The 50,912-nt window shown below is 38.8% G+C and overlaps 1 protein-coding gene across 3 annotated transcripts; it reads right to left on the reverse strand.

The window, feature by feature from the left end:
* Window positions 1-774: 774 nt before the first annotated feature.
* Window positions 775-38,801, reverse strand: LOC117304957 (solute carrier organic anion transporter family member 2A1-like). Of its 3 annotated transcripts, XM_033789614.1 has the most exons (13): window positions 38,653-38,801; window positions 27,194-27,304; window positions 14,559-14,893; window positions 13,309-13,718; window positions 12,574-12,836; window positions 12,003-12,159; window positions 9,746-9,910; window positions 8,553-8,781; window positions 7,702-7,885; window positions 5,569-5,747; window positions 3,622-3,686; window positions 2,672-2,874; window positions 775-1,292 (listed from the first exon to the last, which is right to left on the reverse strand). In XM_033789614.1, the coding sequence occupies exons 2-13, from the start codon at window positions 27,272-27,274 to the stop codon at window positions 1,245-1,247; spliced, it is 2,319 nt and encodes a 772-aa protein (XP_033645505.1). In that variant the 5' UTR covers window positions 27,275-27,304; window positions 38,653-38,801; the 3' UTR covers window positions 775-1,244. The 3 variants fall into 3 exon arrangements, with proteins under 3 accessions (XP_033645505.1, XP_033645506.1, XP_033645503.1); XM_033789615.1 differs by lacking the exon at window positions 27,194-27,304; XM_033789612.1 differs by lacking the exon at window positions 38,653-38,801 and having other exon boundaries at window positions 27,194-27,442.
* Window positions 38,802-50,912: the final 12,111 nt, after the last annotated feature.

Genomic DNA, 50,912 nt, shown 5'->3' on the forward strand with positions numbered 1-50,912 from the left:
GATCTTGAGGACTCTAAAACACAACTAATGTGAGCGTGAGTCAATCATATTTTGGAAACTGAGTCCCAAGCTTGTGGATTCAGAGTCTTGAAATTTATGGAAACAAAATTACAAGTGAGTCACCACTTTTGGAAATGACGGCTAATTTGGGGTATGTATTTTGAAGACACTGGACACTATTGGCAATATTGTCAAAGACCAGTCTTCTCACTTGGTGTATCTCAACATATGCATAAAATAACAAACCTGTGAAAGTTTGAGCTCAATTGGTCGTCGAAGTTGCGATATAATAATGAAAGAAAAACCATGCACCCTTGTCACACGAAGTTGTGTTCGTTTTTAGATGGTTGATTTCGAGATGTTTTATATTATAAACCTCTCCCCATTGCTCGTCACCAAGTAAGGTTTTATGCTAACAATTATTTTTAATTATTACCAATAGTGTCTACCTCTTTAAAAGCAATGGCTATACAAAGTTGTCAAACGATAATGAATCTTTGTGGGTTCGGAGTAGTTATAGGCTTTAGGCTTTATAGGGTTAGGGTAAGAGTGACGGTTAGGGTAGACTTATAGATATTGCATTACATGTAGGGTTAGAATTAGGGTTGAATGTTTTCATTATGCTAAGGTCAAAAGGAATATTTAACATATTATCTTACTAATTTACAATTTCATTATTTCAGCATTTCCCGATTTGAACAGATATTGATTACCATTTTAATTCTTAAAACATATAAAGGCACTGTGACCAGTTCTGCATCTGGGGTCAATTTCACCTTATATTCGAACGTATAATAACACTGTAGACTTGAAGAAACAAAAATCATTCAAATCTGGCACAATTCCAAATTGAAAGAAGTTCTTTCTGGGGGAGTTAGACCTTTAAACAAAAATTTCAAAAACAACGACAATGCAAGGACAACGACAACGAAAAAACAAAACAAACAACGAGTTTACAGTCGACTAAGATCCCAGAGGACTGGCCAAACTATAATCTCTTTATAATTATAGTAAGAACAAAAATTTTTAAGAGGAGAACAAAACAAAGGAACACATGGTAATTTTGGACTTCATAATGTACTCGTTACAAGCAGAACATCTTTATAACGAGGTTTGACTGTTTTAAACGAGATGGTTTGTAACAACAGTTCGTTTTTAGCGACTCCTGTCTCGTCGGGTTTGTCTTCTCAAATCTGTCACTTGGTGACAGTGTTGGCAATTTAAGATGGTTTGCGCATGCGCGTTTAGGCCACCGACTTCTCCTTTTCGGAAACCTCACTTTCATCTCGTCTCTGAAATAAAAACAAATATATATTATACATCAAATTAACAAAGGATTGGTTATTGTTATTATTATTACATCATACAAAGGCACAATCAGCAGCCTTTGCCAGGAACATTGGGCAAACCCCTTCTCTAAGCGATAAGTATTACATGGATCGTTTACGTGAATTACACAACACACGGGACCAGCGGCCTTACGTCCCGTCCGAAGGACGAAGCAACTGTTAAGTGTCTTGCTTAGGACACAAGTGTCACGACTGGGACTCAAACCCACACTCTTCTGATCAGAAACGCCAGAGTTTGAATTCGGTGCTCTTAACAGCTCGGCCACGACACTTCAACGCTAAACGTGGATTGATTTGACCTTGTGAAAACAACTATGACTGTTAAAGGAACACGTTGCCTTGGATCGGTCGAGTTGGTCTTGAAAAGCGTTTGTAACCGTTTGTTATAAAATGCATATGGGTAGAAAGATGTTGTAAAAGTAGAATACAATGATCAACACAAACATGCCTCGAAATTGCATGGTTTTCCTTTTACCTCGTCGACTAACACGGTCGGCCATTTATGGGAGTCAATTTTTTTAATCCTATAAATGGCCGACCGTGTTAGTTCGCAAAGTAAAAGGAAAACCACACAATTTCGGGGCATCATTGTGTGGATCATTGTATTCTACTTTTACAACATCTTTCCAACCATATGCATTTTTTTTTTAAACGGTTACAAACGCTTTTTATAGACCAACTCGTCCGATCCAAGGCAACGTGTTCCCTTATGGGAACTCGGCAAACTCCCACAAGGGGATCATATACACACCAAGCTGGCAACAACCAATCTCTATCATACAAACATTGGTTTAATGTCTATGATTATGAATTGCATAAATCAAGAAGTTGTGAGTCAGTACCTAGACAACAATATTTATTCTAGTCATTGTGAAATCAGCGGTTAGCTCAGGATTTGAACCCACAACCTTGTGAATGCTTTGTTGCCGTTTTCTCAGCAATAGACCTGTATCCAAAAACGTATCTTTCTTTGACATTTGCCTATGAATAATATAAATATAAACCACAAGGGAAACTGACTGGGTAAATTTTAAAATGTTTTTGAGGATTGAACTCTAGAATTTACCAGAGTGGGATTCGAACCAACGACCTCCGGATTAACATGCCGGCGCTCTACCAAATGAGAGCTATCTAGCCCTATATTGGCGATGTTCCTATTTAGTCAATATCTTTTTATATTTTGTCATAACCTGGGAGGCGGCAGCCAGGGGATCACCGATTCGACTTTTGTTTCACATATAAATATAAACCCCAAAGGGAAACTGCAAGTCTTTGTTCAACCCCAAAAATTAAATTAACTATAATATGTAACCTATACTCACCCTCTTGTTGCGGATGGCAAAGTAGACGCCCACGAACAGAAAGCTAGAGACGACTTTCAGGATGCCGACCAGACCCTGGAAAGCGAAGCGTATCCCGGTACGGTCATACACCCAGCACGCACCCCTCTCCTCGTTCTGGTAGCCCCATAGAATACAGGCCGAGTTGATTGCCGCTCCGAAGTAGACGGGCGCTGGGAAGTAACCTTATAAAAAGAAAAGCAAAGGAAAAAATGCTAGGTGTATTTTGGTTTGCGGTATTTTAAAAACACAATGTGTATCTACTTGCTAAGAAAAAAATCAACTGACATGAAACTATACGAATTTAAAGACACTGGACACTATTGGTTATTGTCAAAGACCTGTCGGATCACTTGGTGTATCTCAACATATGCATACAAAAAACCTTGGAACATTTGAGCTCGATTACACGAAGTTGTGTGCTTTCAGATGCTTGATCTAATTCTGAGGTCTCGAAATCAAACTCGTGGAAATTTACTTCTCTCTCGAAAATTACGTTACTTCAGAGGGAGCCGTTTCTCACAATGTTTTATACTATCAACCTCTCCCCATTACTCGTTACCAAGTAAGGTAAAGTAATATTTGTTTTGAGTAATTACCAATAGTGTCCACTGCCTTTAAGCACCTTAGTGCAAACAAAATAACAACTATAATCACAAACTTCAATCCATTCTTACGGATTCACAATCTGTCTGTGTCACTGCGGATTAAAAATCCGTTATTACGGAGTTTGATTCCGTTCCCACCTTTCAGTAGCCCTCTAGGGTTCAAAACTCACAGAGATTTTTAGGAACAGTGTCCTCAGCACTACAGAAGTGGATCAATGAGCTTGTTTTCTTTGTTAAAATGCGGACAAAATAGCAGCTTATTTTCTTCATCAGGCTGACCTAAAAAGGCTGAATTAAGACACAAGTCTGAAGTTTAATATTTACCCAAGAGATTCAGGAACAGTGTCTGGAAACCGAGGGCGGCTGATCTCATGTCATCTTCAACGATTCTACGGATGGGAGCAAAAATATTCACATTTTAACAGATATATTCGGTATTTTTTTTTTATATATTATTATAAATATATAGCACTTGACTTGTTAACTCCCGAAGTGAGCCGAGAAAGAATACATGGACCCAATAATGACCGGGGCACTAATGTAAAGCGCATTGGGACGGTTATTGTGAACTGTGCTATTTGTCCCACATAACAAAAAAACTTCCAAAAGTACATAGATATTGTTTGTTTATCTTGTGTAAGGTACTCGGTGATTTCACTGAACAATTTTTTTACACACACCAAGTGTACACACTCCAACAAAATCAAACAAAAAGGCCTGCTGGAATTTGTTAGAGCGTGTACTAAGCAAACTGTTTCATTTTGTTTGAGTGGGTACAGTTCCCAGTACATGGTGGTTTAAGCTGTTGGAATGTGTTGGGTTAGAGATTGATTCCAGTAAAAACTATTTGGGGTTTGGGGTTTTAAAGACACTGGGCACTACTGCGGCCCTGTTTTGGTTAAACGATGTAAGTCATTTTTTTGAAATTTTGAGATAAAGCCATTTCCCAGTAAAGTGAGGGCACTCTTTCCGATTCTGAAAATCTTATCGTCAACGGATGAGTGGTTCAGAAGATACAAACTGTATGTTGACCTGTACAACTCAAAGTTTGTGACTTTAATTCACAAAAAAGATGTATGTCACACTTACACTTATTTTACAAACTAAAAATATGGTAAAATGGTGTATCTCTCTGACATACACCATTTGAGCAAATTAATCAACATCCCAAATGCTTTTTAGTATACCATTGTTATGCACCAGTTTGACGACATACGCTTTCCTGTGAGTGTGCATTATTTCGGTGAAATGATGTATCTTTGAATAAACTGTAACAGTTTCTTCAATAATGTTCAAAAACTTATAACAAAATATGGAAACTTATTTTCAATTATTACATTAGTGAAAAACTTTAACAAAATGACAATCCAATATTCTGAAACAAAAAGGCAGTTATTTCAACTTTAAACCTATTTTTCTTGAAATTAGCTTTTTTGAGATACATCGTTTTACCAAAACAGGGCCGACTGGTAATTGCCAAAAATATTCTTCTCACTTGGTGTATCTCAACATGTGCATCAAATAACAAACCTGTGAAAATTTGAGCTCAATCGGTAGTCGAAGTTGCGAGATATAATAATGAAAGTAAGAAAAAACACCCTTGTCGCACCCTTGTCACACGTAGTTGTGTGCTTTCAGATGCTCGATTTCGAGACCTCAAATTCTAAATCTGAGGTCTCGAAATCAAATTCGTGGAAAACACTTCTTTCTCGAAAACTACGTCACTTCAGAGGGCGAGGGAGCTGTTTCTGACAATGTTTATTACTATCAAACTCTCCCCACTACTCGTAATCAAGAAAGGTTTTATGCTAATAATTATTTTTGAGTAATTACCAATAGTGTCCACTGCCTTTAATATAATTTATGGGATGGGTCCACTGCCTTTAAAGGCAGTGGACACTATTGGTAATCACTCAAAATAGTTATTAGCATAAAACCTTTCTTGGTGACCAGTAATGGGGAGAGGTTGATGGTATAAAACATTGTGAGAAATGGCTCCCTCTGAAGTGCCATAGTTTTCGAGAGAGAAGTACTTTTCCACGAATTTGATTTCGAGTTACGAACTTGAGGCCTCGAAATCAACTATCTAAACGCACACAACTTCGTGTGACAAGGGTGTTTTTTTTTCTTTCATTATTATCCCGGAAGTTCGATGACCGATTGAGCTCAAATTTTCACAGCTTTGTTACTTTATGCATATGTTGAGATACCTTAACTGTGAAGGCTAGTCTTTGACAATTACCAAATAGTTTCCACTGCCTTTAAACTAACCTCAATGTGATTAGGACCAGTCCACTCTGCCCCAGTCCACTGGCGAAGATTAGTACAATACTGCTGAAGATGAGTACAGGCACCTGCCAGTCTTGACAGTCAGGTGCGCACTCTCCATCAATTGCTGTCCCGTTCGCGAGCCCGGGTGATGGGGTGATACAGGTGCAGTCATAAAAGCTCTGAAAATACAAAATCATAAATGTATTGCTCTCATTATACTTGGTTGTATATTCAAATAATTAACGTTAAAGACAGTGGACACTATTGGTAATTGTAAAAGACCAGTCTTCTCACTTGTACATAAAATAACTAACCTGTGAAAATTTGAGCTCAATTGGTTGTCGAAGTTGCGAGATAATAATGAAAGAAAAGAACACCCTTGTCACACGAAGTTGTGTGCTTTCAGATGCTTGATTTCGAGACCTCAAATTCTAAACTTGAGGTCTCGAAATCAAATCCGTGGAAAATTACTTCTCTCTCGAAAACTACGTCACTTCAGAGGGAGCCGTTTCTCACAATGTTTTAAACCATCAACCTCTCCCCATTACTCGTTACCAAGTAAGGTTATATGCTAATAATTATTTTGAGTAAATAACAATAGTGTCCACTGCCTTTAAAGACACCGGACACATTTTGGTAAAAGTCTGAGACCACATGTGTTCTCACTTGGTGCGTACCAACATAATAACTCTGTGAAAATCTGGACGCAATTGCAATGAAAGGAAAACACCCTTCTTCCACAAAATGTGTGTGCTTTCAGTGTGTATAATAAAGGGCTTCAGCTGAAGATTTTTATTATTTGAGTAAGAAATTACTTCTTTTGCCAAAAATATGATACTTCAGAGAGAGCAGCTTAAACAATGGTTTACACATCAGCAGCTCTCCATTGCTCGTTATTTTGAGCACTAATAGTGTTCAATGCCTTTAATGAAGACATGTAAACAAAAATGTCTCTGAAAACTTAACAAATAAACAACAAAAACAGCTGATTTCGGTTGTATCAACCAAAATTAAATGACAACGCGTTAACATGCTACAAACTGGGCATAATTTTCCGTTTTTTTGACTGACTCACCCATCAGCGGATTAAACCAACATTTTCATAGGTTTGTTATTTCATGTATAAGTTGTTGATCATACAAACCATAAGTGACTTATTTTTTCGCCCCTACCAATCCTGCACTGGGACTTTGTAATACTTACAGTACTATTATAGGATTTTGAGGCATTATAGTAAGGTTTGCGGTAACACCATGTAATGACTATCTCTAATGAGTTGGGGTGGTTCTGAAAAGTACCGTTGGTTTCAACTCGACGTTTTGATCAGTATGCTCTGATCGTCTTCTGGAGAAAGGATTTGAGGCATTGCATTGGTTGGGTATCAACTTTGGTTTGCGGTAACACCATGTGTGTATCTACTTGCCAGGTAGAGTTTGTTCTTTAGAGAACTGTCTTGCTTTATATTTGGTTTCCAGTAACACCATGTGTGTATCTACTTGCTAGGTAGAGTTTGCTCTTTAGAGAACTGTCTTTTTTTATTCTACTACCGCGGAGTAGATTTATCGGATGTTCGGGAGACTTTTCAGTTCTAAAAAGAACTGTCCTGCAGGCTGTTTAAAGCCATTGGACCCTTTCGGTTCAGAAAAAAAAATCACAGATTTACAAATAACTTACAGGGTTTACAGAAGGCAATGGTGAAAGACTTCTCTTGAAATATTATTCCATGAAATGCTTTACTTTTTGAGAAAACAGCAAAACAATATAAATTCCCGTTAACGAGAATTACGGATTAATTTTAAACACACGTCATGACACGGCGAAACGCGCGGAAACAAGGGTGGGTTTTTCCGTTGTTTTCTCCCGACTCTGATGACCGATTGAGCCTAAATTTTCACAGGTTTGTTATTTGATATAGAAGTTGTGGAACACAAAGTGTGGGCCTTGGACAACACTGTTTACCGAAAGGGTCCAATGGCTTTAACTACTACCTGGGCGGATGGTATAGAAAATAGGCTGGGACTACTACTTTAGCTTATAGGATCGTAATTAACTGTACTACCGCGGAGTCACTTCTTGAAATTTGTCTCAACGTTTCGACTAGCTTGCTCTAGTCATCGTCAGTAATGTTCTTACATAAATTGTTCTGTTGAGTGAGTCCATTTGTGTTCTATTCACTGCTTGGCATCCAGCATAGCATGGTGAAGCATACGTGAGGCCATCCGATCCGCATACTGGCTCGTAGGCTTCTCCCCCGCACGTACAGTCCATGTTACACTCTGAAACTGCCTGCTGTACGGAGTCTTCCAGTGTTATGGGTCTGGAAATAACAACATCAACTGTTATAGTAAATTAGTTTGAGATTGGACGTGCGCATTCTATGAGTGAATTTCTACTTTTTGTAAATATTGGCCACTGTCCACTTATGTCTTCTTTACTACTATGATATAGGTCAATATTTTATTTTTAATTGATTAACAGTGTCAAGGCCTGACGCCTCTTGTTTCATGGGCATCTGAGGCACATAAATTGTGCAACAATGGTGTTTTTTCTTTCGTTATTCTCTTGCAGCTTCGATGACCAATTAAGTCAAAATTTTCGCAGATTTGTTCTTTAATACATGTTATGTTTGAACACACCAAGTGAGAATACTACATAAAATGTGTAGCCTGAACGTCTGACGTCATTCCTCAAGGCTCGTGAATAAAACGATTCTATTACGGAATTTAGGCCGTGTCCGAAACGACGGCTTCGGCTACAGCTACGTCTAGAACAGCGCGTCGGCCAGTGTTGAAGAATAGGCAGACGCGCGCGATCTAGCCGTAGCTGTAGCCGAAGTCGCCGTTTCGGACACGGCCAGAGCAGTGTACTGTTTGGGCACACGTTTATCCTTATCACTGTATCCAATGTAATCAGTGGATCTGAGAAGCTGGGACCTGTCTTTATCCTTGCCCAATCTATATATGTTGCCCTAGTTTATAGCTTACTGCAGTGTTCCTGTCATCCCATCAAACCTTGTGGGCGCCATATAATCAGCCGAGATGCCCGCAACAGCCTGCGTCTGACAGCCAAAGGTCAAAAAGACCGGGATGAAGATGATGCTGACCACGTCGCCGAAGAGGAGGAACAGGGCGCACTTCTCGGGGGCCCATTTGCGACGTTTGATGATGAAACCACCGACCATGCATCCGACCAGATTGAAGGGGAAAACGATGACTGTAATTAAGAAAAACAGGTGACACATGAGAAGATCAACAGTGATGGGATTTGAGGCATTGTATAGTGCGAGTTTTTACTTGTCTGATGAAGTGCTGTTCACACGACAGAAATTTAATTGGGACCCCCTGCTTAAAATTAGCATGGTTGTAAAATGTAGCTATGTTTGACATGATTTTGCACGGAAATTTGGACCAACAAATTTCGACCTTTCACACGAGGTACGTTTTGTATATTTTTCAACCATGCTACAATTTTAGCAAGGAAGGAACCCTTGCTAAATTGCTCTCGTGTGAAAGGGGCTTATTAACTCCCGAAACAATTAAGTTCCAGTTGTCTTGTCTTCAGCCTTTTCAGTTCTCCAAGTTTTGTTCATGATAGCACTTTTGTGTCCGATCTGCACTCCACCAACAATCAAGAACCCTTGGCTTAACGCCCTCACCGTTAAGGATCCTGTCGAGATATTGATACATAAATATATCAACACAGTATTTGTTTGCAGTATCTCAATGGGTGTATTTACTTGCCACGATTTTGTTCTTTAGAGAACTGTCTTGATTTATATTCCATAACTGCGGAGTAAATTTTTGGAATTCGGAAGACTTCTCAGTTCTGATAATAAATGTCCTGCTAGTCTAGCTACTACCTGGGCGGAAGGTAGAACATAGCTGGGACTACTACTTTAGTGGGTCGTTATTGACTTCACTACTGCAGAGTGGGTTCTTATCGGTCTCAACGTTTCGACTAGCTTGCTCTAGTCATCTTCAGGAGACTGATCTTTGGGAAGTTGACAACCGAACTTCAAAGTGTATTTTATCCAAAGAGAAATAAGTTGTGAAGCCAGTTTCAAGTTATTGTAATCCCTCAGATAAATGATCGGGTCCCGTCGTCTGGATTCATTTATAACACCCAACATTGCTTTATGTATACGGGGTTCAAGACATCATACAATATTTTGACTTACTCGCAAGCATGGATGACAAAGCTGGAGACACTGCAAACGCCACATTGTAGTATTTCAGGGAGAAGCTGCCGTTGGCGGCAGCATTTGCACCCTCCATGGCCGATGACAGACATAGCAAAAACAGACCGAGATTCAACGCCATTCTTTTGTAGCTGTGGTACATCTCTACGGTGGGTGAGAGAGACACAAAGGTGTTAATAATGAAGTCTTATAAAGCCCCCTTTCACACGATATCAATTAAGCAAGGGTCCCTTGCTAAATGTTAGCACGGTTGTAAAAGTTGACAAAATGTACCCCGTGTGAAGGGACATCAATTGTTTCTGCTGTCCAAGTTATCTTGCTAAAATAAATATTTTAAAACACTGCTACATTTTATAACCATGCTAAATTTCAGCAAGGAACCACAGTTAAATTGATGTCGTGTGAATAGCACTTAAGGCGGCATGTCTGTCATCAAAGGTGACGCTCCTGGCGCAGAAAACCCTAACTATAAGCTGACATCTGCGAACTGTATAAGATGCAAAATAACAGAGATGGATCTTAAGTTTATTCTTGAAACTGAGGCAGGACGTCTCTTTCCTCAGTTAGATAAACCTGGTCCCAATTTCATAGAGCTGCTTAACGGTCGATTTTGTGCTTAACGGGTGCACCTAGCAAGTTTTTCATTTCATAGCCTTGCTTAAGCAAGGTTTTTTGCTTAAAACGGCGAGGCAAGCAAGCAAAAAGGGTCCTTAAAGACCCATTGCTTAAGCACCCTGTTTAAGCGCCGGGCCCAGTTTCAAAGAGCTGCATCCCGTAACGGTCGATTTTGTGCTTAAAGCCATTGGACCCTTTCGGTAAACAGTGTTGTCCAAGGCCCACACTTTGTGTACCACAACTTCTATATCAAATAAGAAACCTGTGAAAATTTAGGCTCAATCGGTCATCGGAGTCGGGAGAAAACAACGGAAAATCCCACCCTTGTTTCCGCGCGTTTCGCCGTGTCATGACATGTATTTAAAATAAATCCGTAATTCTCGTTAACGAGAATTTATATTGTTTTGCTGTTTTCTCACAAAGTAAAGCATTTCATGGAATAATATTTCAAGAGAAGTCTTTCACCATTGCCTTCTGTAAACCCTGTAAGTTATTTGTAAATCTGTGAACTTTTTTTTTTTTTCTGAACCGAAAGGGTCCAATGGCTTTAACGGGCACATCTAGCAAATTTTTCATATCATACCCTTGCTTAAGCAAGGTTTTTTGCTTACATAGGTAAGCAAACAAAAAGGGTCCTTAAAGCCTCTATTTTGCTTAAGCACCCTATTCACACAGCGCATAGTGCAACACTCATTGCAAACGATGTTATTGTGTCGGCACAGCGGTGATTGTACGTGCGTTTGTATGGTAGGTGTAGCGAATAAACGAGTGTCTAAAATGCTTCAGAATCATGCTGTACAATGTATTATCTTCTTGTTTACTTTCAAGTAAGTGTGTAAACCTTTCGAGGGGCACTTTGAACCATTACAAATAATACAGATCAGACACAGAAGGTGATTAATTTTTTTTATCGCCACTCGAGTGCACTCCGCATTTATTTCGCCCGCCATTTTGTCAGCACCTTCTTCTTTTTCGCTTAAGCAAACGATCTAAAATGTTGCGCGCGCAGTTTGTTTACGTGCTTAAGCTAGCAACCGCTGGTGAAATAGGTTTACGCTTAAGCAATTCTTGTTGCTACGTTAACCCAACATATTTGCTTACCGTTAAGCAGCCCTAGGCCATGCACACAGTGCAAAATACACTGCCTTCTTCTGTTTTGCTTAAGCAAACGATCTAAAATCTCCGCGCGCAGATTCTTTACGTGCTTAAGCTAGTGTACGTTGAGCTTGGAATCCGAATGGTTTTAAGTAATTATTTTTGCTACGTTAAGCGAAAAAATTTGCTTACCGTTAAGCAGCTCTATGAAATTGGGCCCAGTTGGCCTTCATTGAATAACAACGTTACCAAAGTAAGTCTGGGACCACTACAGTATATTAAATGTAGCGACCACTTTGCGTGTTCACTTTGAGTTGTCTGACCTCATCGCATCATCATGTAGTAGGGTTTTAACAATTTGGATGACTCTTCCAGAGCACCGTACAAAACGCCCTTTCCTGTTCTCTATAACGGTGTCTTTTTATTATAATGGGTTCTTTATAACACGATGTCTTTATAAAACGGTGTCTTTAAACAATGTTGAACAAAACGATTCCAGGTTTTTTTTTTTAGAGACTGTACTTACTTTTGAGAGCGTTCCAGAATGTGATATGAAGAGGAAGCTTAAATGGCTCGTCCTTCTCTGGTTTAGTCACAACCTCCTTCCCAGAATGCCCATTTGATGTCCCGTCGATCGACTTCATCTGGATTCCTTCGTCTTCCTTTGCTAGGAGGGCCTTAGCCTGGAATGCACAAATTAGAGCAAAACAATGGATTAATATTGTGCATATCATAACAATTATATTTATAACCTATTATTTTAAAGACACATGGACACCTTTGGTAATTGTCAATGACCAGTCTTCTCATTTGGTGTATTTAGAAGTAACAAAAATTGAATTTGATTTCGAGACCGCAGAATTAGATTTTGAGGTCTCGAAATCAAGCATCTGAAAGCACAACACTTTGTGTGACAAGGGTGTTTTTCTTTCATAAGTATCTCGCAACTTCGACGACCGATTGAGCTCAATTTTTCACAGGTTTGCTATTTTATGCATACGTCAAGATACACGAAGTGAAAAGACTGGTCTTTTATTACCAAAGGTTTCCAGTGCCTTTAATGACAGTTACTTTTGTCAGGCACAAAGTGTCATTACCTTTTCACGCTCTTCCTCCATTCGCTCCTTGGACTGAGGCATGTGTTTCGGGAAGAAAAAGAACGGGATACTTAGTAGCATGACCGCACCGCCGAGGCAGACGAAGCCGAGCCACCAGGCCCCGATGAACCGGGGGTCGTTCTGCTCGAATGTCGGCCTCTCATTCGCCGGCACACGGTCAAAGTCCACGAAGATGTTGAGGAAAGTGGAGCCGAAGAGGAAGCCGAGAAGAGGGCCAATGGAGACGGCGATGAACAGGAAGGCTGGTTGAGAACAAAAAAATGTATTTATATCAGTATTGACATTTAAAAAAGAAAGAGCGGAATTAAGTTGTTTAATTCAACCAATATTTATTTCCATAGTGATGAACAAAGGAGAATAATAAACAAGTTAATTAAGTTCAAGGGATTTGAGGCATTGCATGGTGATGTATGAATATATAGTTGGCTTGACATGTGTGTATCTACTTGCCAGGTAGAGTTTGTCCTTTAGAGAACTGTCTAGCTATATACTTTACTACAGCGGAGTAGATTGTTCGGGTTTTTTTTTCCGGGAGACGGAAAAGATACGAACCTTCCTCCCTTTTAACTACTACCTGGTCAGAAGGAAGGAAATTGTCTGGGAATACCACCACTTTAACTTTTAGAGGATCATAATTAACTTCACTACCAGTTGTGCTATGAAATTGGGCCGTGGTCAGTTCTCACACAGGAGTTTCTTTTAGAAAGAGCATACCTATATACACAGGGGTGGTGTGCTTGCCCACAGCATCATCAATGTACGTCGTTCCCAGGGGCTTGACCGGTACATTCCCGATCCCAAGTAGCAGCTGTCCAATGATGAGCCACCACACGGGGTTGAAAGCAGTCTCATTGTCGTAGTCCACCTCACAAGGATCCGTGTTGTCCTCATTCGCCGCGCAGTAGTCGATGAACTTCTCCGTCTCGTTGCAGCCCTCGGGGATGCTGGTGTAGGCGGGTAGCATGAAGTGGGGTACGCCGCACATAACTATGCCGATCCCGGCTAGCAGGAGACCGAATGCGATGATGCGGGGACGGTTACCCTTGTGGCCGAAGTAGGCGACGAAGATGACCAAGAGGAGGTCCATGGCGTCGTTCAAGATGATGATGGCTCCAGATTCAATACTGAAAGAAATGAAAAACAGACAGTGTTAAACCGTTTGCAAAACAAAATCGAGTCATTCAATGTCCTCGAAAGGACTCCATGACTTCATCCCAACTCCATCCTTCAGACCCAAGGGCAGGGCTCTTCCAACTCAATCGCCTTATAAACTGGCCCGGGCCGTAATATACCTTGTACCTCCAGAGCATCGGAGCTACCCCATACCAAGAGCTCAAATTTGTGTCAGTGTGGCAGCCCACAGACCATCATCGACATCGTTCATTACTGCCCTGACTTCAGACCACCAAAAGGGTTGATGAGGATACCATCAGTTGGCTTGAAGCCACTAAACTACCAATTTAATTACGTCAATTTGGTTTAAAAATCAAACGAAATGAAAAAAGAATATCGATTCATTCATTCATTTAATACACCAGAGGCACGGAAGTTCCAATGAGCTGTATAAGGTTGCAGGTCAAGGAATGCAAGGTGATTTGGCACAATATGCTGCCAATCAAACCAGGAATTCCGGGGTGAACCACTTCTCTTTTCGAAAAGTGCACTGGGTTCTTTTACGTGCATACACAGCACACGGCACCAAGTGCTTTACGTCCCATCCGAAGGACGATCGCATTATCATGGTTAAGTGTTTTGCATCGTACATGTGTCAAGGCTGGGACTCGAACCAGAAACACCACAGCTTGAATCCGGTGCTCTTTACAGCATAGGCCATGACACGCCATCTTACGTATTTAATGATGTCTTCATCATAGGGTAAATTATCCCCATATCTTAACATGCTGGATGGCTCTTCAAACAAAAAGATTTCCGAGACTTACAAAATAATTGCAAATACAACCTACCTGGAGAGCTGAAACTGCTTCTCGATGGTTCCGACGACGGCTCCGAGGTAGACAGTTGACGAGGTCTTGATCAGGAGATACAGCATGGACCAGAAAGCAAACGCCTTCGGTCCTCCGGCAAACCACTGGAGTCTCTTGGGCCGGAACGGACCGATACCGCATACTAGCTGGTCCGGATCCGGGTCCTCCGGGTACTCCACCTCAGTTATATTATCGTAGATCGCTGCAGAATCCTTCAGGGGAACCCTGGAGTCCTGCCGGTCCATCTCGGATTCAACCATCTTGTGATGTTTCTTGTTGGATGGTTCGATCTCCTCACCCTCGAGAACGTCAACCTAAAATATTAAATATACAAATATTAATAATACAGCATTTGTAAAGGGGGAATGTCTTGTAAGCCATTCAATGGCGCCGGTCTAAGTTTAAAGGTGTTGTCGGATTTCTTGGGAAAGCAAGCATGAACAAGCGTGTTTTGAAGTTTCTGCTGGAAGAGAGTGATGTTGAACATTTTTTCAAGAAGTGGATATCAGAGTGTTGGAGCTGTGTTTGAAGAGACAGCATGTGATCGTTATTATTCGATAATAAATAGCTTTTATTTTAATTGCAGGAAATGCTGTAGACGCGACGTTTCGACCCTAGCAGAGTCTTCCACGAACGCTAAAAAGGGTCCTTCCAGAAAAGATTCTATTGGGTTGGGTCAGGCCATAGTGATTTTTATTGCACAGATCATTTTATATGATAAGCAGTTTGAAACAGCTTATTCTATTCCCCAATTTGTTTTTATTTGAAACTTGATGATGATAATGATGATGAAAATGATGATGATGATGATGATGATGATCATGATGATGATGATCATGATTCAACACAGCATTTGTGGGGCGCCGTATATATTATTGCAAACACATTCGTAGGCAAGCGCTTCTCCAAGAAAAATGGCGTTTTAATGCTTGATGGCAGATGTGGTAAGATAAAATGCATTCAATGAATGATAGGCACACAGTGGGATGTGAACCCTTCATCACAACTACAAAACGAGAAAGGAAAGTACCACACAACACCAACCTTTTAGTCGGAAAACCAAACTAACAAACACATTTTATGGACATTCCTAAATTTTAAAGGATTTGGGTACTTTTTCAAAATGTCCACAGATTTATATTAAACTTACAGGGTTCGAAGATAATGATAGTGGAAAGCTTCCCTTCGAATATTACTAACTAAGGTTGTGTAGTTTTTGAGAAATGAGTAAAACAAGTCACAAAATCATGTTGGTCTCATGAGACCAACATTATTTTAGCATGTAAAATCCCCTTAACCAGTTATTATATTATACCAAAACCATAGCATAACTGGTTAATACGTTTTTACATGCTAAAGCTGAGACCAAAAGATTACTTTTACTCATTTCTCAAAAACTACAGCACCTCAGTAAGTAAAACTTCAAGGGAAGCTTTCTACTATCAAAATCTCCAAACTGTGTAAGTTTAATGTAAATCTGTGGACATTGTGTTTTTTGTTAGGAAAAAGTACATGTACCCTTTTAAAGTTGTTATTGCATCACACTACGATTACATGATCTCACGTTTAACCCCCAAAATGTTACCCCCCAAAAAGAGGAACAAACAGACGGGCAACTATAAAGTCGTTCTAAATGTTGACGTGTTTCTGTCATTGCATTGTTGTTAATAAAAGGACACTTTTTACAGGAAAAGTTTACCAGACCGTGGACCAAATACGTTGTTTATTTGGAGCGCTTGTTTTCAATCCCAATTTTGTCATTTCATGCATGATATGAAAAAACATTTCTATTAACTTTGTATTTCGACTTTCAATACATTCGTTGAGCAAACAGGAGCCCATTGTGTGAAAGGTAGAGGGAGACTTTTGTAATGTCGGCACGGGCGCTGTGCACGAGTGCAGTTGGGAGTATTATTTCGTTGCCTTTGTAAAGAAAAAATATAAAATATAAAATATAGTCTTTTGTAAAAATTGCATGATATATATTTTGAATGTAGCTGAAGGTCACTTTAATGTGTGGGCTACAATCTATTTTATTTCCAGGGGCTGCTGCCACCAACTACTAGGGCTGAAACAGGGTTACTCCCTTTACAGTCCATACGGATGTAGGTTTGGGTATCATCCATCAGAAGCCTGGCTGGTAGAAAAGAAAGCACTACCTCCCAAACTTTATGAAGTAATCATGGTTATTATTAAGAATTTGTTGAAATGTACAATAAATGTTAAAATACGCCCCTTGTGGCGTATTAAAGCGCCCGTTTAAGACAGTGGACACTTTTGGTAATATTGTCAAAGACCAGTCTTCTCACTTGGTGTATCTAAACATATGCATAAAATAACAAACCTATGAAAATTTGAGCTCAATTGGTCGTCGAAGTTGTGAGTTATGAATGAAGTAAAACACACCCTTGTCACACGACGTTGTGTGCTTTCAGCTGCTAGATTTCGAGACCTCAAATCCTAAACCCGAGGTCTCGAAATCAAATTCGTGGAAAACTACTTCTTTCTCGAAAACTACGTCACTTCAGAGAGAGCCGTTTCTCACAATGTTTTATACCATCAACCTCTCCCTATTACTCGTTACCAAGTGAGGTTTTATGCTGTTAATTATTTAATAGTAATTTATTAGTAATTGCCAATAGTGTCCACTGCCTTTAAGAGTCCAGTATTATTTCCTGCAGGGTATGTGGAACTACGTATTGATGAGACCTATAATTATCGCACCATGTAATTGTGGCGCAATATGCTGCCGATCAGAACAAAAGACCACTTCTCTTTACGATAAGTGCACTAGGTTCTTTTTATAGGAGATGTTAAATTTGCATCGGGGATAAAGAATATTAATTTTGGTTTCTACCCGTACACCGATGTGTGTTAGCACTGTATACTCAGTACTTTCCCGAGTCCTGTGTGTTCTTTTTAAATCGTGCATTACACAACACACGGGACCAACGGCTTTACGTCCCATCGGAAGGACGAAGCAATGGTTAAGTGTTGTCACGACTTTCGTATAAGTTGCATGACCTTGTGTTTGCTGAAAGATATTAATTTATTTATCTACATTGTTTGTTCGTTTGAATTCTGCGGTAACCGCGAAATAGCTCGGTTTTGGTGGCGATGTTACCTACGATCACGTTATTCATTGGTTGTCAAACGTTTTGGAAACACCTATGTTATCTTGGCACAGACGTGCTTCATGCACACAGAAAAAGAAGCAAAATGCCGAGTAACATTTTGTTTGTGTTTCTTTTTGAATCTTGGTCATTGTCAATGTTCAGCTTGGTCGCCGCTGTTTGCTATTAAGGATTGCATTGTTGGGCGCCACCCACCAACTGTGCCACTCTAAACTGACTGTCTGGCCCCACTTCCAGGGTAGGCCTACCGCTCTACACTTGAGGTAGGGCCTACAGCTATGTAAATAACACCAAGGGTTGAAATCAATTCTCACTTCATATACAGGGTGCGATCGTTTAGCTTCCGTGGGTCGACCCCGGTCTTTCCCGATACGTTCGAATAGCTTCGACGGGGCTCACCCGGGTCAGCCCCCAGTGCCCTGCTTGTGGAGTGGGTCACTTTGGGGTTGACCTGAGGTGCGTTACGTCACCACGAGAGCAGTGAGTGATCGTTCGATTAGCTCTTGTCAGGGGCTCACCCGAGCGATATTAGTGAGCACCGCTTGGTCGACCCAGGGAAGCTAAACGAGCGCACACACAGTTTGTTTATTTTCTCGGCAATCTTTGTGTGCTTTGTCCTCTAGTTTGACTACCCCTACTTATCCCCGTCCCGGATAAAAGTTAAACACGTTCTCGACAAAATGCCTGACATCACAAGTTCAATTTGAACAGGTTCAGGGTTTTTTGCATGTACTTGATTGATCCTTTGTTCACTTCTGAATAGTGCTAACATTTGAACAGCCCGGTTGGGTGTTATGTTGTTACCCTAGAAGGGGGGGGGGGGGGGGGGGGTTGGCGGTGGTAGCACATGAATTCTACATTGAAATCCTTGGCGGCTGTCTTGATGTTTTGTTGTTTGGGTTTAGACTTGGAAGGGGCCCAAGTTTGATTTAAGTAAGTGTTGAAAGTGTTCGGTCAATATTTATAGAGTAAACCGTCAGATAAAGTAATGTTAGTCAACGGTGCAATCGAGTATATATACATTGATATTTATCTATGTATTTTGTATGTCTGTAAGAGGCACGCTCTAAATTAAAAATAAATCACTGGTCACAAAATAATTGCCCTTTTTACACAAACAAACTAACAGTGTCCCATGCTACAAATGTTATTTGTTGATAGAAAATTAGTTCGTGTTAAAGGCACTGTACACGTTTGGTAATTTTCAAAGACCAGTATTCTCACTTGGTGTATCCCATCATAAGCATAACATACAAGCATGTGAAAATTTGGGCTCAATCGGTCATCGAAGTTGCGAGAGAAATGATGACAGAAAAAATCAAAAAAATTGTATGCTTTCAGATAGCAATAAAAGACTTCTATCTAGAAGTGCTTATTATAATGGTTAATGGGGTGAGAAAATACCTCTTTCTCAAAAACTACGTTACTTCAGAGGGAGTCGTTTCCAGCAATGTGTTGTACTACCAACAGCTCTCCAATGCTCGTTACCAAGTCAGTTTTTAAGTTAATATTTGTTTTGAGTAGTTACCAAACGTGTACCTTCCCTTTAATAGTTCAAGATTCAAATATTCAACGTTTGGTTTTCAATAGTAGACTACCCTTTTTGTCTGGGTAATTAGGGTGTCACCCAATATTTGGTCTGTACAAATCTACCCTTTGGACTCGCTTCTTACGAAGAGTTTTGCAGACCAGGGTCCAATTTTATAGCGCTGCTAAGCACACAAATTTGCTTAGCATGAAATTTCTCCCTTGATAATGGCAACTAAATTTCCACGTGATTTCCAGGGACAAGCAAACAGCAGCTGAATACCAGTAAGAAAGCAACATGCAACAAATGAAAATTTGCTTGGTAATAGCTTTAATCAAGGAAGGAATTTCATGCTAAGCGTATTTTGTGTCTCGCAGCTCTATGAAATTGGGCCCTGATACTTAACGGAGCGATTGCCTCGATGCCCCATGGTCATTGCCTTGGTGTCCTTGAACTGCTCCCGGTAGATATTTTACGAAGCGCACACGCCTGATTATGTGTACGATGTTTGGCTTGGGGCAGCAAGATTTTCTTTGAGTAGGATTTGAAACTTTGCATGGTGGAAATATGATCAAGGTTTGCGGTTACACAATGTAAAGAAAATATCTAATAGAACTAGGTGGTTCTGAAAAGAACCGTTGGTTTCAACTCGCCGTTTCGATCAGATATAATTATGCTCTGATCGTCTTCTGGAGAAAGCTGGTGTGTCTTTCATCCTTGCCTGACCTGTTCCTTAGAGTGTGTGTGTGTGTGTGGAACCTTACACCAAGTTTATCAACACCCCCGCTCCGACCCGCCCTTCCATGTTTTGTTAATACAGTTCGTGGTTCATTGTAAAGTCGTTCAACGAGAGAGTTTTACTCAAAATAAACGACGCTTCACCAAAATAAACACACTGTATGTAAATGATTACATAAAATTGAAAATGTCAAATATTGTTAGCTTTTGGCAATGGAGGACAACCTAAAAATATATACAATAAAAACTGATTTTTTTTTTTTTTTTTTTTTTTTTTTTGGGGGGGGAAGGGGTTAGCGTGATGGGTAAAGAAAGGGTGGTTAAAAGGAAGGTTCACGTTTGGTAAGCCCTCTTAAAATTAATGGCAACAACAACGTCTAATTATATAAGCCCAAAACAGCTGTTTTCTATTGTAATTTTTTTGAGAAACACTCCACCAATACCGGTACATGAACAGGCATACAAATATCAGTGAATGTGTTCGGTTAAGATTAACAACCAATAGTCGCAGGTTCTTTTTGGACCCTGTCCAAATCACCTCCGGGAAGCGTGTTTAGACGGCTTTACAAACCATTGTACAATTCAATGTTTTTGATGTACGAATTTATTTGTATACATGTGTTATTTGTAGAGCTTTGAGGCTAACGATACAAATCTACACAATTCTTAAAGGGAAGGTACACGCTTAGAAATTACTCCCCCAAAAATATTAACTTAATTATAAAAACTTAATTTGAGCATTGGAGAGCTGTTGATAGTATAAAACATTGTGAGAAATGGCTCCCTCTGAAGTAGCATAGATTTTGAGAAAGAGGTGTGTTTAGACGGCTTTGTGTGTTTAGACGACTTTGTGTGTTTAGCCGGCTTTACAAAACATTGTACAATTCAATGTTTTTGATGTACGAATGTATTTGTATACATGTGTAGAGAGCTTTGAGACTAAATGCTACCGATCTACACGGTTATTAAAGGAACAGCAGTAGTTTCTAGTAAGTTAATTAACAGTTGAAGGTGTCATTTTACCATGGCGGCTGAATATATTTTTGTCTTTGTTGTATGATAGGTTATCGGAAGTTGAGTGGAACTGGGCCCAATTTCATGGCTCTGCTTTACCGCCGAATTCTGCGCTTACGACCGCGATTCCCCGCTTACGTGCAAGCGCCGAATTTCAGCGCTAGCCTTGTAAGCGTAGAATGCCTAGTATCGTGGAGTACGCACGCGCAGAAGCCAAAATTCGCCGCTAACCCGTGAAATAGGCTTGCCGTAAGCACAGAACTCCCTGCTTCCGTAAGCGCCGATTTTGTGCTTACGGTAAGCAGAGCCATGAAATTGGGCCCAGGTTGCCTTTAAATTGCCTGGTGTGGCATGGGGCTTCCTAATGCACTTATTTTGACTTATTTTGAATGGGGAAATTTAGGAACTACAGAAAAGTATTTTCGCCACGAGAATTAAAAAAATCTCCCATACTGTTGGTACACAATACGAATTGATTGTTTTACGTACACGATAAGTTCATGGATTTATCGTATACAAAGTATCGTGATTGGATGCGTACAATTTGAATATTTATTGTATTGTATTTGAGGACAACCATTGCGTTATGACTCGAGTTCAATTATACTTCAAATTCCTGTGATGGTTTTGAATCATTGTCTAATAAATCATGTTATTCTCGTGTAAGTACAGTCACGACGAGAAATGTTGTGCATTCATCAACAGTGCCCAATTTCATAAAGCTGCTAAGCACAACAATTCGCTTAGCATGAAAGTTCTTCCATGATATAAACAGAATTACCAACCAAATTTCCATTTGTTGGATGTTGCTTCGTACTGGTGTTCAGCCTGAAAGTCACGTGTAAATTTGGTTGGCATTCCTGTTTTTATCAAGGGAGAAATGTCATGCTAAGCAAATGTTTGTGCTCAGCAGCTCTATGAAATAGGGCCAAGGTTGACTAGCCTTCATAAACGACTGCATGAGTTTGTTGATCATAATGATTGTGCAGCTAACTGCCATCCTAATTCAACAAACACAACAGCCGTTTAAGATCAATGACGTCTCCTTGGGTTTTGTTCTCTGTTTACAACTGTTCAAGAACCCCACGGTCGTTTAACAAAGCGCTGTAAAGAATTCCAACGACAATCATTTGCTGGTACGACAGTTTATTATTAAGCAATGAAGGTTGGCTTGAGGTCCTTCATTCATCACTTTGACTCGGTTAACACTTTGATTCGCTTAAATTTACTCACACTTTCAAAGTGAAGGTTTCATGGGGTTTTAGAAACGTTCGGTTATTTAAATTCCTTTACAAATGTAGATGTATTATACACATTACAGGCAGTGGACACACACTATTGGTTATATTACTCAAAATAATTGTTATCTTAAAACCCTTCTTGATTACGAGTAATGGGGAGAGGTTGATAGTGTAAAACATTGTGAGAAACTGTTCCCTTTGAAGAAAACGAAGTTTTCTAAAAAAGATGTATTCCATGATTCGATTTTGAGACCTCAGATTTAGAATTTGAGGTCTCGATATCTGAAAGTACACAACTTCGTGTGACAAGGGTGTTTTTTTCTGTCATTATTATCTCGCAACTCAGTTGGGCTGAAGTTTGCACAGGTTTGTTATTTTACGCATTATGTTGAGACACACCAACTGTGATAACTATAGCCTTTTGACAATTACCAAAAGTGTCCAGTGTCTTTAAAGCCATTGGACCCTTTCGGTACAGAAACAAACAAAAAAAGTTCACAGATTTACAAATAATTTACAGGGTTTACAGAAGGTAATGGTGAAAGACTTCTCTTGAAATATTAGTCCATGAAATGCTTTACTTTTTGAGAAAACGGTAAAACAATATAAATTCTCGTTAGCGAGAATTACGGATTTCTTTTAAACACATGTCATGACACGGCGAAACGCGCGGAAACAAGAGTGGGTTTTCCCGATATTTTCTCCCGACTCCGATGACCAATTGAGCCAAAGTTTTCACAGGTTTGTTGTTTTATATATAAGTTGTGATACACGAAGTGTGGGACTTGGACAATACTGTTTACCGAAAGTGTATAATGGCTTATATGTGAGTATTTGTGCATGTCCCGGTCTTTGATTTGAAGAAGAAAAAAAAAATAAGAAAAAAAACGGTGCTCACACTTTTTACACATTGTACTTTCCTGGGGCTCATAACGCTATAAACAAACTTTGCTTTGATGTGCCTCCTTCAACTTGCATTCAAATACTCTGTACCACTGGTAAGTTTATTTTTTGTACAAGGTTATTTTATTGTGATGTACGACTGCCTTTACATCCATTGTGCATTGCCAAGTGTTGTACGAAATAATAATTATGAATTTGACCTTGTTTTTTTGTAGAGGGCCTGCCTGGGGCCGAGTTCCATTGAATTTAAAATGTGTCGGTTCGTTGGTTTCAAGCTTGCAAACTTGACAACAAGAAATCAACTTTTATGGTCTGGGTACTTTTTGTAGGACACAAAATGCAATGTTCACAGGTTTACATTAAACCTACACGGTTTGAATGTCGTAGAAAGCTGCCCTGAAAACATCAGTTGCAGAGGTGCTGTAGTCCCATTGAATTTAAAATGTGTCGGTTCGTTGGTTTCAAGCTTGCAAACTTGACAACAAGAAATCAACTTTTATGGTCTGGGCACTTTTTGTAGGACACAAAATGCATTGTTCACAGGTTTACATTAAACCTACACGGTTTGAATGTCGTAGAAAGCTTCCCTGAAAACATCAGTTGCAGAGGTGCTGTAGTTTTTGAGAAATGATTTTGAAAAAAAAAGTCACGAAAATAATGTTCGTCTCAGTGAGAAACGTATTTTAGTGACATTGTGTCACTCGTTCCTGAAAAGTTACAGCGCCTCAGCAGGTAATATTTTAAGGTACGCTTTCTACTCGTTATCTTCAAACGGTGTAAGTTTTATGTAAATCTGTGGACATTGTGTTTTGTGTTACAAATTGTGCCACAATCCTGTAATGAGCGGTTTTAAAATGATGCACTATCTCTCTCCCTCTCTCTCTCTCACTCTCTCTCTCTCTCTCTCTCTCTCTTGAAGTTTTTAATTGAAATTCACTATAATCTATTGGAACTTGTAGCAAAATGATTTAGATGATATATTATTCAGGCATAATACTTCACGGAGGCAACGTATGCGATAGCCTCCGTGCCCCCCGAGCATTGCCTTGCTGCCCTTAAAATGATCAAGTAGACAATTTACAATTTCGTCATAGGGTTCCCTTTACCAATTGGAGAAAATGCTTTGGTGCCCCTACCCTTTCAAAAAAGAAGAATAATCGGCTTGATAGTTCCAGTCGAAACGAGAGAATGTCTTTAAGAAAGAATCGAATTCCACACCCGGAATGTCATACCCTCTTAAATCCAGAAAAGGGTGGTGGCATTATTTTAATGACAAATAATGGTATGTTAACGATCTTTGAGTCACAAAAATGTACATGTACGGGTTAGGTATTTGTTGGCCGTGCTTTAAGTCCTAAAAAATGCACATCACTGTTGTGTTTAGGCAACGGTGAGTGCAACCATGAATTAGAAGTTATATCAAAGTAAATTCTCAATTCTTTGTTTATTTAAAGACGCTTGATGACTAGTACTAAACTATGACTGTATTGACATTTTTAGCTCCTATGGTAAAACACTGCGGCTGGTGTGTTACAAAAGTAAATTCTCAATTTATATTAAAGGTACACAGGTTGTGGTTCAGAATCAACAGAGTTGTGGTGCAGGACCACAATTTCACTGGACACGTGGACCACAATTTGGTCATTGTCAAGACCAGTCTTCTCACTTGGTGTATCCAAACATGTGCACAAACCTGTGAAAATTGGGGCTCAATATTCGCCATCGAAGTTGCAAGAAAATATTGACAAAAACACCCTTATTCCACAATTAAATTGTGCGCTTTCAGATGCCCGATATTGAATAAAAGGCTTCAGAACTGAGGGCATTTAAGTGTGAAAGTGCCCCTTTCTCAAAAACTACTTTACTTCAGAGAAAGAAATTTCTCACAATGTTTTATACTATCAACAGCTCTCCAATGCCTGTTACCAAGTACATGCTAACAATTATTTTGAGTAATTAAATAGTGTCCAGTGCCTTTAACTGTTTTTATAGGTTGTACGGGGTTTGAGGTGAAGGCACCACTTCAAGTGCGCCAGTGTTACGCGGCGTACACTGGTCATTGTTAGGGTTGGACACTGATAACAGTATCTTGGTTCACGACCGGGTCAGAAAAAGTTCGAAAGAAAATGTTGAAGTTCTTGTGTAAATAACAACATTGTCAATATTTATTTTGGGTTTTTCTCATAACCGATGTGTGTTATCATTGTATACAGAGTATTTTTCCGAGTTTTGTTATAAAAAAAAATCACAGGCAAATATTAATGTTCGGGTGGAGTTCAAACCCACGACTCTTGCAATTCTAGATTTGTGTGATACTAACTAGACTACCGAGATTGCCTGGTAGTTAGAGGCAGTCCGAATCCTTTGTTTTAGCAGCGGGCACTGCAACAACTTAATGGATGTTAAATTTGCATGCGGGGATAAAAAAAAAAACCATTGTTAATGTTGTAAGCATGACCTGATTGGCCTTTCTACTTCTAGGTCATCGTATGGATCAATATTTTACAGATTTTATGATGTTCTTCCCATGTAAGTTCTAAAAACATAACTTTAAATTAAAAAAAAAACGCACAGAAGATGATCAGAGCATGAAGAGCACGGTAGAGTTGAGATCAAAGCATACTGATTGAAACGTTGAGTTTTCAAACGCCAATTCTTTTTAGGGATAACTTTCCGTATGGCGCCACCACTTTTTTCACTCATTTTTACAAAAAGGGATATATCAATCAGGTAAATTAGATACTATATTATTTTATTTCGAATGAAAAAGTGGTGGCGCCATACGGAAACTTTTCCCTTTTTTAAACCATCACGACTCAAAAACACTTACAAATGGTGCCACCGCAAACCTCATCAAACTTTTAAAGACTGCAGTTTCTACTATTTTAACCTAACAGCAATTTTGACAAAAGCAACCATTTTTTTAAACAATAAAACCACTAGTCTACAAATTTACCATAAGCATCAAACTACACGTATAACGAGCTGTCTATGCTGTACGTGACTACACAAGCATGCGTATAGCTTACAAGCTAATTTCTACAATGAATGTTGACTAACACATCAGGCATTAAACTTTCTTGATCTTTTTAAGCAAAAAAAAAACATTTTAGCTGTCCAGTTTTCACTCGAACTCATCAGGTTCAACCTGTTAAGGATTCATTGCTTTTCCTTTTACATGATTTCTGGGTAAAGTTTTTTTTTGAGCGACGTAAGGGAAAATGTCAATATCGTGTCACCACTTTTTCATTTGTAATGAAAGAAATTAGTATGTTATACTCAAATGAGATATTCTTTTCTGTAAAAATGATTGAAAAGTTGGAAGCAGGATAGGGACATATTTCCTGGGAAAATATTTCCTGTATCTTGACACCACTTTTTCATTCTAATTATGAAATTAATCAGTATCTTACACTAAAATGAAATATTCTTTTGAGTGCAAATGAATGAAAAGGTGGTAGCAGGATACGGACGTCTTCCCCAAGGTTAAAAGTTTCTGTAACCTGCCACCACAATTTCATTCTAATTATGACATAAAATAGAGTACTATTTACTCAAATGAAATATTCTTTTGAGTACAAATGAGTGAAAAGGTGGTAGCAGGATACGGGCGTCTTCCCACAGGGAAACGTTTCTGTAACATGCCACCACATTTTCATTCTAATTATGAAATAAAATAGAGTCTTATTTACTCAAATGAAATTGTCCCTTTTTGTAAACAATGGGAGAGAAAGTTGTGTTTAGGATACGGACATATTTCCCTAGAAAACTTTCCAAATTCTGCCACCACTTTGTCACTCATTTTTACGACAATTGATTTGAACAAATGAGAATAGATTCTAATTACTATTGTATCTCATAACGAATCAACAAGTGATGACAGGATACGGATAATTTTCCGTGGTTCTCTTTTGCAAAAGGTTCAAGGTAAAATTTGTTTTCAACGAAGTCCACGATCGGCCTTGGGGTGTGGTTTTTCAGAATGGTGTGAAGATTTCACTATTTACGGCACCTACTAAAAAAAAAACTACTACTACTCAATCTGTTGAACCTTACCGGATTATCTGTTCCAATATCCATGGTTAAGGTTTCATTGTCGACGAAACCAGTGCCGTCGTCTCCGTCCTGGACACCCATGACGGTGCTCCTCAAAACACGGTAAGGAGACTGTTTTTCGAACACAAGTTGCGAGATGTTTAGATAATGTTTTTTACAAACTGAGTCCGTGCGTAATGATGTTGGAGCTCGGGTGCGCTAAGCTTATTATAGCTACTTCTCCCCTTGATGCACAGAGGGCCAGTGTGAATGAAGGCTACGGGCCGGCCTCTGCGGGCCATCCATTCAGAAACAAATCCAAAGCCTTGCTGTGCGCGTTAAGGTGGGTTCTTTTTTATCCTTTGTTGGTAAACAAAAGCTTAAAGCACCCCCCCCCCCCCCACTACCGACCACGGTAATCGTTCATGCATTTTTGTGTAAACTTGTTGAGGGTTATAGCGTCATCAAACACGTGCATTTTTTGTTATAATATTTTTGTATTATGATACCCTTTTTTTCTGAGTAGGTTTATTGGACGCAATCGAAAAGTTCTATTTATTAGGGGGGGGGGGGGGATTAGAGACAGGTTCAAAAATGGATCAAGGTTTATTGGGTACAATGAACAGGGGCCAATTTCATAGCGCTGCTAAGCACAACAATTTGCTTAGCATGACATTTTGGCCTCGATAAAAAACGGAATAGCCAACCAAATTTCCACGTGTTTTTGAGGATAAACAAACAACAATTGAATACAAGTAACAAGCAATATGCAAAAAATGGAAATAATGGTTGGTAATCCTGTTTTTATCAAGGAAGAAATTTCATGCTAAGCAAATTTGTGTGCTAAGCAGTGCTATGAAATTGGGCACAGGACAATTTAATTGAGACTGGTCTTCTTTTTTTCTTTTTTTCTTTACGATTGAAAGTTTTTTAAGTAGGTGGGTAGGGATTTCAGGGCACGCGTCCCGTGCTTTGGTTTCGGCCAATGGTTTATTTTAATAAATGAGTTCGTCTCTGTCTTCTGTCTTTTTTTAAACAATGTAATTTTTGTGTAAATTAACTTCTCATCACACTATCTATCTAAATGGTGTAGTACAGTCCTCTTGTAAGTAGAGTATAGTCGTACTGTAAGGTGCAAAGTGCGCACGCAGTGCTTTCTCTAGGTTAACTTTGTATATTTTGTTATTAGGGGAAGCAGGATTTGGGTTCGCCACACTCCTCAACCTCTGCCCCATCCCTACCCCTCCCTCCCTACCCCTCCCCTTTGTTTTTACATAGAGCTATGTGCTTGATGGTGCTTGGTGTTCCCATTGGACATTTTATTGTTTACCGTTGCCACGCGACAAGTTCTCGTGACTGGCGTTTCTTGCTAATCTAGCTATACCGTGCGTTCCCCCACCTGCGACGTTTGCACACAGCGTATAGTCGCGGTTGTTTCCAGTGCTACGGCTGTTCCCATTGGACTAAGTTAGCGGCTCTGTAAAGTTACCGTGGTTGCGCTGAAAACTTCCGCGACCTCTTTCGACAACATAATGGTGGTATAAATTGTTGCCAGAAAAGACAGACCCCCACCCCACCCCCAAGGCGGCAGAGGATCGATTGAACTATTTGGTCCGACTGCTAGCTTTATGGTAAACTTGAACTGCTCTTGAACAAAGATGCAAAGGTCGTTTTTTATGGTACTCCAAGCTTTTGACAAAATTCGCGGTATTATGTCGACAACAACTCGAGGATTGGTTTAAAGGCACAGTACAAGTTTGGTAATTGTCAAAGACTAGTATTCTCACTTGGTGTATCTCAAAATATACATAAAATAACAAACCTGTAAAAATTTGGGCTTTGGCGTCGAAACTGCAAGATAATAATAATGGAAGAAAAAACACTCTTGTCACACGAACTTGTGTGCTTTTAGATGCTTGACGTCGAGACCTCAAAATCTAATTCTGAGGTCTCGAAATCAAGTTCGTTGAAAATTACTTGTTCTCGAAAACTACGTCACCTCAGAGGAAGCCGTTTCTCACAATGTTTTATACTATCAACCTCTCCCCATTACTTGTCACCAAGTAAGGTTTTATGCTAATAATTATTTTAAGTAGTTACCAATAGTGTCCACTGCCTTTAAACATACAGGCCATTCAGTAATTTGATTGACTCTGAGAAGAGACGTATTTATGATGATTGATTGTCGTTTTGGGTTGGGGGTTTTTGTCAAATAAAGAGCACTTGACCATTCAGGTGACCTACAATATTGTATAAAAAGAAACGCACTGCCGAAGATACGGGTTACATTTGTATCGGTCCCGGTGGCATATATTTTGTGAAGGGTTTTGTATTGTAACACTGCCAACTCCCGTCTTGAGTTGGAGAGTACATTGCATCGCTTTTGAAATAATCCTCCATTAATAATTAATGAGGACTTGTAATGCGCACGTATCCACCCTGCTGGGTGTTTACAACCAAAACAAAACAAGCAAAAAAAGTCACAACAAAAGTAGTCCTTGAATACCTGGAACAATTAAGATAAGTTTTGAGAAGATATTTGACATTTTTGGAACAAAGACAAGATCTCAGACAAAGTGGTAGAGAGTTCCAGATGCGTGGCGCAGCTGAAGAAAAAGACCTGTCACCACAGGGGTGTCGAGATTTGGGTTCAATGAAGAAAAGCGTGGAGCTTGTTTGAAGATTTCTTGACGGAGTGTTAACTTTGAGTAGTTCTAAGAGATAGTTGGGAGCCTTGCCGTTGAAGTGCGTTGTGGACAATAAGCATGCAAAAGGGGGAGATGTGCATAACAGCGTTATTAATAACGTAGTCTCATCTCAAGACAATTACAGTGTTTCAGTACAGAACCCCTGGCTGTGGTGTAAACAAAATTACGCGTCCCGACGGGTTCGTATCTGGGGTCCGGTTCAAGTGGCGATTATTGTTACTTTTGGGTAAGGAGGCGAGGTTCCGGGTTCAAGTGTTCCTGATGGACCCAATCAATAGTTCGTCTAATCACAAGGTCAATACAACATAAGATACACTTGTTTGCAAGTGGCGCATTTATTTTGCTGGTCACTTTTAGTTTACGAGTGGACAGAGCTAGAATTATTATAAAGCGCCTAAACCAAAGGTTTGGTCAGAGGTTCGCTATGGCACAGATGAAGTAAGAAAGCCATTTGTATAGGTCTGCTGAATGAAACAAGTGGGCTTTCAGAAGTGCCTTGAACATGTTGCAAGGATGTTGTGCCCCTGATGTGATTTGGAAGTTTATTCCAGAGTTTGGGTCAACTTATTGAGAAGGCTCTATCTGCAAAATGTGACGTCACTTTGTAAGGGTTACAATGTGAGTTACTATCCCTATGTTTCGTCACACCGGTGTTCTATTTTCCTAGTATAATTAATCCAAATGCTAAGCCAAACCCTCAAAATCACAATGTCTCAATTCTCTCGGAACTTCGACGACCAATTGAGTTCAATTTTTCACAATTTTGTTATTTTATGCATTATGTTGGTATACACCAAGAGAGAATACTGGTTTTTGACAATTTATTGACAAAGGTGTCCGGCCGTATCACCAAACTCATCCTAACTTAGGATTAATCCTAGGACGTAACACGAGTTCAGTTCCGTATCCTTAGACGTTAGGACGCACTGAACCCATCCTAACGTAGGATGTGTTACACGTCCTAACACGAGATTTATTCTAGGGTTTATCCTAGGGTTTCGTGAACTCGACTGCAGTGCCTTTAAGATCAATCCATGCAGTAGACCCACTTGTTTCTTACATGTGTGTACTGCCTTCCAGGTTTTAGTTACTGTTTGGTTTAAGTTTACTCAATATTGTAATTTGTTTGCTTAGATCTGCTTCTGGCTGGTCCAGGTTTTAGAGATTTCCAGACTTTTTAGTGTGTTTTTATAATTGTATTGCTGTTTTTTTAATTTCTTAGGTTTGTTACTGATTAATTACTTACATTAGTTCTTTTTAGCCTTTTTTTTCTTTTCTTAAATTGTTTCTATGTGAAGCGCCTTGAGCGTCTTTTAGGCAGACTTTGGCGCCATATAAGTTTTCGTTATTATTATTATTATGAATCTGTTCATAATTTTTATGGAATAATTTGCCATACAGTCAACCAAGGTGCAGTAATTATGCGCGCTTCACTCACCAACTCGGGTCCACCAAAAAGTTCGCATGTCTTGTTTTCTTTGTGTCTGGTCAGTACTTTTTTGTTTACGTTCTGGGTTCAGCTGTTTTAGTTCAGTAGAAAGGAAAATATCAAAACGTGAAACAATCATGGTGACGCAAATGTCACAGACATTGATTACGGGATCATCGGGAATTACTTTAAACTTGGGCAAAGTTTACCTCTAGTTTTTGGAACCGCTCGATTGTTTAAAGACAGTGGACACTATTGGTAATTTGTCAAAGACAAGTCTTCTCACTTGGTGTACATCAACATATGCATAAAATAACAAACCTGTGAAAATTTGAGCTTGATTGCTCGTGGGAGTTGCGAGATAATAATGAAACGAAAAAACACTCTTGTCACACGAAGTTGTGTGTGCTTTCAGTTGCTTGATTTCGAGACCTCAAAATATTCTAAACTTGAGGTCTCGAAATCAAATTCGTGGAAACTTACTTCTTTCTCAAAAACTACGTCACTTCAGAGGGAGCCGTTTCTCACAATGTTTTATACTATCAACCTCTCCCCATTACTTGTAACCAATTGAGGTTCTATGTTGATAATTATTTTGAGTAATTACGTGTCCACTGCCTTTAAACGCTAATAACGATGTAAATGTTGATGTATTTAAACAATAAAAATGTACTGTGAACATTTTTTTTTGAAAGAGGGTAACGTTCAAACTCTGGAGCAGTTATGTTCCAATATAAAGAATATGTGTTAATAACATGTCTGTGTATACTTGAGATGTGCTTTTGAGAAGAAAAAAAGAAATGTCCTGCAATTTTTATTCTACTACCGCGGAGTAGATTTTCGGATTCTCGGGACACTCAGTTCTGAATTTTGCTTAAAAGGCGCCCTTGCCATACTTCACGTTTTAAAAAAAGTGCTCTACACTTGCCTACTTTGCTAGGCTTGTGGACAAGTCGTTAAATGCATGTTGTGATGATAGCGTTCCGACTCTCTCTCCGCGATTCCCGTGATGCTGTCGGTAGTCTCGTGAGACTGCTGGGTCCCTACGGGCCTACTACTCTTCGCTAGTAGTCGGCAACCAGCAGCTTCGCGAGAGAGGAGTGATCTCGCGAGAGCAGTATTCGATCGCGGAAATCTGAATCAGAGGTTTCGCAAGCGTACGGATAATGGGTGCGTTCGTTTAGCTTCCCCAGGTCGACCCCGGTGTGTGGCGTTTTTTTTTCCAGGACGAACGTGTGCAGATAATTACCCACGTTCGTCCTAGAAAAAAAAACGTCACACACCGGGGTTGACCCAGGGAAGCTGAACGAACGCACCCACAGATACCGATACTGATACGTCGACACTTTGTGTGTTTACGTGACGCGTATCCGCGACTATCGTATTTTGCATACACGTCAATAGCAAAGGATACGGGAGCTCACACACGTCGTGGAAAACGGATTTGCAGCGTTTTAGATGTATTTTTGTCCCAGATCAAAAACATTTCCCAAGGAATTGCATTAACGACTTGTTCGCAAGTCTACCACTATGTGTGCATGTAGAACTATGGGTGCGTTCGTTTAGCTTCCCTGGGTCGACCCCGGTGTGTGGCGTGGTTTTTTTTTTCCAGGAAAAACGTGTGCAGACAATTACCCACGTTCGTCCTGGAAAAAAAAAACCGCCACACACCGGGGTCGACCCAGGGAAGCTAAACGAACGCTCCCTATATAAACCCTAGCAGTGACCATGGCTGGTTGTGCAGACTCAAGGTGCGTGTCGTGTAAAGGTATCCTTCATGACGTGTGTGATATTATTGTCTAACCTTATTTCCAAGGTTCATAGATTTTGTTACTTTTGATGGTATCGATCAACAAAGGTAAAAGAGGGGCATTAAAGGCAATGGACATTGTTACTCATCCTGTGGTGACATTATTCACTCCGGATATTTGGTGATATCTATAAGTGGTGGCCATTTTGAAACAAAATTTCCAACGGTTAGTTTAATGGTTTATTTATATAAAACAGTCGAACGTTTTCAAAAACCTGAAAGGTATCCTCCATGGTCAAATTGAGTTTAAAGGCACTATACACTATTGGTAGTCACTAAAAATAATTGTTAGAATAACAACTTTCTTTGTAACGAGCAATGGAGAGCTGTAAATAGTATAAACACATTGTGATAAACGGCCCCCTCTGCAGTAACGTAGTTTTTTTTTTGAAAAAAATAATTTCCCACTAAAACATTTTAATTGAATTCGAGACCTTAGCTGAGGTTTCGAATTCAAGCATCTGAAAGTACACAAGCCTCTTGCAACTTCGACGACTAATTGAGTCAACATTTCACAGGTTTGTTAGCTAATGCATGTTAAGATACAGCAAGTGCGAAGACTGGTCTTTGACAATTACCTGCAGCCGCTAGGATTAATCCTTGCTGGAGTTAGGACGAGTAAAAAGTCGTCCTAACTTGGAGTAGGACGAGTAACTCGTCCTAACTTAGGATGGGTTCAATTCGTTCTTACGTCTTTGGATACGGAACTTAACTCATCCGAAGTCATAAGATTAATCCTAAAATAGGAAGAGTTTGGTGAAATCGGCAGCAGTGCCTTTAACAAGCAACAACCTCTGAATCTAATTTAGTTTGAAGCATTTGGTGTGAGCTCATTCATGACGGCCATTGCGAGCAGCCAGAAATCTGCAAGGTCATTGCTGTTTAAAGATATACGGGTTTAGTTGTACAGAAACAATTATCATCGACATAGTTCAACCTGAAATCTCACTCCTTATAGAGGCTGGAGAGTATATATACCCGGACCCTCCCCCCCTTCTTAAGATCATCCTAACACATGGGAGTGGTTTGGAAACAATTTAAGACAGCGCCCTCTTTTGTCATTGTTAACATTATTTGAACGATTTGAAGATGATATTATGATACAAAGATTCCCTGAAGTTATTACTTGCTTGAGCTACAGCAGTTTTTGAGAAATGAGTAAAACAATGTCACGAAAAAAATGTCGTCTTAGAAAGACGAACACTGTTTAAGCATACGACTCTCCTGAAAACATCCACACTGTAGTAGAAGTCGGCCAGCGCGCAGTAGTCGCGCAGAGAGCACCGCTGCAACTCGACTATCTCACCGCGTGGGACCAAAAACGACTTGTACACAAGTCTACAATGGGTAGGGATTCATGTCATGGCCAACAACTTGTTCTACAAAGGGTATCAAAACAAGATACTGTGTAAACTGCTTTTTCTATGAAAAGTGTTAACGTCACCTTGTATACAGTTGAGATGCAGCGAGGCTTGACAAGCGTTTTTTTTTTAACAATAAATAATCAAAGCTAACAAAATGGCGACCTTCAAACTTGAATACATCGATCACTTATGACGATGGTTTGGTGACGCGTTCTTTCCGCAGTGTCTGGTTGTGCTGATATACAGGCCAATATAACGCTGCACTCCCGTTGTGACACTATTAGTAATTACTCAAAATAATTATGAGCATAAAACCTTTCTTGGTGACGAGTAATGGGGAGAGGTTGGTGGTATAAAACATTGTGAGAAACGGTTCCCTCTGAAGTGCCATAGTTTTCGATTAAGAAATAATTTCCCACGAATTTGATTTCGAGACCTCAGATTTAGAACTTGAGGTCTCGAAATCAACCATCTAAACGCACACAACTTCGTGTGACAATGGTTTTTTTTCTTCTTTCATTGTTATCTCGCAACTTCGTTGACCGAATAGCTCAAATTTTCACAGGTTTGTTATTTTATGCATATGTTGAGATACACCAACTGTGAGGGCTAGTCTTTGACAATTAGGCAGTGTCCACTACCTTTAATAAAGGGACTGGGGTCGATTTCACGAAGGAGATAAGACTAGTCCTAACTGTCTTAACTTAGGACTAGTCCTAGGATATGTTAAAATGTTATTGTTTCAAACAGCTTCTCAGTAGTCTTTTCCCTTTCTTTTCTTTCTTCCCTTCATCTTACTGTTCCCTCTTCCTTCTTGTCTTTTTCTTCTCTCTCTTTTTTGTTTCCTGCTTTGAGCAGCTTCTTAGTGGGTTGTTGCGCAATATGTGTTATTACTTCCCCATAACGTATAGTCTACATCTATAACTGACTTGCAAGCTATTGTCACTATCACTACTATTTGAGTCCAGTAACTGCAGTGATATATTTCTCTTATTATCTAAGTTCTTAAAATTACTGGTGATACTTGTCAAAAGGTCCCCCGTATAACACCTAGTTTTTACACCTAGAGTCGTGGTTACCAGTTAGCTAGTAGCAATGAAGTACAATGCTCTTTGGGTTAAAGACAGTGGACACTATTGGTAATTGTCAAAGACTAGTCTTCACAGCTGGTGTATCTTAACATATGCATAAAACAACAAACCTGTGAACATTTGAGCTCAATCGGTCGTCGAATTTGCGAGATAATAATGAAAGGAAAAAAAACCTTGTGTCACGAAGTTGTGTGCTTTCTGATGCTTGATTTTGAGACCTCAAATTCTAAACTTGAGGTCTCAAAATCAAACTCGTGGAAAATTACTTCTTTCTCGAAAACTACGTCACTTCAGAGGGAGCTGTTTCTCACAATGTTTTATACCATCAACCCCTCCCCATTACTCGTAATCAAGTAAGGTTTTCTAATGATCATTATTTTGAGTAATTACCAATAGTGTCCACTGCCTTTAAAATCTCTCACACACAGGGCCCACCTTCATAACGTGCATTTTACTAAGCAACCAAACTTGCTAATCACAAACAAGTAATGGCTGAACAGAAACAGGTTACTATAGCCAAGGTTTCATTAAGCTTGCACTGTTGTAACTGATGGTGCCCCACTGAAATTTTGCTTAGCAAAGAAATTCTTCGAGCATTTTTTTTTTTCTGCAACAACACTAAACAGCCTTTTTAAAAATGTTCCAAGCGCTCCCCATGCATTCATACCCAAGTTGGGGGCCCTTTTTGTTGACACCATGCATGGGGTGACAGACGCACCCTAGCCCCCCCCCCCCTCCTTTCAGAGCAAAACTCTTACCAGCCTTGGACCCTGCACAACTTTGAGAAGTTCCATTGTGCATAATAGCTTCGACAAAGGGATCCAAATTCAAATGCGAAACGAATAATCAGTGCGTGACTTCGGGGCCGTACCGTATGGATACAAATTGAAAAGTCGCGTGACGGTGGTGGGATTTTGGTTTTCCATTCTCATGAGAAAGTGCACTTTCTACGCGATCAAAGGTCGAACAAAATTCATACAACATACCAACAAACTATACAAATGTTTCCCATTTAGTTATACATCTTGAATTGTTTTGGTATGGGTAGAAATTAGAGCAGTTTGGTGAGATGGTTATGGAAAAGGATATTATTTGATTTTGTTGTTTACAGAATTTGCCAATTCATTACAGCTGAGGCCTATCCGTTAGCTTATTTTCTACACTAATGAATGCCAGTAAACACTGATCCATTGGTATATAATTCAACAACCAAACTATTCAGCTCATTGGTGGCTGGTTTGATCCCACGTCAAGTTTACTGGTGCCGCCATTATGGCAAGATGAATCAATTACTACCGTTCTGGAAGAAAGTGTTTTTTATTCCAACCATTATGAAACCCAAACGCTAACATAATTTTGCCGTGTAGGCATATCTTGTAAATGCATTGGTACACCACGGTCTTCTAACGCGCAGTTTATGATCGCATTGGTGAGTCTGTGTAGCGCCCTCTTTTGGTAGACAAATGCACAGGCCGATTAAAGCCATTATACACTTTCGGTAAACAGTATTGTCCAAGGCCCACACTTCGTGTATCACAACTTCTATATCAAATAACAAACCTGTGACAATTTAGGCTTAATCGGTCATCGGAGTCGGGAGAAAATACCGGGAAAACCCACCCTTGTATCCGCGCGTTTCGCCGTGTCATGACATGTGTTTAAAATAAATCCGTAATTCTCGTTAACGAGAATTGATATTTTTTTACTGTTTTCTCAAGAAGTAAAGCATTTCATGGAATAAAATTTCAAGAGAAGTCTTTCACCACTACCTTCTGTAAACCCTGTAAGTTATTCGTAAATCTGTGAACTTTTTAAAACAAATTCTGTACCGAAGGGTCCAATGGCTTTAAGAGAGTTTAGAGTAAAACTAAAATCGATCATCAGCCTGTTGCAAAGAGGATTAGGCCTACACTGTCTGAAACACAATAAATATATTCTTTTCTTTCTTTTACTAAACTGCAGGTATACTTGGTGCTTCCCATGTGTTTGGCAGCATGCATATTGCGCATTCAAATGCTTTGAGTCTTTGGGTTATAGAACACTCAGTCCTTACAAAAAGAAACTTACCCAAATCCAACTTGCGGCTAAGATCTAAGAACCTGGGCCCAGCAAACGATCTAAAATGTTAAGCTAGCAACCGCTCGTGAAATAGGTTCACGCTTAAGCAATTAGTTTTGCTACGTTAAGCAAAAAAAAATATTGCTTACCGTTAAGCAGCCCTACGAAATTGTATTGGATGTCAATGTGTGTATTGGATGTCAATGTGTTCAATGGGAGACTTTCTGGGACGATTGAGGGCAGCAGACTTACCGGGTAAATCCATTGTTCTCAGAATTATGCGCATGTTCAGAACTACGTAAACAATGGAAATTTACCCGGTATGTCTGCTGCCACCTAGCGTTGGAAAGTCTCCTATTGATATGCGACTTCAACATTTGTGGTGACTATAATAGGTCGAATACTCACTCGAGCTAATTCTGCTGGTAATATTGTTATCCGGCTATGTTTCCCCCAAAAAAATCGTGATTTTTTCGACTACGCGGTAACTCAGTTGAATGTTAGTTCACACTCACACGTCGGGGAAAAAGATTCACTACGACCCTTGAACTCAAGCAAAGGTCTTTGAGCAAACTTATTAAAGTCGTTGCAGGAAAACGCCGCTGTGACGAACAAAACAATATCCACGGTAGTTTGTTCGGCATAATACTGTGTTCGTTCGGTATACAGAGATATTCGACGCCGACCGATCGAAGCCAAGAAATTTCGTGCTTTACAGCACATCATTTTACATCACACTTACTAAACTTACGATCCAAATAGATCTTGCAATATATAAATCATTTAAATAATATGAGTATTACAAAAAACACCGGATGTAACAAACATGATAAACAATGTTAATCAAACTTAAACTCCAATTCTAACTGAAATTCTATTGGGCCCTGTTACATTTTGTAAAGGTCTATTATGTAGCTTCGGCAAAAGGGTTCAACTTCAAATGCAATGTTAATCAAAGTTAACTCATGAAAACCAAATCACAGCCTCCGCTACCATGTGCAGAACTTATAACAATCTTACCTTTAGAAACAAGCTTTCAACAAACAATACACGTGTTTTCCTTTCCTCCAAACTTCACAACTTGTGTTTCTTTCTCGCCAACAAGTTCTCCGAGACTTATAAAGGAAGGCCGCACGACCACTGGACGTTGTGTCCTTAAACTCGACTTTAGCCCAACTAAATCACTCTGGATGCAGGTACCAAATGTTAAATACCAAGAGCTGAACAGCCAAGTACCAGCATTTTAAAAACAATCGTTTTACATCAACGAATCTCGTGGCTGTGATTTTGGTTGAAAGTGTTAATGATAAATTCCCCTACCAGCACATTGTGTCCGAGGAAGCTTTTTGTAAAAAAAAAAAACTTGTTGAGAAAAACCAAGTGTGTAAGGTATACGTGATAATAGTAAGGCCAGTTTTTGGAGATGTGCCTCAACTGCTTAAAGGGAAGATACACGTTTGGTAAATTATTTTAGTGAGAAATTACCTCTTTTTAAAAAGCTATGCTACCTCAGAGGGAGCCGTTTCTCACAATGTTTTATACTATCAACAGCTCTCCAATGCTTGTTACCAAGTCAGTTTTTAAGTTAATACTATTTATTGTTTTGGGTAGTTACCAAAAGTGTACCTTCCCTGAAAAGCAGTAAATTATGTAAAGCATTAAACAACGTTTTGCTTAGCGCAAAATATATGGAGAATACCAGCCACCGATTGTAAATGTTACAATGTATTTTGGCTGGTATACGTTACTTTAGTATAAGCATTGGAAACTCATTTCGCGACAATGAAGTATAGTTGAAGGGAAGGTACACGTTTGGTAATAACTCAAAACAAATATTAACTTAAAAACTGACTTTGGTAACAAGCATTGGAGAGCTGTTGATAGTACAAAACATTGTGGGAAACGGCTCCCTCTGAAGTAACGTAGTTTTTGAGAAAGAGGTAATTTTTTAATAAAATATTATAAGACTTCTAGCTAGAAGTCTTTTATTCCTATCTGTGAGTACACAAATTCGTCCAACAAGGGTGTTTTTTCTTTAATTATTTTCTCGCAACTTTGATGACCAATTGAGCCCAAATGTCCACAGGCTTGTTGTTTTATGGTTATGGTGGGATACACCAAGTGAGAACACTGGTCTTCAAACGTGTACAGTGCCTTTAATAACGTGAAGGTAATGATTTAGCCTTAAAGACTCATCTATAGGTTCGTAATGTCAGGCCTTTAATTTTGTTTTGTTGTTGAACTTCTAATACGTAAAATTTTCTTGGCGTTAATTTTAGGAGTGATAACCAAACGTAAGCATCCCCTTTATCAAGCTAATGCAGACACTTGAGAAGTTACCAGGGCCAAATGTCATGGCTCTGGTTCTGCTTACCGCCGAATTCTGCGCTTACGCTCACGATTCCCCGCTTACGTGCAAGCGCCAAATTTCTGTGCTAGCCGTGTTAGCGTAGAATGCCTGCAGCCGATTTCACGAAAAGCTAGGATTAATCCTATCTCGAGTTAGGACGAGTAACTCGTCCTAACTTAGGATTAATCTTAAGGTTTGCATGCTACAGTGCAGGGCTGGGACTCGTCCTAAGTCCTAAGATTAATCCTAAAGTTAGAAAGAGTTTGGTGAAATCGACGGCTGGTAACGTTGAGTACGCCAGCGCAGAATTAAAAAAAATCGCCGCTAACCCGTGAAATACGCTTGCCATAAGCATATAAATTCCTGCTTCCGTAAGCGCCGATTGTGTGCTTACGGTAAGCAAAGCCATTGAATTGGACCCAGAAGTGGCCAAAGTGCCTTTAAGCAGCTCTCTGATTTTTTTTGTTCAGCAATGGCAATCCAGCAATGGCTTAGGATGCGTGTGCTTTCGGGATGAGACTTCAAACAGGCCGACCGATAATTAAAGCCTGAACCGAGGCCGAAGCCAGGGTGTTGTGGACGCCCCCTTAAAAAAAATACTTAATACCGAAATCTGAAATGGTACCATCTGAAAAACAAAAATAGAATACCAGCGGGTACCTTGTTGTGAATTAATTAACTTGTGGAATAATTACGTATTATGTAATCTAATTTACCTAAATTCAAGCGAGAGTTGACGAAGCCAAATGTTTATTTTCCCCCTTTGAGTTGTTTTTGAGAAAAACGTAATTTCACTCAAAGACTTCAAACCTAACCCTCATAGCCTTTCCAACGTTCTCAGATAAACATTATAAGATAATTATAGCAGAAAGCTTCCCTTACAATATTATTAGCTGATGTGCTGTAGTTTTTGAGAAACGAGTATAGTTTCACGAAATATGGACAGGTTTGCGGTAACACCATGATATGACTATCTCTAAATGAGTTCGGGTGGTTCTGAAAAGAACCATTGGTTTCAACTCGACGTTTCGATCAGTTGCTCTGATCGTCTTCTGGAGAAAGCTTAATATAAAGGATTTGGGTACTTCTTCAAAATGTTCATAGATTTACATTAAACTTACAGGATTTGAAGATAATGATAGTGGAAAGCTTCCCTTCAAATCTTACTTACTGAGGTGCTGTAGTTTTTGAGAAATGAGTAAAACAATGTCATAAAAATCCGTTTGTAAATGATTAAAATAATTTTCGTCTCGTGAGACGAAAATGATTTTCATGACATTGTTTTACTCATTTCCCCAAAACTACAGCACCTCAGCACGTAGTATTTTCAGGGAAGCTTTCTACTATCATTATCTTCAAACTGTGTAAGTTTAGTGTAAATCTGTGGACATTGTGTATTTTGTCCTACAAAAGTTACATAGACCCTTTAACGAAACCATTTTTTTCTCTCTCAGCGTGACACAAATTATTTTAGCGTGTACAACACATTAGTATTAAAGCCATTATACACTTTCGGTAAACAGTATTGTCCAAGTCCCACACTTCGTGTATCACAACTATATACAATGACAAACCTGTGAGAATTTATGTTCAATCGGTCATCGGAGTCGGGAGAAAATTACGGGAAAACCCTTTCTTGTTTCCGCGCGTGTTGCCGTGTCATGACATGTGTTTAAAATAAATCCGTAATTCTCGCTAACGAGAATTTATATTGTTCTAATGTTTTCTCAAAAAGTAAAGCATTTCATGGAACAATATTTCAAGAGAAGTCTTTCACCATTACCTTCTGTAAACCCTGTAAATTTTTTGTAAAATCTGTGAACTTTTTTTTCCTGTACCGAAAGGGTATAATGGCTTTAACACTCTCCTGAAAACGTTGCTCTGTGATTTTTCTCCGAAATTTGACAACTATAGAAACTGCAACTTCTACAGGTATATAACCATTGAGTGCATTATTCAATCACATGGAGCAGGGATTCGCATCATTAATTGCAAAAAAACTTGATACATAAAAAGTATCAAAACCATTTAAAGGCAGTGGACACTGTTGGTAATTACTCAAAATAATTATTAGCATAAAACCCCACTTAGTATAACGAGTAATGGGGAGAGGTTGATAGTATAAAACATTGTGAGAAACGGCTCCCTCTGAAGTGACGTAGCTAGTTTTCGAGAAAGAAGCAATTTTCCACGAATTTGATTTCGAGACCTCAGATTTATAATTTGAGGTATCAAAAATCAAGCATCTGATGAAAGCACACATGTTTTTTTCTTTCATCTCGCAACTCCGACTACCGATCGAGCTCAAATTGTCACAGGTTTGTTATTTGATTACTAATAGTATCCAATGTCTTTAGTTGCTAAAAACTTGTTACACAAAAGGTATTAAAACCCTTTAAATCTGCTGGTCAAATGCACCATGTTATTGCCTCGTGCTACGGACCTTGTGCATATAGAGGCTATGGTCTGAACCACGTTGTAAAGCAAGAAAAAGAGCTGCTGGGTTAGTGGGGATTTGGTGTTTGATCGATAATGTCAACTCTCTAGGAGAAAATAATAATTATGACATTTTCTTGGCAGACCTTGGATCGGGGATAGGGGTTTCACTTTTAAGCCTATATGTACACAATGTGTTCCTTGGCGTGAGATGAGTTTTACTTGTAAATCAGTAGAACTCGAAAGGTTGCCGCGTTTCGGGTAGCACACTCTGAACATGGAGGAATATTCCTCCATGCTCTGAAGTAACGTAGTTTTCGAGAAGGAATTTTCCACCAATTTGATTTCGAGACCCCAGAAATAGATGTTGGTGTCTCGAAATCAAGCTTCTGAAAGCACACAACTTCGACGACAATGTTGAGATGCACCAAGTGAGAAGACTGGTCTTTACAATTACCAATAGTTTCCAGTGATTATAAGAATGAAATCTCACGTTTTCTGGATGTTTTGATATCCAACAATTATCAGCCAACATTAGGCCACTGTTGTTCTCGATTATACGGCTTGGTGTAAGACTAAGAGTCCTTTTAAAGGCAGTGGACACTATTGGTAGTTACTCAAAATAATAGTTAGCATAAAGCCTTATTTGGTCACGAGTAATGGGAGAGGTTGAACACATTGTGAGAAACGGCTCCCTCTGAAGTGGACGTAGTTTTCGAGAAAGAAGTAATTTTCCACGGATTTGATTTCGAGACCTCATATTTAGAATTTGAGGTCTCGAAATCAACCATCTAAAAGCGCACAACTTCGTGTGACAAAGGTGTTTTTTCTTCCATTATTATCTCGCAACTTTGATGACCGGTTGAGCTCAAACTTTGACAGGTTTGTTATTTTATGCATAATATGTTGGGATACACCAAGTGAGAAGACTGGTCTTTGACAATTACCAAAAGTGTCCAGTGCCTTTTAATGTTTATTTAAATTGTAATTGGAATTAAATGTAATCGTTACACCACGTCAAAAGCTGAATCTTAAAGCCGAGTCAGTACAAAACGTGTTTTCCCCTTTAAAGCCATGTCCTTATATCTTTTGCTGTACTAACTACCAGCATTTCAGACAAGGTGAAAAAAATGAAAAACAAAAATACAACTGTAGTCTGACCTCAGAAGTGTTTCGCGCCAATAATGTTTTCACGCCAACAGTGTTTGCGCGCCAACACTACAGACAAACAAACAGCAATAAGGAAATGACATAACACAAAAATGGCCTAAGAACAAACAGCGTTTTTTTCTAAAGTTAAAGATGTGGGTTCAGTTTTCAGTTGGATCTTGCCAATAAACTCGGCACTATTATTATTATGTGTAGATAGTTATAACCAAAATCCTCAAATAAAATTAATGTTGGGTTGAACAAAGACATTTTAAATGGAGTTGAATTTTAACTGCAACCTCAGACTAATGTGCTTATTACGCTCAACTTAACTGAGCCGTCCATGGCACAACTCCATAGAGCTGCTAAGCACACACATTTTGCTAAGCACTTAATTTTTGCCTTGATAAAAACGGGATTCCCATTCAAATGTCCACGAGATTTTCAGGATAAGCAAACAACAGCTAAATATGCATGTTATCAAGCAATAGCAACAAATGGAAAATTTGGCTGGTAATCCTGTTTTGATAAAGGAAGAGACTTCATGCTAAGCAAATTTTTGTGCTTATATAGCATCTCTATGAAATTGAGCTCATATGTTGGTGTCTCACTCTGTCAATATCCTTGTTTTGATCTGAGGCTGGTAATGCGTGCTGCTCTAGTGCATTCCCTCGAGACCTGACAGGAGACAACTTTCTTTTTCTTTTTTTTTTTTGGGGGGGGGGGCAATTTGCGACAAACACCAATAAATACCAACACTTTTTAAAACGGTTCATCCCAGAGCAGTAAACAACAATTTACTTCGAGATCTACATTATGAATCATTCAAATGCTTTTCCTGGCAGTTTGATGATTGAATGGCCTCTAAAGAATGACTAAAAATTACGATCAAATGTTGGGAGGTTTGCCAACTTTGTTGTGTCACATTGGTAATTGTACTGGTAACATATCCACACTTGATGTAACGAACGGTACAGAACACGTTTTTAAAGTGTGTAATCGGTTTTTCACTACTTTCTCGTCACCCAGAATTTTTTTTTTTTTTTTTTAAAACAACAACTATGTAATGTTCCTTTAAAGGATTTGGGTACTTTTTCAAAATGTCCACAGATTTACATTAAACTTACAGGGTTTGAAGATAATGATAGTGGAAAGCTTCCCTTCAAATATTACTAACTAAGGTTGTGTAGTTTTTGAGAAATGAGTAAAACAAATCACAAAATAGTTTTGGTCTCATGAGACCAAAATTATTTTAGCATGTAAAATCCCCTTAACCAGTTATGATATTATACCAAAACCATAGCATAACTGGTTAATACGTTTTTACATGCTAAAACTGAGATGAATATTATTACTTTACTCATTTCTAAAAAAACTGCAGGACCTCAGTAAGTAAAATTTCAAGGGAAGCTTTCTACTATCGATTCTCTTAATCTTTCTCAAAAACATACGTCCCTTCAGAGGAAGCCGTTTCTCACAATGCTTTATATTATCAACAGCTCTCCGTTACTCGTTTCCAAGTAAGTTGTTATGCTATGAGTAATTACCAAACGCTAGTCTTAACTTGAGTTAGGACGAGGAACTTGTCCTATCAATAGGACTAGCCTTACAGGGAAGGTACACGTTTGATAATTGTCAAAGACCAATCTTCACATTTGGTGTATCCCATCAAAAGCATAAAATAACAAGCCTGTGAAAATTTGGGCTCAATCGGTCATCGAAGTTGCGAGAAAATGATGAAAGAAAAAACACCCTTGTTGGACGAATTTGTGTGCTTTCAGATATGACTTCTAGCTAGAAGTCTTTTATTATTTTAGTGAGAAATTACCTCTTTCTCAAAAACAACGTTACTTCAGAGGGAGTTGTTTCCCACAATGTTTTATACTACAAACAGCTCTCCAATGCTCGTTACCGCGTCAGTTTTTAAGTTAATATTTGTTTTGAGTAAGTACCAAACGTGTACTAATTTCCCTGTTAAGTGTTTAATATCTCCTAGCATAACTCATTTTGAAATCGACACCATGCCTTTAAGAACGAAAAGTGAGCGACATAGGGAGATAACTAGACATTATCTCAGATAATGTCTAGTTACGTAACGCCTGCATCAATTTAAAGCCACCCACACTTCCAAAAACCAATTAGCGCACCGTCTCACATTTATGGCCTGTCTATAAACATTAATCACTTTATTGGAGATTCAAAATGTAGGGGCACGTGTATATTTAAAACCCGCACAAGACGTTGTTTAAGGCGAAGAAGCCCTCCTTTGTTTCATTCCTGACTCATTCATAACATGGGGCTCTCGGTAATAGTACCCTTCGAAACAATAAGTGCAGTACATTATAAAAACTTCATTGATGTGTCTGTGAAGGAAGTTACGTAATGTAAACAATAGTTTTTCCCTTTGGTGTGGGTCATCTTATTTGCGTCTCCGAAGCAAGCGCAATTTTAGTGTTTATTCTTCAAAGTCACTCCATCTACGGAATTTTGCTAAATAGTTACATTTTTTTTGTGTCAACGTGGTTTTAAGATAATGTGATTATCTGTGTATACAATTGGATTAAACTCTGTGACATTACTATGGAAGTGAAGACTCTTTTTACGAACCTATTCTTTGAGGCAGTGGACACTATTGGTATACTTACTAAAATTAATTATTAGCATAAAACATTTCTTGGTGACTAGTAATGGGGAGAGGTTGGCAGTATAAAACATTGTGATAAACAGCTCCCTCTGAAGTAATGTAGTTTTTGAGAAAGAAGTAATTTTCCACGAATTTGATTTTGAGACCTCAGATTTAGAATTTGAGGTCTCGAAATCAAGCATCTAGCACAACTCCGTGTGACAAGGGTGTTTTTTCTTTCATTATTAACTCGCAACTTCGACGACCAATCGAGCTGAAATTTTCACAGGTTTGGTATTTGCTGCATATGTTGAGATACACGAACTGTGAAGACTGGTCTTTGACAATTACCAATAGTGTCCAGCGTTTTTAACTAAGGGAATCAATGTGTGGTGAAGAGGTTTTCAATAGTGGTTTAATCCCAACGAGGCCTGGTTCTTGATAATTTTACCGAGACGAAGTCGAGGTAAATTATAAAGAACCAGGCCTCGGCGGGTTTAAACCACTAGTTGAAAACCGATTTATAATTTATAATTCCCATTCATAAATACCTTTTCGGTCAAAAACATCATCACTTTTTGGTCAAAAAGTAAAATAAAAGTAAAATAAATGCAAAAACTATATTTGTTTAAATGATTTCTTTCAACACAAAACCCCTCCAACTACGAAATGGTAAAGCCCTTCGCCGCCCTCGCGTAAACAACTCCTTATAAGGGAATGATGTGGGCGTCGCGCGTATCGCGCGATGTGGCACAACTGTTTCAGCCGTTACTCTCGACCAATAGGAATGAAGAAACTGTCTTATAAGAACAGGTGCAAGGTCGCGTGTCACGCCCATAAATTAACACTTTTTACCGGTCATAAACAAAGGTTTATACACACTCACTCGACGCGCTCTCCACCAATCAATAGGAATAGCGAAACTGTCTGAGGTATTTATGAATGTAGATTCGTTAAACTTAAGATTCGATATACCAATCACAGTTGAGTGTGCAAAAGTGACAGTTCAACTTGAAGATAAGATGATGTGACAAATTCAGCTGAAAACATGTCATATTTTAATTTCCAAAAACATCTTCCAGTGAAATAATTTACCTTGTAATTTACCACACTGTACTCGATAATGTTGCAAGCGCTATGCTTAACAATTTTGCAAAATAGTTATAAATGTGACCAAACATCGTTTGACAGGGTACAAAGATTTGGGGAAATATTTTATGTCACAGAATAGACAATAAAGTGTAGATTCGTGATTACGTCAACGAATCTACACTTGCTCGTCCATTCTCCTAAACAAACGAAGTGTGTTTAACGTCGTATGTGGTAATAATTTACGGATTATCGTTCTGGATGGACAAAAGTGCTCTGGATTTTTGGCGATGTATCACTAACACTTTCCACCATTTGCAATGAAATTTTCACATATTAGTTTGATTGCATACATCTAAATCTACATCTGCCTTTGCCTTTTAAAGGGTCTATGTACTTTTTCCTAACAAAAAACACAATTTTCACAGATTTACATTAAACTTACACAGTTTGAAGATTACGATAGTCGAAAGCTTCCCTTGAAATTTTACTTACTGAGGTGCTGTAGTTTTTGAGAAATGAGTAATAATTTTCGTCTCAGTTTTAGCATGTAAAAACGTATTACCCAGTTACGCTATGGTTTTGGTATAATATAATAACTGGTTAAGGGGATTTTACATGCTAAAATAATTTTGGTCTCATGAGACCAAAATTATTTTGTGACTTGTTTTACTAATTTCTCAAAAACTACACAACCTTAGTTAACAATATTTGAAGGGAAGCTTTCCACTATCATTATCCTCAAACCATGTAAGTTTAATGTAAATCTGTGGACATTTTGAAAAAGTACCCAAATCCTTTAAGGGTCGCGTTTCATACCTTGTGTCTACCAATTTTTTGGCCACGACATGAATCCCTACCCACTGTGAATGAAGATATTGATATAACTTACGTGCAGAAGTTTCAGCCTCAACAGTCGTCAAGTTTTGGAGAGAAAAAAAGTGAAAATCACAGAGCAATGTTTTCAGTAGAGAGTCGCGTTAATACACTACAGGGCCTACATGCTAAAATAATTTTGTACTCATTGCTTTGTACTCATTTCTCGAAAACTACAGCAACTCAGCATGTAATGTTTTAAGGGAAGCTTTCAACCATCATTATCTTCAAACGGTGTAAGTTTATTGTAAATCTGTGGACATTGTGTTTTGTGTAGTACAAAAAGTACCCATGCCCTTCCTTTAAATACCCCATTAACCTCTTTAATTTACGTCTTTAAAACGTTCCAGAGAGTTAGGTTCCACTTTTAAAAGGTCACTATTTTTTATGACTGACGAAAACAAAAACAAACCGGTGGAAACAAAAATAATAAAAACAGAACATGTTCAGTTTGCTTTCGGATTTTGTATTTTGAGCTGTACAAGCAGTTACTATGAATTCATTTATATATGGTTGGAAAGATGTTTTAAAGTAGACAATGTCCTAATTTTTTTAATTTTTGTTTCTTCTATTACTTCGTGAACTAGAACACGTTCCGCCATTTTGAAGAGCCAAAGCTATTTAAGATTTTGATGTGAACCATTGTATTTGACTTTTAAAACAAAGCACCAATACAATGCTCCCTTTCAAAACAATTCATCATTCAGTGAACAGCCGGATGTTTGACTTATGGCGGACCATGATATTAGTTTACGAAGTAAAGAGGAAAACCACACAGTTTCGAGGTAAATTAGTACTGGTCAATTATTATGTTCAATGGGAGACTTTGGAACGCAGGTGGCAGCAGACTTACAAGGTAAATTGCCATAGACCTTTTCGCAAACACTGGGGCGCGCGCGTAAAGCTTGGAATAAGGAGCATGGTGGTCTAGCTGGTGATCAAAATTTGATCCATACCTATCCCACAATGCACCTCATTCAACAATCTGCGCTTGCGCAATGGTATTTGCGAAAAGTTATATTGTTTACGTAGTCTGAGCATGCGCACATTCCCGAAAACAATGGATTTTACCTGGTAAGTCTGCTGCCACCAAGCGTCCCAAAAGTCTCCCATAAAAATAAACTTTCCATAGCCAAAAGAGCATACACAGTGACAACATGTCCCTTCTGTGAATTTGCTCAAAGGCGTTTCTGAACACGCATGAGTCATGTAATATCCGAGTAACATTTCTACTTTTTTATTATTTAATAATTCTATTTTTTTCCCGCATTAAAAGGATTTGGGTACTTTTTGTAGGACACAAAACACAATGTCCACACACGTTTATATTAAACAACACGATTTGAAGATAATGATGGTAGAAGGCTTCTCTTAAAGTATTACTTGTTGAGCTGCTGTAGTATTTGAGAAATAATTAAAACAATGACACGAAACTAATATAAAACGACTCATTTACTGCGACTCTCCTGAAAATATCGCTGTGAATTTTCCTTTTTTGTTTTCTTTAACTAAAAAACTTGACTATGAAGCTAAAACTCTATAAGTAAATTATATTACATGCATCTTCATTCACAGTGAATATGGGTTCATGTCATGACCCTAAACTTCATAAAAGCCTTTAAATTCCAGAGTAAATGATTTTTAATAATAATTTAACTTTAAAAACACAAATTGCAAACCGACCGGATCTCTCGCGCGCATGCACATGTTGCCATAGAAACTAAAATGGCGTCAGCGAAGAGGGCTGTTGCCAAGACTCTCCGTAGACCCGGAACTTTGTACTTAAAATCAAAGTGCCTGTTCATCTTTGCTATATTCTGATATTATATAATATCTATATTTTTATATGATTATTTAATTAGCTTGATCGGCTTAAATGGATGATATCATTATAGATTGTTTTAGATCCTGTTTTGGCCCTGACATGAATACTTACTCACTGTGAAATTGAGATGTATGTAGTATAATTTACATACAAAGACGTTTCGGCTTCATCAATCGTTATTTTCTTTGGACAAAAAGTGGTTATGGTTCAAGGCACTGAACACGTTTGGTAAAATTGTCAAAGACCAGTCTTTTCACTCAGTGTATCCCAACATAAGCATAGAATAACAAGCCTGTGAGAATTTGAGCTCAACTGGTCATCGAAGTTGCGAGAAAATGATGAAAGAAAAAACACACTAGTTGGACGAATTTGTGTGCTTTCAGATAGGAATAAAAGACTTCTGGCTATTAATAGAAGTTTTTAATTATTTAAGTGAGAAATTACATCTTTCTCAAAATCTATGCTACTTCAGAGGGAGCCGTTTCTCACAAATGTGTTATACTATCAACAGCTCTCCAATGCTCGTTACCACGTCAGTTTTTAAGTTATGTTTTGAGTAATTACCAAATTAATGTGTACCTTCCCTTTAAACCAAAATGAATATTCCTGCACATTCCAACTACATGTAAACTATCATTCTGGTCCATATTATAGGAAAATCACAAAATCACTATCCATAGAAAACGCTTAAATACGCCAGGCCCATTCATCAATGATTTGTGACAACTTGTTTTCCCCAATTGTATCTTTCTGATAACAACAACGTTTAGCGAGGTTTACATTGCTAGCTACCAGCATAAGTGAAGGTGTCATCACGCAAAAAAAAAAAAAAAAAAAAAAAACTAACACAGGAATGACATTAATATTTCATGGTAAATATTATTTTACAAACGTGTTGGGTATGTGTTTTATATGGCAAATCTTATGAGTGG

The sequence above is a fragment of the Asterias rubens genome, chromosome 22 (genome assembly GCF_902459465.1).
Source record: "Asterias rubens chromosome 22, eAstRub1.3, whole genome shotgun sequence".
Classification (NCBI taxonomy): Eukaryota; Metazoa; Echinodermata; class Asteroidea; order Forcipulatida; family Asteriidae; genus Asterias; species Asterias rubens.

Coding starts and splice junctions, on each gene's coding strand:
- LOC117304957 (XM_033789614.1), bottom strand. CDS start 27,274: ATGGGTGTCCAGGACGGAGACGACGGCACTGGTTTCGTCGACAATGAA. Junction 14,894..27,193: donor ATATTGGAACAGATAATCCG/GTAAGGTTCAAC, acceptor TTAATATTTTAG/GTTGACGTTCTCGAGGGTGA. Junction 5,748..7,701: donor CACTCAACAGAACAATTTAT/GTAAGAACATTA, acceptor TTGTATTTTCAG/AGCTTTTATGACTGCACCTG.